The sequence below is a fragment of the Diadema setosum genome, chromosome 19, assembly GCF_964275005.1.
Source record: "Diadema setosum chromosome 19, eeDiaSeto1, whole genome shotgun sequence".
NCBI lineage: Eukaryota > Metazoa > Echinodermata > Echinoidea > Diadematoida > Diadematidae > Diadema > Diadema setosum.
The window spans coordinates 23,769,708-23,841,796 of record NC_092703.1 but is presented as its reverse complement, the minus strand read 5'-3'; the positions used below and the strand labels follow the sequence as shown (position 1 = coordinate 23,841,796).

The following is a 72,089-nucleotide window of genomic DNA, read 5'->3' as shown; positions in this document are numbered from 1 at the left end:
TCTTCAGAAGAGTGAAGACGGCACTTTTACAACTCAACTGACGTGCAATAAACATTTCCACAAAATCACATGTGGGGAGACATCTGTCAATTTTTGAGACTTCTTGAACAGCTGCTTATTTTGCTTGTTGATCAAATTGTCTTCTTTTCGTTAAGAGTTAGAAGTTTAACTCTATGTATGTCATACTGTAAAGCTATGAACACAGCCCACGTGCAATATGTGGTATCAGCACCATAAACAATCTGAATATGTGAAAGTTCAGAATAAGCAGCTGAGAAAACACATGATGACAGCATCTTGTGTGATCAAGAGACATTGCCTGCATCATTCAGCTGTTGCCATGGTAACCCCTCCCCTACCCCAACAAAATGCCCCTGTGGATCATGGAACCAAGTAAAGATGTTGGATACCTGTGTCTCCAGCCACTTCTTGACAGGTCTGAGGGTGGCGATCTGGTGCTTGAGATCTTCGTCTTTGATCACAGCTCCAACCTCGGTGTCGACGAGTAGCATCCTGCCTGGCTTCAGTCGACTCTGTGACACACATCAGAAACAAAATTTGTATTTTCTGATAAGGAAAATTCTCAAGAGGTAGCAGCAGCTTTGTCTTCGACATATGAAAAACTGAATAGACAGCCTGTCTTCATAAACCATATCTGGTGAAATAAAAAGGCTTTATCTGATGAAATATTCATTCTTAGACATTCTAAATTATTTTCACCTCAAGGTCCTCAATAGTAATAATATGATCTCTCAATCATTTATGTAATCTTCAAAACTGTGGATCTTCATATTTAACTCTGTCAGCTTAATATGCAAACTCTTTGTTGATATTGCTACTGCCACTTTGATGTTGTGGTCCTACATGGGTTGATTAACCTGCAATGTGCCCTCTTTTTATACTTTCATGTGCTCTACGGTGTTACTTACTTCACTTTTTTTTTTTTTACTGACATGTCGTTGCTGGGGTGACAAGACCCTGTTTTTCAAATTTTGGAGAAAATTACTTTTTTTTTTTTGGGGGGGGGGGGGGGGTTAATGATCATATAATCAGATAATCAGTTAAGTGATGTCCTGTCCAAATTCTTGTTGTCTTACCCCAAAAATGAAGCCACCAAGGCATGTCAAAGGAAAGGCTATATCAAATTTTGTACAGTGCTTTGGCTGCCATATTTTTTTTGCTCTCCTACACTTCTTACATTATGTAGATATGAGGTCATGTTGCCCTAGCGACGATATGATGCATATATGAAAGGGGGGAAAAAAACCCAACACAAACATCAATACAGGTTGACTGCCAATAGAATAGAAATTGTTGGGAGATTTGTTCTGCAATATACAGTGTATGAAGAGTATTTACTTAGCCAGTCAAGTAGGCAATCTTGGCAAAAGTCTGTTCCTTACCTTCTGCTGGATGTCAGCGGGTTCCAGGTCCCAAACCCCGACTTCGCTGGCCATGATCATGAAGCCCGACTTGGTGATGTAGTATCGTGACGGCCTCAGACCGTTTCGATCCAAAATGGCGCCCACGTATCGACCGTCAGAGAAGGTGAACAGAGCTGTCAAGGAGACAGAAATACAGATCTGTGAAAAGACCTTATTCATGTGCCATAAACTCCACAAACATATCCTTGGATTAAGACATTATAAACTGTTGTAATTTATCTTTAAGCTTGGCTAACGACAGATATCATGATAAGTTTTAGTTCAATGAATGTGCATTGTCTTTGCCAAATGATAGCACTCTTGACAGAATAATTTTGTCCTTTTTCTTGTTAACTTTTCTAACTTGTATATGGAATTGTTCATGAATTCATCTAAAATGTGGAGAGGTGTAATGAAGGTCAATGGATTGGAATTAGGGGGTGATATTTATCAAACAAGGAATGGAGTAGTGAGGGTGCTGAGATGGGAAATACAAGGAGATTCGGCCAAGATGCAATGAGTTAATGAAAGTCAATAAATGGGGGATGTGTAGAGTGAGAGCTCTGTGGTACAGCATGGAGCTATGAGGGTAAGAAGATGGGAGAAAGGGGGTTTCAATGAGGTCATAAAGATGGGGAAATACAGTGTAATATTTGCGTGATATACATTGTACATAAGAGTAATTAGGGTCAAAGGATGGGAAATGGGAGAAATTGAGCTCAGATGCAGTGAGTTTATTATGGATGTCATTAAACGGGGAAGCAGAGAGTGACAACTTTTGAGGCATGGCATGGATCTATTCGTGCCACATGACGGAGGAAAAGGGGGTTATAACAGATGTCGGAAGATGAGGAATTACAGTGTGATATTTGTTTGACAAGCAATGGGTTAATGAGGGAGATGAGGTAATGAAAATACACAGGGATCTGTGGGTACCTGGTCCATCCCAGGCCTCCATGGCAAAGGCTGCCCACCGATAGAAGTCCCTCTTCTCCTCGCTCATCAGGGGGTCCTTGTGCCACGCCTCGGGAACCATCGTCATCACGGCCTGAAAGGGAGTTAGAAATAAACAATTAGTTTCTTTTTGTGTTATCTAATCCCTCTTTGCACTGGCACATAGCATGTTCTTGGTGTTTTCAGCAAGCTTTCTTTTATCACCTTGGGCAAGCCACTGACAAACCTACTTTCAGTAGTAAATGCTACAACCTATACAAGTGTCCAACCTGTGCTCAATTCTGTATGTAAGTTTTAAACTTTGTTGATACATCTTTATTTTCATATTTTTTTTGACAAATAATTAGAAAAAAGATATAATAGACAATCAATTGGACTGATATCAAATTCATGAGGTAAGTACTTAAAGTGCAGATTGCGAGCAATTTCATGAGGACCCGCTGAAATGGTGTTTCAAACTTTTCTCTGTGAAGAATGAAGCAATATAATAAAAAAATAACTTCATGCATATGTCACATGTAAAATGATGCCACACTGGCTAGAATTAAAGGGAAAGTAAACCTAAAGAGCAATGTGGATTGAGTGAAAGCAGTAATATTAGTAGAACACATCAGTGAAAGTTTGAGGAAAATCGGGCAATCGATGCAAAAGTTATGAATTTTTAAAGTTTTGGTGTTGCAACTGCTGGGTAAGGAGACTACTAGAGGTTATGATGTATGAGTGGACTACAATATAAAGAAAATAAAAAGGGAATTCAATAAAAATTCATTTTTCATGAAAATTACAAATTCCATCAGCTTGATACTGACATATGTTAGGGGTAGTACTTATTCCCCCTGCTTTCTGAAAGCGGTTAGTCAAGAACTCTTTCATTTTGCTAGAAAAGTGATTTTTTTGTGGAATTCCTTTTATATTTTCTTTATATTGTGGTCCTCTCATACGTCATAACCTCTAGTAGTCTCCTCATCCAGCAGTTCCAACACCAAAACTTTAAAAATTCATAACTTTTGCATCGATTGTCCGATTTTCCTCAAACTTTCACTGATGTGTTCTACTAATGTTACTGCTTTTACTCAATCCACATTGCTCTTTGGGTTTGTGTTCCCTTTAAGAGAGGTGGCAAATAGTTCATAGGTTCCTCACTGGTCTGATGCAATAGGCAGAGGCAACTCCAACAACAACAACAAACAACAACTACAAGTGCAACATGCTGTGCAATTTGTGTTTGTTTTTTGGTTTGTTTGTTTGTTTGTTTATCTATTTTTTAATTAGTTAATTTGATATTAGAGTATAGTATGGTTCCTGTACCTCAGGTAGGGATCTGCCACCAGCCATGATGAGGAATTCGAGGACATTGTCAACCCGCCCCGAGTCTGGCAGCCCCTCCTCCACCACTGGGTAGAGTTGCTTCAGCTCCTCCCCATATTTGGCGCTCCTCATCACCCCCTCTCGGGCTCGCATCAGGTTCTCATTGCCTCGGATGGTGTTGATTTCGCCATTGTGGGCCAGGTACCTGTATGAGAGAGATATGTTTTACAGCCCCCTTACTTCACAAGGTCGCTAACCTCAAGCTATCACATACTTATCAAATATCTCAATAAAACAAGTTTATTGCTTGACAGACATTGAACTGTTAGAGAAATAAAATAAAGACATCTTTTAAATAAATGTGTGACATCCATAATAATTGTGAAATACAGATTCACAATGTGAAGTCTACAGACCATTAATCTTTTACACTCACATAATAGAGAAGCACAAAATTTAATGGTTAACTTATCATTCTTACACCGAATCTTATGCTTTCTTTCTTTATAAGATATCTTGGCATCGATGACTGTAATAAAAACAGCACTCAACCAGGTCTCCACACATACATCTGGACCCCGTTTTATAAGATGCCATCAAACATGAGTCAGTAAATTAAACAAATTAAGAGTGATATTTGTTTTATAACTTCAGAAGGTGGCTAACCTCAAGCTATCACATACCTATGAAACATTTCGATAAAATAAGTTTATCGCTTGTAACAAACATTGAACTGTTAGGGGAATGACATCAAGTATATGCAATAAATGTGTGATGCCCATAATTTTATTGTGAAGTACACAGTTTGAAGTCTACTGACCATTAATCTTTAGCGCTATACAATATAGAAGCACAAAACATACCCCTTTACACCCTTACACTCTGCACTATATGAACACATAAGAACACTCACACTCAACACTCCATTGTACCACCCACTCACCTGTGAGGGTGTGCCCTCTCCCAGCTGGGGAATGTGTTGGTGGAGAAGCGGCTGTGGACCACGGCAAAGTGACTCTCATAGTCCGGATCACTGAGGTCAAGGAAATATTTCCACAGCTGGCTGGGGGTCAGAAGGCCCTGTAAGTGAAAGGTCACGAGAGGACAGCACAAGAAAATGGTAGAGAATCAGAGGGAAAGAGTTGAACATGATGACAGATAAACTTTCAAGCACAATTAGATAAGAAGGGAGAAGTGCAAAGATGAATTAATTGAGAAAATGGATACTCACTACTGTGTCATCTTAAATTGCATTTGTCTATGACACCCCTTACATAGAATATCTTATTTGATGTGTTCGTGTTAAAAAAACAAAAACAAAAAAAAAAAAAAAAATGGAGACACAACTTTCCCTGGGGTTGCTTGAGGGAACAACTTTTCCTGTGTTAGAAAAACATTCACTAAAACCATAACGTCCTTGATATATATTCTTGTATAATTTTTCCTGTGTTAGAAAAACATTCATTACATGTAAAACCATAATGTCCCAAATACATATTCTTGTAAATATTTTTTCCTGCATTAGAAAAACATTCTGGCAACTGACAAACATGCATCAATAGTCAGGTATTCAATACAGTTGCACCCGTCTATAGTGGCCACACAAGGGAGACAAAAAAGTAGCTGTTATAGACACGTGGACCCTAAAGGCAAGTTTGGCTGTGTCTGTTTGTGATGTGATGCACAATCTAAATTGTGTGCACAAGTCAAGGATGATCATAACAAATACTCTACCAGTACCAAATCTAATCTAAACACTACTATAGTGTGATTTGAAATTTGGAGAAAGCATCTCATTATTCATGCCCTATATCATTTCAAAGATAATATATTCCAGCCATCATCAGCCACCCAGTCCAAAAGGCTGCCCTCAAGAGACTGGCCCGTGATACTGTACAGTATTATCAGACAGGAAGTGACGCCAAGCGTTCGTGTGTCAACATTGAGAGCACGCACTCCTCACATGATCTCAGAACTACCCGTACAAAAAAAAAAGGGCTCAGACCCTTGTCATAAATTCTCAATTACAATCTCTTGAAAGTAAAAGAACCCCTCAGGGGCCACAAGAGGCTCAGTTTTAATCAAGGAGAAATGACCCTTGTCACCCTATTGAAGGCTTTGGGCAGGATAGCTACAATTGTAGCTATCACATGGTAAAATTAATGCTGTGAATTTCTACACTGAAGGTGCATGGTCCTATATTAAAACATGACTCATCATACATACAGTATATTGGTACATTAATTATCACGCAAGACAACATCAGCAAAATGTACTCAAAAACTTAAAAATGCAACAAATATACAAGAATGCTTTTGCAGTCATTTGAACTCCATGTGGCTTGGTTACAACTTCTATTTACATGTATTTTATACTTTCACTAATTGTGACGAGGTGAACAATTAGACCTATAAGAAACTAGGAACTATATAATGGGTCATTTTACATATTAAAACTGGGTTCATTTTTAAATAGGGCTTGAGATAAAAGAGTTTTGAGAACACAATCAGAGGGCTTTCATGGTAATTAAAAAAAAAAAAAGGCCCTGCAAAGATAAAATACACCTGTGTCCCTGGCCTTTACCCTTGCTAAAACGACGACTTCCATAACCCTCATAATTTATTAATAATCATTGCAATTTCACCATAATCTCTCTCTTTCTCTCTCTCTCTCAAAAATGCTGAAGTCAGCTATGAGCAATGAGAATGACCTGTTTACTGCCAACAGGTTTCCCTAAATGGCCTATCAATTGTTCGAGTCCTTTTATAGCTTGCCCTGGTCGCATGGTTTTCTGATACAATTTACGGGAGCTCTGCTAGGTGCGGTTTTTAAACACAATGTGCTGTGTACTTACAATGTAATAGTCCACAATTGTTCACTGTCCTCTCTCCAATGATACCATTTTCATGACTTAATATCACCTTTGAGTGATTTTGTGCACAATTTTTTGTTTTGATACCACTGAGAAAAGAATCTTTAAAAATGCCTATGCATGCAAATGTACGCTGTACAAGGCACACAATATTCAGGAAAAGCATTGTTTGCTTTATTCACCACTCATTCACTGCTAAAGTGTCCACTGAGCAAATAAAAAAAGATTAATTGTTCTTTGATGATGAGAAAACAAATTTAATCATTTTACATTTCTATTGTCATATGATCAAAAGATGTCAGTTCACACAATCAAAACAGAGGAATGTTTTCATATCTGAGTTAGATATAGTATTACGAAAATACCATACTTGTACACGCTGTATTTGTTTCAGCCATAATAGTTTGTGTGGTGTGTGAGGCACTATTGCACACTATTCCACCCACCTGCATGTACAAACTGTATACAATCAATCATCTATCCATTAAGGGAATGAGCACCTAGATGCATAATGTACTTTGTGGGCGTAGAACCAGACGTAAATCCAGTCTTAATGGAATGAAATTGAGTTAGAGGGAGTTTGCTAGCCCCGCCAGAGCAGTAAATTGACGTGCAGAGTCAACAATGACAAATGAATGGGCACACAGCTCCAAGGATCTGTGGAGAATGTGGCTTACCAAGGAAGCTACACAAAATCTCCAACGGTCTATTTAATAATCTGTCTACATTCGATACACTAGTCTACAATTCCCATGAGAACATACATGCTGTATATCAAAATTGTACAAGTTGTACAATAATGGCACAGAATCAAAATTTACTGTATGCAGTGGACATTGTCACAATTTTTTTTTTTAATATGAAATGGCAACATGTGAATCAAACAAGTGATTGTACAGTACATACGTGAATCTTGTGAGCTTTGGATCTGCTTGTCAATGTGTAGGTGCATAGCAGCATTTGAGGTCAGTTTCAGCTGCTATGCATGCCTCAGAGCACCTCCTTTATACACTAAATGTACAAATGTAGAACTCATATTCTTTTCATTATCATACCAATCATTCTAGGCAGCACAAAATATTGCCCATGATATGACTGTTGCTCTAAGATACACCATAAAATCAACTTTCCTCTAGTCTGCTACTTGCACAGACAGTGAAATAAACCTGTCCTGTAAAAGCATAGCAGTTAATTTCATTTGTCACAGTTTACATGACCTAAAAGTAATGCAGTTTTACAAGAACTTTCATGTTAATATTCTGGACTCTCACTCACGAATGGGCTTTAAATATCTAACTTATACAATACACATGTCATGTCTTGTGCATGTATGGGAAGAAAATGAATGTTATCATATGTGACCGGCGACAACGGTTTCAGGCAAAAGTCGGGTATTTTGAAAATTCACTTTTTCATTGAATCGTATTGCCCATTTCCTAAGCTTTCCACTGATATACAAACACTTGTATTCTCCGGCATCGTTAGTGGGCATGAAGAGCAAAATATAATGCACTTTTTAAGTTGTTAGCCTGACAAAATTGCGAGAAAACGGGCTTTGAAGATTCACCTCTTTCTCAAACACAATGTCCGAACAGGGATGCGAGGTGAGAATCACCCATCCGTACGATGGTGCCAATCGAGATTAAGCTCCGCCTCTAGCAACCACAATTGCTTCTGATTGGCTCACTGAGAGAGTCAAATTTCCCGGGCACCTTCCTCGGAACTCGGCGTTAGGAGCTGACATACCCAATATGTTTCGCTCGGGTTTGTTTACCAGTACGTCTTTCAAGATGGCGGATACGATAATCGCATGTACTGAAGCCTAACGGTGTATGTGTGTATTGTGCACGCATTACCCAATCGCATCAACACGCCATGTCCGTGTGTAAACGTAACTGAGCGGGTGGCGAATTCGTATCTACATTTTTACAAATCGCATTCTAACTATGGTAACATTGATTTGTCTTTAAATAATTGGGGACGTTTCAAACTCAGAAAAATTGCTAGAGCTGGTAAAGGGTCACGTTTCCTGTTTTGTTCTGTTTTTCAAGATATGCATGTGGTGCACTGTGCGGTGGTATTTATTAAAAAAAACATACAAACAAACACGATTAGCTAGCTTTCAGGTGCAATCTTGACATGTAGTATTTGAATATTGGTCACTTATGACGCTCCTTTCCTCTCATCTAATGTCATTTGAGTCAACCTGCTGTCATAATTACTAAGAGTTGACAGTTTCGAAAATATTGTAAGTTTTCTTTTCACACAGTTATGTCATGATATTGCAGCAATATTGATGGATGGGTTTGCGATCGCAGGTTGCACGATTTGTGTGGTGATTCGCGACTTCTGATGTGGTCAAACCATGTTCCCTTTGAATCTGTTTTCACGTTGAAAGTTAGCACTGCCGTTCACTTTTTGTTTCACCGCCGTTGTCGAACATTGCGGTAGCGAAGCGTGGATAGAAAGCTGACCTATGTTGTAATAGCATGCACTACAGAGCGATCGTATCTATTGTAGCAAGCTGCAAGAACAATGGATGATAATGTATGCACGCGTGGACAAACCATGCCCGAAACGCGCGAGACGTGTCTCCGAAAGCCGAACTATGTAAATGCGTGCAATGCACCAGCCAATCGCATGCGAGACCCTGCGCCGTAGCGCAGTGGGCATATTGGCGCGGCGTTCGAAAGAAGCTCGAAACTGACGAGTGCGATCCAACATAGGGTGTTTAAAATTCCATTTTCGACAGGAAAAACTTAATCTTATGATATGAAATTTGGCGTAGACGTAGAAAACATATCAAAGATTCGATTTCTGCAAAAAACCAAAATCGAAAAAAATAATGGTCAAAATCTTTGTACCCCGCCTAGGAGGGAATTTGCTCTTGCGACTTTTGCCTGAAACCGTTGTCGCGGGTCACATATCATTCTTGATTGAGTTTTGATTTTTTTTTTTTTAAGAAAAAAAAAGACAGTAATGGTACTTTTACATTTCCTATTAAAACATAAAGGTGATACGATTGGTAAAAAACAGTATTTTTATGAACCCTGCCGTATCTTTGGTTTAAAAAAAATAGAAGAGACAAAACACTGCACAAAGATAAACAGAAATACCATAAGTCCCTCTGTCACTGTGGCTGAGTGACAAATAAGTGTGCATGGAGAAATGCACAAACAGCCAAGATGAAAACTGTGCACCCCACACACCACCGCCTGGTGGTGGCATGAATGGAAATTGATACATGTACATCACATGAGCTCCTGACTAAATTACATTTGATGTACGTTCACAATGATCATAACAAGATAAGCTTTCCTGGAACAGATCAACAGCCAGATGGTAAAGAGTTCAGTCGTGTCAGGAGGGACTTGATTTGAACTTTGATACCATATTTCTTGTGACTACATGCTCTTAAAAAAAAAAAAAAAAAAAAAAAAAAAAAATTATCCAATTAATTTAAAACTATGATGTATTTCTACTTCTATGACTGGAAACAAAAACAAAAAAAAATCCCACGTTCCATGCATGTACACATATTTCAAAATAATTTTATTGTAGCAGTTTGTTTACTGTGTTTCTGATAAGGCAATATCTTCATGTAGTCATTCATATTCAGTCACAGTTCAAGTAGCTGTTAAAAACTTGGTTTGTTCTTCTCGTAATGTTTCATGACATACCTACAATGCACAAAGAAACATGTTGGAATGCAGACAGTGGTTATGTAAACTCCACTGCTTTAAGGTACATGTTTCCCTTCAGCATACAATTGTAGTGAAAACTGAGTCTACACCAATTTTCCTTCAGTGCATTATATCAAATGGACCCACACAACACTAGAGACAATCAATTTATGACAAAATAAAAGCACTGTGCAGGAAATCAGAAAATATCATTTCAGCAAATTTTGCCATAAAGTCCTCAAAAATTGCTAGGAGATGAAAGGGACATGCTGGATGGTAATGTCATTATTACTGAAAAGTTCTGCTTGGCTATGCGCGCTACCCATCTCCAATGTATTCCGCATCACAAGACACGAAGGACGTGAGGCGAGGATTATTCATCTGCATCCATGCAAATCGGAAGCACGTGAGTAATTCCCCTTTTGTGCATATATATTCAGCTTCGATTACCACCCAGCAGGCATGTGATGTCACGGGCATGACGGGTCCACGTCCCGTGACGTCAAGAACAGATCATGCAAAGTACGTTAGTCGACTCTCACAAGGTGCTCTTCCAAAATAGCTAGTGCGCAGAAGAATTGATTGAGTTTTCTTATTGACACAGTTGCTCGTCCATGACCCTTTAATTCCTTCCTAACCCTTTAATTCTTTCAATGAGAGAACGTGCAGCTTGTCTCATTTCCTGAACACAATGCTCTCACTCAGTGCCTGGGGATTAGTGCTCAGTGCCAACAGAAAAAAAAAAAAATATAAATATATATATATTATTTTGTAGCCCCATGATTGTGCCTATTTCACTCAGAGTAAGCCAGACTGTGTCTATTACCCTTTCATTTTCATCAAATTTTTGTCTAATGAATGGTTCGTTCTGTACTTAACACTTGATATACAAGCTGCCATTCGTTTTTAATAAAGAAGTAGGATTTCATGGGCAAAGTCTAAGAATGACTTTTTTTCTCTACACTTTTGCAAACCATGTCATTCCAATTTCACTGATGCATTTCTTTTCCAGTTTCATGCTTGAATTGACAGATTCATGCATTTCCTCTTGGTTGAATCAGTGACAAAATTCTATTCATGAACCCATTTGTACACAGCATATTGACCCATTCACACCATTGATGTCTTTAAAACACTATTTTCAGTGAATACATTACTCTCACTATCTCTCTCTCTCCTTGTTCTCCTATTCTTCAAATACCCCTCAATCATAATCCTGTTGGAATAATTTCATTGCTGCATCTGAGAGCTCGTAAGCATTCAAATCACATGATATTATAAACCTCAGAGATGATATATTTGACTGTAAAATGCACTTTTCTTCCTCTTATCTCTCTTAACTGTCAACAAATTTGAAATATTGAATTGAATTAACTTCACTTCCTCATCATGGGGTGGAACACCATGATCAGCAGAGCTGGGTTTCATAGAGGTCCACAATATTATCATCATATTACATACTGTATGTCATGGCTAGCACACCAACTGGTTACAGAATTGCTCTTCAATAGTCTTCTCTCAAATCACTTTGTTTGAAATCACTCTGTACACGTACCGTGCATTCTACATGCGTATGTCTAGTGTTACATCCACGCTCCTTTTCTGTCCTTAATCCTCTTCATTTTCTTTCATTTACCTTCTTCCCTTCACTAAAGTTTAGCACACAAGCTCAAATACAATCAATCACATTACAAAAGTTTGATTGGCTCAATCACATTTGGATTTGGGGGCAATATTAGATATTAACGAGATGGACAAGTCAGTAATGGCACATAAATCAAAGATTACTTTTTTAATCCTACCTTGTACACAATGGACTTGGTGGACAGAGTGCAGATGTAGAAACGCCATTCCTTTCTTGGGATACAATGGGTGGCTCGCTTCCTTAGAGCAAACACCTGAAACAGAAACAAAACGAAAAAATAAAATTCTAGTAAAAGAAAAGTAGAAAACACTAATCATATCACTATGCACTTACATACTCTTGTATACTTTATACTTTTCTGTATTATGATTATGAAATACACATTCCACTCATGAGAAGGGTACATTAAAATGAATTATATGTTACACAGAACTTTGTATTTACAAACACACACACACACACACACACACACACACAAACACACACACACAGATTTATGCTAACAGCTAGCTCCTGAAGAGATTGCATATGCGATATGCCTTGAAGAATGGATATTAAAGTGTACAAATGTTATGAACATTTATTCTCAGGTGTTTTTTAAGAGGTGCAGATGAACCAAAATAACACTGGATGGGCAAAGGTTTAACAGAGAACATTGATCAAGAAGAAATGCACAAGCACAATGTGTTAATTCCATTTACACTTCCAATTACATTTCCATTTCTATGACATCCTGGTAAAATCTATATGCATACAGCATACCGATGTAGAATACAATGTACTCAAAAATATACAGACATTACTGCTTTTTTTTTTTACTTTTAGACATTACACCCTCACTACAAAATCATTCTAAATCCAAGATTGCTCACCTTTATTTCTTATTTTTTTTTGGTAGTATAACAACAGTTACGTAACAAATAATTTATGAAAACTGACTATTACTGGAATAGTGAAATTTTTCACACATTTTGCATGACAAGGAACTAGTGCAAAAATACAAACACATGATATATAATTTTTTACTTGTTATATGTAAGTAACACTAGGGCCCGAATTCACGAAGGTGGTACAAATGAAACCATGGTTTAAACCATAGACAAAAACCATGGACTGCCAAGTGTCGCACGGAATATTTTGTTATGAAATTGGTCATTTCGTGACCGTTTTGTTAACAAAATTATCATTTGTGGACGAAATGTAATTTAGTTTAAATACAAAAGGTTGTCATTTCGTTACAAAATAATCATTTCATGTGACACTTGGCACTCCATGGTTTTTGTCCATGGTTTAAACCATGGTTTAATTTGTACCACCTTCATGAATTCATACAGACCTATTTGTTCATCTGGCTCTGTGGAATTAAGAATACATGAAATCCACCTTACCCAGCAAATTGTGGGGGAAATTTCCACTGTTACAGTTTATTTTTTAGGGGAAACTTAAAAGCAGTGCAAACATCATGACCTCGCCTAATGCACACAATGGAAACTGTCACAAGATATTATTCATTCATTCTAACATAAGACACTGTCTCTTTCACTGCTGAAATGCACCAGTATCGAGTATGCTGAGAAAATGACTTTGTGACTTGTGTGCTTTCACACTGAGAAGTTAAGCTTGTGCATCACTTTTTTTTTGGGGGGGGGTAGGGGAGGTTGAAATTGTTGTCATCAGTCATGAAATTGATGCATGCTTATACTGTACTTGGACTTTTGCCAAGGTTTGAATTCCTCTGTTTTGTGCTGGGATTCCATGTCTTCAATGTCTCATTGTGTATTCTACAGGTGACACAGATTTTCTGAGAGTACAGTTTGCTGTTTCAGAAATTTTGCTTTGCAAAACTGCAGAAAGCACCCATGACCATTGAGCCTTTAATCACATTTCAGCTTGTTAAACACTGTATGCATTGAAAAAGTGTGGTATGTCCGAGGCAATGAACCATAAAATCTGGTCATAAGATAAGCTTTCATAATATGCTTGCTACTGGTTTCTCGAGCAAGTTTATGCAGTTGTTACAACAACAACAAAAAAAAAAAAGGAATACCGGTAGTAATTTTATTCGCAGCTATGAAAATCTCCCTGCACATAAAATTTAACATGTACTTGTATGTAGAGCTCTGCATTTGAACAAATAAGGGCAAAGTCAAACATGCAAAATTGTACATTATTTAATATGCAAACAGCATTCTGGACCCATAACTTGTTACCTCACAAACATTTTTCTAGCTAGTTAGAAATATTTCCTCACAGAACACTTCATACACTGCCATTTAGAAGGCATCCTAATGAAAAAGAGAGTATGTGTACATCACACACAACATAATACAATGTGCCTATTCAGTATTTCAGTAACATTTTGAGAGACAGAAATGTATGGGACTAGGATATTTACTGTACCTTGCACAAATCCTATCTAGCACACACATGAAATTACCATAATAGATCAATGAAAAGTGCTAGTCCTTTTACTTACAAGTACATTTCAAAGCCACAGAAGTATTTCATCTGGGGCTACAAAATGCTGAATGTATTTATCACCTCCAATCTGTAGCATGAGTGCACATCATTGTTATTAAAAATGGAAAGGACTGTAAAATAGTGACAGGTTCTGTTTAAACCTCACAATTATGACTTTGTCAATTTTACCACCATTGTTACATGATTAACACTCTCTCCACCCTGGAAATCTTAAGCATATTTGCAGTAAATGAGGAGAAAGAAATTACTTCTAAAAGCATCTGAACATTATCAATTTAACATTCAAATTTCCCCCTTCAATACACTGTAATTTGTGACTCAGACTACAAGTCCACAGCTCAAATCTGTGCACGTAGCAAACTTCAGACTAAGCCTTCGTTATGCAATCTAGAACTTCCTTGTGTCTTGTGTAACATCAAATATTTATTTTGTAGTAAATGCCAGAGAGCATTAGGGAACCATCCCCACTATTAATGAGAGACTGATTGCATGTACTAAAGGTATTTAATCCCAAACTAAAACAAAAATTCCAACTAAAACAAAGACTGAACAGATAGGATACAGGCTGTCTATAACAGATAGTGGGTTATCAATGACCATACACGAACCGGGTGCACACTCCCAGCGTTGTATCTGCTGATGCACTGCGCTTATCGGCTGCACTGCACGTGCAGAGTTCATTGAGTGCATGACGGGCAAACATGTGATAAATTCGTGCAGCCCAAGTACAAACTACAAGGTCTCCATTCTCACGTCGGGCAGGGTACAGACCAGCCACCTGCACTTGAAAGTACCATGTGAAATGTACTCAGGTATCCACCATGTCATCAAGGCTTGCATTAGTTTCCCCCCCCCCCCCCCACTACATTTTCAATCAGTATTCTTTCATCCATCCATCCATCCATCCAATTATCCATCAAGACACTCAGCCAGCCATCTATCCATCTATCCCTCTATCTGTTCATCTACCTATCCACTCATTCATTCATTCATTCATTCATTCATCCATCCATTCACTCGTCCATTTAATCACTCATTCATCCAATCATTCACACATCTAATCATTCATTCATCAGTCCATCCACCTATCCATCAAAACATCATGACATCCATCAATCTATCTATTCATTTATACACCTATCTATTCATTTGTTATTTGCTCTGCTTATTGTGGGAGCTACATGTATGATGAAAGCGGTGGGCAAAGGATTACCGGTACACATTTATTCTTTATTTCTTCTGTTTAAAGGAAAGTTTTGAGCAAGGAGTAGGCAAGGGAAATTGTTTTTTTATCTTCTCTCTCCTTCACAGATTTCAAGACCTTCCATGTATTCATGAAAAATAATAGATATTTCAAACAATGACATCATACAGCAGCACATGCACTTTTAAGATGTTGTGAACCAAACGGCAAATGGCAACCTAAAATTATTGAGTGGTATCAGAATATGGACCGGTGCTTCATGAAGAGAATGATTTTTCTTGTTTCACCTTGGCTCATCAAAACACCTCCACACTGATTCAATCTTTTTTTTCCAAAAGTCACTGTACTGAGCAGTGTCACGAAAACAGGCAAATAAATTGCCTGCATGCTATGTGGAAGGAAGCTTTTCCTTTGTCGACAGGATTGGCTAGGACCCGAAGAATTAAGAATGGTCACTATTGGCTATTAGACGGCCCTGCCCCCTTTTCCCTTCCATTCTGTCACTTCCCCTTCCCATTAACCTCTCTATGTTCTCTTCCTCCCTTCTGAATCCCTTACCTCTCACTCCACATCTCTTTCCCCTAGTAGTTCCCCTTTACATTCACCTATTTTCTCTTCCTCCTTTTTCTTCCCTTTCATCCTCCTCCCCCTTTTCCCTTTCATTCTTTCACTTGCCCTTCACATTCACTTTTCCATTTTCTCTTCCCCTCTCCACTCTTTCAACCCTTCCGACTCCCTTTACCTATTTATCTATTTCCCTTCCCCCTTCCTGCTCCCTTTATTCCCCTGTGTTTCCTTCCCCTGATTTCTTCCCTTTCTGAATCACTCCCTCCCCCTCTCCCTATTCTTCAATGAATCGGATCCCCTCCCCTTTCCCATTTACTTGACTGTTTTCCCTTTCCTCCTTCTTTTCCCCTTTCCTACTTCCCCCCTCCCCATTACCATTTTCCCCTTCTCATTCACCCCTCAGAGCTTTGGGGTATCTATCCTCCATTTCCCCCTTTTCTCCCGCCTCAACTGTGGACTATCAAACCCTCACTCCTCCCTCCTACTTACCCCCCCCCCCCAAAAAAAAGAAGAAAATATGAAAGAATAGCTAGGGGAAAACAAAATCAAACACATCAATGGGGGGGGGGGGGGCAGGAGGGGTAAGAAACTCACCCTTTGTTGGAAGGATTCTTTGTCCTCTCCTCCGGTGACAAACACCTGTCTGATGAGGGGCTCCCTCGCCCTCGCTATGATCCCAAGCACCTCATTGTTGCAGGGCACAGTGCGCCATGCCAGCACCTATACGCAATGGACAGAGAGCGATGGGTGATGTTGTCACAGAGTAAAATGCATCACGAAACGTAAATTATGTCCCTTGGAACTCACATTTGTACACACACTTTGTCGGAGACGTACACCTGTACCTGTAACATATTAAGCATCAATAGTGTATTTCACCAAAAAAAAAAAAGAACTGAAAAGGAAAAATTATGTTCTTTAACAACAAGAATGACTAGCATATGTGTATGATATGCCAATCACATATGTGTACAAGTTGTACATGGAGTCATTCTCAACAGGTGACGAACAGAAATTATTAGTAAATATTATATCAATATCCGATATTTGGAAGCCACTTATTTTCTACTGCCTACCTTCAGTTTGGGACCTTTACAGATAAGGTAACTTAGTGCATCATTGCATTTCCATACAACCTTATCCTAGGCAGCTCCAATTACAGGAGGAGAAAGGAAGCAACAACAAAAAGCAAACAAGAAAAAGGTATCTGTAAATAGTGTAATTTGATGACTGTTGATGGGAAGTGCATACGATCAATAATTTCTTTCCAACACTGACCTTGAGCTGACATTCAGAGGCCAGATCCTCAAACTTGGCCTCACACTGACTGGCCGAGGCGGGGTCCAGGAAGAAAAGACCGGTGGCGTAGTGCCCGGGGCCTGGGAGTTCTGTCTGGTGTTCCTCCCTGTTGGGGGCAATAGTAATGAAATGATACTGATAATCATGTGGTCTTCTTTATCCAGGGTAGCTTCTGCAGTGTTGCCACTGCTCTACCATCAGAGGACCCTACCACTTTGATTCCTACGTGTTGCCAGGTACCCATTTATACACCTGACTCAAGAGGGATACAGATTGTATTTGGTGAAAATCAGAGAGCTACCTTGTACAATGTTGAAGCTCCAAGGTACATGTATTACAAATCATCTTGCTCAAGGAAGCAAGCACTTGAGATGGGATTATACTCTGGACCCCTCAGATTGAAAAGTCCTAATATACAGTAAGTTTTACAATGTATGCACTATGCCACAGTGCTCACAAAGCAAATTATGAACTCAATTTATGATTTGACAACTGGTATTGTTCTATCTGTTTCCTTCTGTAAACTTAAAGACTTTCTTTTTTTTTTAACAGAATGTCAGCAGGTCTAAAATACTGAAATACTTTCGATTCTCGACTACTTTCTAACCAATTGAGGTCAAACTGATTTTGCTATATAGCATGCATTTCTCATAGACACCTGCCCAAGGACACTAGCCTTTGTGTCCTTCAACAGGTTAAACAAACCCTAAACCAAAGAATTCAGCTATACCTGGGTAATCATGTGACACAAATCACATGGCTCTGATTTGTTAATTGCCCAGGGTTGAAAGGACGGTGTACTCCCAGTCCTTTTGTTCTAATTCCATACTGTATTACATTTTTAAGTTGGGCATTTTATAAGCAAGACAGGAAAATGAAAAAAAAAAGTTGGAATAGATGACTGATGTACAATGTAACACACGAACCATCGTCTCACAATCTGTAATTACCCTTTCTCCTATTTCTTACAACTCAATACATATTTTGAAGTAAAACTTTTCATATTTGCTACTAAACACTGCCAATTCTAACAACACAAAAGTCCTATTTACTATGTAGTTACTTAAAGCCCAAACAAAGTTCTGGTATGCCTGCAAAAGTTGTCAAATTTTGCTCCAAAATGTGAACGTATGCCTAGGAAATGTGCGGAATAACGCTGTAATAACAAGATATTCGATGGGTAAGGACGAAAATGGGATATATTAACCAAAAACATTCAGTCTCGGAACTTACCCGAACGGGGTCAGGCTAGACTCGGACTCGGGGATAACTCGGCCTCGCTTTGCTTGACGGCGGGATGAGTTGTACTGCTACTGGTTTTCCCTCTGGATTGTACAGTACTATGCATACGGGAGCGGCCTGTATAAACTACATTGTAGCGTTCTGGCTACTCGCAGTAATGGTCCGAGTTGTTACAACACGCGCATCAAAAACCTCTTTGGCGCGCATGCAAAATTAGTGTGCGCCTCTCAAGCACCTCTAAAAACAATCAAAGACAATTGATAAACAACAACAAAAACTTCAAAGACCGCGCGTCTCAGCAACTGAGGTGATGTGCGTACTATAAAGCGTCTTTGCTAGTAGGCTTGAGGACCGCGCGCTGTCCATTTGTTTTGTGCAGGATTAGCACGCACTTTCCTGTCTGCTCAGTAAGGCCTCGTTTGGCCGGTGCCCGTAGTATTATAGAGTACTGATGAACATGGCGATCACGAACTGTGTGTAAATTGTCTGAAATAGGGTCGAGTTTTCCCTGAGACCGAGTTAGTCTGGAGCCTTCTGGAATAAAAGTCGGTTTACCGACTTTTATTATTTTTCTCAAAATACTCCAAAACGACTCATCATTCCGGCAAACCGCGTCAGCCAGGTAAGTTTCTTTGTAGACTCTTTCGATATATTGCAAGCAAATATGAAATGGTGCCAGACGGGTTCTCAAGCCCTTACCAGAACTTAGTTTTCACTTTAACAATCCACTGTTTACATGTACCTTACTAGTTTTCTATGTCATTTTCCTAATATTACAACACAGACATCTCGTTATAAATACAAAAAGGAGTACAATGTAAGTTTGGATTTCTTCATGTGGACACGATTATAAGGAAGCAATTAAATGCTGAGAAGCATATATATATATATATATATATATATGAGCACAAGGACCAACAGTTTGAAATCCTCTTCGTAGGACATGTGATGATGATGAAATATCATGGTCTCATCCAATGAGAAAAAAACAAACCAAACAAGCAGATTCTGACAGAATGCTAAAATTGACAAGCTTCTACATTTACATCAACTCAAACTTTCTCTAGCTAAAAATAATCTTTCTCAAATGACCAGTAGACCAAATTATTCTTTGAGCATTCAGTGGTGTGCAATATGGTTGTACAACTGTAGCTCACAAGAGTACCATGTGTGTGCATGTGTCCATCCACACGAAAACCTCGCTTTACATTTTGGATGCATATCGACTGCTAGAATTTAGTCTTCTCATAGTCTTCATATGATTTGAGTTATATAAAAAAATGCCATCATAACCCACCCCCCCCCCCCCGCACTTTTCTGTGTGCATAATGCATCATACAGTGAAAACCGGGTACCCCACAAAATTTTAAGTCTCAAAACCATTCAACCATACAACACCTGCTCCCACATCCCATGGTAAGCAGACAAACAAGAACATACAATGTAGGCCCCTAATGCCAAGGTTTTTTCTGTTTTTATAAACGTATCACCAAATTTCTCTTGTAATTCTTTTTACGACCCAATAAATATCCTACACCCTTGTACATGCCTACACGGCAGGCCTATGTATCATTTGCATAGTGACTAGTATTAGCAAGGAGCTTTAATAGCTCCTTGGTATTAATTAGTACCAACACTGCATAAGGAAAACAGAACAATGCTTTGCTGTTATATCACCAGATTCTCATCCTGTCTACCCAGTATTCCGCTAATCTCAAAATCAATATTACCTCATATAAGGACATTACAACCCCAACTCTATCTTATAAAATAAATCAATTAGAAACAACAACAGCAACAAACACAAAAGGAATGCCAGCAGGAACCCAGTAAAATAGGTCACCATTGAAGAGGGTCAAGCATTCAAGTCACCTCTGCCCCAGGCCTATCTAGCCAGCTTGCCCACAGCCCCCCTACAGCCCTCCTCCCTTCCCCATCCCAGATATCTCCTCCCTTCTCCACCCCAGCCCAGCCCAGCAGCACACACTGGAGGCCAGAGGGTTTTGACAGGCTTTATTTGGTGGTTTAACAACTGGCCTTTTCTACTTGACCTCACTAATTACAGCGGATCGATTGAGACCAGACAGGACATTTCAGCTATACACACAGCAACACTCCAAGTACAATAGTAACTCTGCCTTTCTTTGGTGATACTTAACTTGTACCATATGTATCATGCACTGTCCCCAGTTATCATTATGCCCAGAACTCAACCGAAGTGTCCTTCAGAACAAATTGTCCTTCAGAACGGAGCACTACATGCTCATAACTGCACCACAGTATAATTTGTGAATTTTGCGTGTAATATAAACTTGGGTCAATTCACCATAACCTACTTCACAAATAACCTGGATGTCTGCTGTCTTCTGACACTACAGCCAACGAAGTAACGACAAAAATTTGGGCAACCTTACTTCTGATGGTAGATACAAGACCTTATTGATACATGTATCTCATAAAACAAAAGAGCTTTAAATAAACTATGTCTGCGAATATTCTGAGATTTGAAAGAACCAAACTTATACAATTAACAGAAAAGAAAATGAGGGACTGGTGGCTATCAAACATTTGATTTTATGATACAATTGTAACTTTGTCAAAATGACTTGATGACATAAACTGACTGAAATTTTAAGGCTGACCCCAAGATCTTACGAAGTTATACACATCTATAATTACCAATTTACAGACCTTTTACAATCTTCTAATTGCTTCTAAGGCTTTCATTATTTTTTCTTAATTATCTGCACTACTCTGGTTTTACACTTTGAACTTGACATGACCCTCTCCTACTCATCAGGAATCGTTATACCCTCTCATCCATCCTCTTGCAGAGGGTGATAATGTATCAGGGCACCTACCGGAGGACTCGCTGGAATAGTTTGTGAGGAATGCCGGTCATGATGCCAGCCCCGTCTCCGGTGTCGTCGTCGCATCCTGTGGCCCCTCGGTGCTTCATTCGGCACAATATGGTCCTCGCATCTTGCACAATCTAACGCACACAAAAAACCATAAGAAGATGGAAAGTTATTTACTCTTTGATAAATTTAAAGTCATGACATAGGTACAGTGCCACAACAGCAGGAAATCTTAACAAAGATGAAAGAAAAATTGTAACATTTTAAGTCCTTGATCCATCTTGGCCTTTTAGCAATCAATATTTTTTTAATGTTCATCACATAGTGTATACAGTCATTTAAATTACAATGTTCTCAAGCCTTGGTATGTTTTGACTGACCTAGAATACATATAACCAAGCAGGTACATTGTGATTTTATGTAAAGACTTTGTAATGATGACTTTTGATAACCAGATAGTGTATTCAACTTTTCATTGTATTCATTGCTCCCATCTTGTTTGATTTCAGATGAATCATTTTCACAAGAAATCCAAATGAAGCAAATTCATTGAAAATGGTGCTCAAACTTACAGAGCAATGCAATATCCCTTTTCTTTCAATATACCAGATATTGCTCTTGAATAAGAATATTTATGTCATAAAAAAACAGTTTGTATTAGTGCAAAGAATGTGGAAGATATGTTGTAAGTGGTCAAATACCGAAGGCTTCCATGCCACATACAATGTAGGCAACTCGCATGAAATTATATATGCAAAAGCCAGTCCACAACATACCACCTTGTCCTAGATTTATTCCTGTCATACATTTAATACTGCTCAATCCTAATCCCTTAGAATGACGAAAGTTCTTTCTCACAATATCATGTATAAAATGCCAACTTTCAGTCACAGCATTTGGTAACACTAGTAAGCAAATGTCACATTTCAGCTTAAACTTCAAGTGAATCTGAAACTAAGTGAAACCATCTGCAAGCATTTAATGGTAATTGTTATCTATTGAATCATATTTGAATGACTGCAATGCCTACCAGGCATCTTCAATCTATCATGAAGATAAAAGACCCACTTTATCAGGTTATGCTAACACTGAAAGCAAGCATGGCACACTGCACATAGTCAATTATGGAATTTGTTGACTTTGTAATGAATCAGGATTTACTAAAAGCTGAATGTACATAATTGAGAGCATCAAATTCTTCCGAGAAAAATATTTTAAAAACATATCTCTTTCATTTGCACCCTTTGTTGTGTATCTTTTTGTCCTTTTTTTTTTTTGTACTGGGTGCAAAATTACTGAAAGCCTTGTAATTCCTTTCTGTATATCCATCTTAAATTACTTAACTGATTCTTAAATTGACATTTTATTGATGAAGATAAAATATGTTTCTCTCTTTGTGTGCAAATGGGGGGGGGGGGGGTTATGCATGTAATTTTTTACAAATTTAATAAGTTTCCACCATGACCACTTACATTGCATACAGAGTGAACTACAGAGCTGCCAGTTTGATCCGAGGACAAGAAATCAATATCTGGCTCAAAATAACTATGGAGTTTGAAACAAAGTTCAGACATGACATTGCTTTACAAATCATATCAAAACTTTGACAGCATGGTATACACACTACTGATATTCACCATCATATATTAGCATGATTATCATTAATGATCATTTTTGCAATTCTCTTTATCCAAAACCACATGGTATGCTTTTCAGAATTAGCTACAACTGCGTATATTCTGGATATAGCTCTAAAACTAACTTTAAACTGTAACATTGTTATGATTTTGCAAATCCATATGATTAGAAATGTGAAACGGGAGTTGCTGTTATCACTCAACCTTTACAAAGCAAAAATCTCACAATATTGTTCTTGAAGTCAATGAAGAAATCTGTTTACATGATGTAGACAAAGGCTGTACTGAGTCATTGAGCATGAAAGCATGCAGACCAAAGAAGTGATTGAAAGAAAGATTACACAGTCTGCAGATTACATCACATGAGTGTGTTTGTATTAATAAAGTGTGTGCATGCGTGCATGTTGATAAAGAAGTTGTAAACTTAACAAGAGAGCAGAACCTCACGTGGAACAATTAATTCTCTGTCAAGAGACTTACAGTACGTCATGGGATAGCTTGCAAGAAATGAATCTCTGACATGACCTTGCATTTAAAGTCCTTTCAGGAAAACCATCTAGGTGTACCAGCTAGTATTTAAAAATCAAGAGCAGTGCAATTTTTAAATTAAGTATTCCTTTTTAATACACTGGTCATCCCATGAATTGATGTGCGAGTCACATGGTGTGTGGGGGTGGGTGGGGGAAGGGGAGTTCCTCAGTTTGTTAAATGCACCAATATCCATATAATGTATCCTTGTATGCAATGAATAATCTCCAATAAACATGCTATCTCACTTTCTACATTTCCCGACTTAAGAACAAAATATAACTGAAAGGATAAACCTAGACTAAAAGGAATTAAAAGCTTGTCAAGAAGGGGAGGGGTGGTAGAAAAGAAGTGTAAAGTGAGCTAGCGGCAAATACAGAAAGGTAAAAAAAGATTGCTTTTACCCCAGCCATATTTCCTTTTCTACAGATCCATAATTCTTCCTATGCATGTTGCATAGGGTGCTAATGAGAACATACATTTATCTGTGTGGGAATATATATAAACATCAAACAGCTTGTGATGATCCTATTCAACAATGAGTAAAACTGTGCCAAGAATTGTCTCATAAAATTATTGTGATCACTGCTATATGACAGCTTGTCCTCCAGTGACAAAAACAACACAAAACAAAACAAAACGAAACACAAAACACAAATACAGTAAACAGAATGCTGTTGTCTTCTAGACACTACACACTTGAGATAAAACCATACATTCTCTCTCATGCCACCTTCTTTCTTAATACTTTGCATTGACATCCCATATACATAACAGTTTATGACTAATTACCTATCCTTTAATGGGAGATAGAGCAGAATGAACAAAACAATCTAGATTGGCATGTTTATCTAGATAGTCAGGCATAGATAGCGATTGATATCGGAATTATGTGGAGAGAAAGAGAGAGAGAGGAGAGGACACACTGCTGAACACCAGTTTTGCTGATCAAGATGGCATGAGTGCAGCGCATGATCAGATGCACTACTCTTTGAAGTTTGTGATTGGCCAGAAACGTAGAGGGTGGGAGTTATAGGATTGGACACTTGTTTGTTGGCAAAGAAGAAAAAAATAAAAGAAAGGAATTGAAGTCAGCTGCTGAACCTTCATTTCTGCACCACGTTCATTTCTGCACCATGGCAAACAGAGAGAGGTAAATTGAGGTTATGATATATCATGTAGCCCATACCAAATTTTAATCCATAACAGGGAAAAGTGAAGGAAGAATGTCAGACGCATTTATTGGTCATGTGTCACATAGGGCCCCCCCCCCCCTCCCCATCATGTGACCTTTTACCGGTATATGGCCATTAAATTTACGCATTGCAAAACATTATTATCATATACAACTGTAGTTCATACAATAAAGGAAGGCTTATCTACATTGTATACTGGACATTGATCTGTTTTTCAATCCAAACAAGAGTGCAAAGCTGTGTGAACTGGGGGGGGGGGGGGATTTTATGACTTTTTTCTTTCAGGTATCGCGCAACTTTCGAGACCAAATTTGTCACTCCCGGGCATACCGTTTTGAAGCCACGCCCCATTGAAAAAAATTTGTCGACCCAAAAACTGCTCAAAAACATGATTTTGTGTACAAATCCAATGTAAATGGTGTTTTTGCAATTAATTCATATAAATATAAATAGTTTTACTTTCAATGGCTGATAATGATCTATTTTAGCCTGATTATGCTTTAAAAAGTTTCTGCAATAATTTTGATGAAAAAAACAACAAAAACAAAAAGTAAAAAAACAAAGAAATACATAATTCAATAAACAATAAAATACATAAGAAATAATTATGAAGCCAAATTTTTGCTTCAATAATATTACTGAGGATATTGAAAAGAATATGTTCACCAAAAATTAGAAGTCTTGGAGCTTAATTTTTTTTTTTTATAGGTAAAAATGATTTGCATAAATTAATATAAAATACATAAATTAAAATGTGAAAAATCTAACTATGCAGTCATGTTACATTGGCCTCTACCTTAGTGCAAATTTTCGCGAGGATTGCGCAATCCACGACCGAGATCTGAGGCCCCCCTCCCTGGTGGTTTCAAGTCCCTCAAAAAACCCGGTGGGATTAGGGTTTACCCCACAGAGGTCACAGCAAGTGCACCATTTACACACAAGATATTTACCTGCACTGTAAGTTCTTAATTATGTTTGTTATTCCTGAGGTGACTTTGAGTCAAACAATGACAAAGCACATAGCAAAGAGCTTGCCCCAGACAAGTTTCTTATTTAGTATACACTGAACTCATAATAGCATTTGTCAAAAAACAGTACAGAAATGGCATCAAAAAAAAAAAAAAAAAATATCAGTTATTTTATTTTTATTTCATTTATTGTCTTCTTTATAAAAGCAGGGTAGTGCCATTCAAGCCGCAAGGCCTGCTTTCCAAGGGAGCCCTACCTGGCCCATATGCAGGCCCTGATGATAAAAAAAAAGAAAGTACAAGAGTGATTCTGTTCATTGCCCTGTTTGAAACTTTCATTTGGGTGCACTTCAGAAGAAAGAATTTAAAAAAAGGAAATAATTGATCTGGAATGTCTTGAATGAGAGATTTTGTATTCAATGCATTTTTTTTTTCCACTTGGAGGATGATGAGTCATTGAAACACTAACCGTGGAATTCATGTGTCAAGTCATTTTTATATTTATGCAACTGACTGACAAATTGTCCTTCATCATCATCTAAATAAACACCAATTATTAATATTTTTAAAATTTAATAATCAGTGTTTATCTATATCAATAAAGGGCAATTTTTCAATAAGTCGCAACAATAACAGCTCAATTTAAGAATCATCAAATTTGAATTCTAAGCAGGACTCACTGCCATATTAATGGATTAGAACAGTCATTTTGCTGAAGCTCCATACAAGTCTAGTTGATATGATGCCTGACTGGCAATCAGGAGGTTGTCGGTTTGAATTCCACAATTTTTATCACGGATGTTATTAAAAATGCTGAATAATCAGTGCTTATTTTCATCGAAACAACAATTTGTCAATCAGTTTCATTATGTCAGGGTTCTACAAATCCTCATGCCCACATCCCTGGGCAACTAAAACTCATAGCTTGTCAAAGTCTTTAATTGTTGCCATGAGTCACCTTGGTTTTAGAATTATAAAATGCAAATGATTTGGAGAACATTACAAACCTTTATACAAAAAAAAATTATCAAATGTCAAGGTAGAATTGTGTTTTGTTTTGTTTTGTTTTTAGTTTTGGAATGTTCTTCTTTTCTGTTAAAGTGAGGACATGGAGAGAAGGGAGCTTCCTAGAGAAAAAGGGAGAGTCAGCCAACTTGGTCAGGCTCTGCCTGCATGTAACATGTTGATCAAGCAATGCTGGGCTTGGAATTATCATTCCAAGCAAGAGCTTTGAGAAGCCGCCTCCAACTATCCCAACACTGACACTGATACTTATAGATGTTTCTCATTACCTTGTGGGACTGCCTGCCCTCGACGTTCACGATGAATCCAACGCCGCAGGCATCTTTCTCGTTGTCTGGGTTGTACAGCCCCTGGGGAGGGGGCAACCCAGTCTGCACGTCCAACTCGGGAAGGCTTGAAGGCATGCTGAGGGCACTCGCCTGCAAGACAGGGGGGCAAAGGGGATTAAAAATATTAAGAACAGTCCTACCAGGTTCAGCACTTCTGTGGTACCTGTACTGTAAAGATGTAATGTTGTGTCTTTTTAATATCTTATCATTCACCGCCAGTATTTCACAAGATATATTTCAAAATTTAAGCAAGAGTTCCATATGTACCCCTCACTTTGCATTTATAAGTAACATGATTAAGTTTTGGTGGCTTTGGGATTAGGATTACAAATACTCAATTTTAAACAGGATTAAGGTTAGAGTTAGGGAAATCAATGCATAATTCAGAGGAAGCTCATACAATAGTGGGGGTACATGGTACTCTTTCCAAAATTTATCTTCAATTTGAGTTCCATGCTAAGAAGTAAATACTATGCAGGGCAATGCAGGAGCCTTGGAAGGGGCTCCCCCCCCCCCCCCCCGTATAACTGTAAACACACATGACACACACACACACACACACACACTTTTGGATTCCCCTAAAAAAAAAAAAAAAAAAAAAAAAAAAAACATAATCAAACAAACAAAATTGGGGAAAAAATTCACAAAAGCCATGACTTTCCAACTCCAAGAGTACAGGGTTGTGCCTGGAGATCAACCTTGATGCCTTTGAGCTAAAATGTGACCAGCCCGAACGCAAGAGCGCTCCCGAGGATAGCTTTGACCCAACCATGAGCACTAACCACTGGCGGATCCAGGGGGAGCACACCACGCGCGTGCCCCCTTTATGTTTTTGTTAAAACAAAAGAAATTAAGTTGAAAAGAAAAAAATGGGGGACACATGCGCCCCCTTTAATTTCGTAAAACACTAGTAAAAGGCATCACCCCCCCCCCCCCCCCCCTTTACAGAATTCCTGGATCTGCCCCTGCTAACTAACCTTGGTCTTGCCCTTCGGCCTTAAAATACTTAGGTTTGGTCACATCGTTCTTCTTTGAAATATCCGAGGCTTGTAGTAAATCAGGATCTTGCTTTTTGCACAGACAGTCAGTGATTTAATTCAGAAACAAACAAGCTATCACAACTGTGTTATTGACATGTGAGTCTTAGACAGGCCTATCAGACCTTAAGGCTTATATTTTGGCTTAGAAACTAGAGAGTCTAGACACCTAGGCCCTAACTGTCCTAACATTATTTTGTTAGCTAGAGTGTAGAGAGCTAAAACTTAGTAACGTTAGGCCCTAGGCCCTAAGTATAACTAGTTAGATATTTACAGCCCTGTCGCTGTAAAAAACAAAACAAAACAAAACAAAAAACAGTGACAATGACAAGTCGTGAATGCATCATCATAGGCTACGCCATTAGGCTACTTTAGCTAGGCCTACTTTACTTACGAGTTACAGTACTTGCAACCATTTTCCACCTCCCTGCTCACACTGGTCACTACCACACTTTCCCTTCTCAAGAGAGTACTGAGTATGGAACCCATTTATATTGTTTGGGCTTTGCATCGATTTGGACGATGTCGATGATCATAATGCATGGTCAAAAGCGAGATTCTTCTTCACAGGAGACGAGTTTCACCCGGGATGATGCGCTCCACTGTCCCCTGCCCTGATGAGACTCACCTTTTTTGCTTGGAAGACGGCGCGTGAGGCCTTCTATGGACGACTGGACAGCTTCAAGAAAGACTCTTCTTCAGTCTCAAGTAAAGATGGCAGGCATATGGCGGTGAGAATTTACTCTCGAATCACTGCTGGCAAAACCGGTAATGATGATGATGATAGCACGTACATGTGCCACTCAAGTAGACTACAGTACACATGCAGATCAGTGGCCGACGAAACCGACCTACCTATCGGCAACTTGGTGATCGTCGATCGTCGGCGAGCGAATTCGGACGAAGGATCGAGCGTGGACGAAAACAGAGCATGCAGTATACCACCGTGCACATCACAGACTAGCTAGCTGTCTACAGAGAGAGCTCGCTGACGATGCGTAAATCACACACACACACACACACACGTACACACACAGTCGACTGGATGAAAGGCTCGCTTTATTTTTAAGGTTAGACAAAAAAAAATACCAACAACAACGCCAAACTCTCCCACGTGTTGGCATAGTCTGCATCTCAAACCCTCATTTGTAGCCGTTCGCATGAGAAAACACCGTCGATTTGTACACAGTGATCATCAGGTTGTATAGTGGGTTGATACGTCTATAATATGTAAATTCTTCTTTTTTAGTCGATTGACTATAAGTGAAAACTAATAAACTTCACCAATAACAATGTGACAACAAAGTTAATGTTATCAAATACCTTGGTTTTGGAGGCAAAGCATGAACATTTTACCGATAATCGTATCATATGTAATCAATTATGATATATCTGATCACGAATAATGTTAATAGATCATATGCGTTAGCACATTGTACAAGCAGAGTTGATTGTAGGCCCAACGTGTCTTTTATCTTAAGTTTTAAAGTTTGTGCCGTAAAGACTAACTGTGGGAACAAATCGACGATCAAAACATTGAGGTTCATTCAGTTCAGGCCGGTATCACGCAGCTGTAGAATGGTCTTCACGGTTTGGCCAATCAGCGATAACCAGGAAAGCAGTGGATTCCATATTAGGTTATACCACCGCCATATAAAGCCTATCCCTCTGTCCTACTGTAACCAATCATTGCGACTGATTTTACTACGTAAGGAAAACGACCACGCTCCAAGGATGTCTCCCCACATGCGAACAAAAACACGTGAAAGAGATTGGCTGCTCTCTCGAGCCGGTTCTCTGTTGTCATTCAGGACTTGATTCTGTCTCTCTTCTCGGAGAGAGCAAAGATCAGAAGGAGGGAAAATTTCTATCAGGTTCGAGGCGATGGTTCTCTTGGCAGGATCACACACACACACACACACACACACACACACACACACAAAGTGCGCTTGAGTTCGTCCATGCTCACTGTCCTAATATAGAATGGACAAAAAATATCGAATTGTAAGATGATAGGTTGACGTCTGCACTGGGAAAGAAAAGAATAGGGCCTATTTTTTACTCCATGCTTTGTCATTCCTACTTTTGAATATAATTTCCCACTTTGCACCTATTTATCGATATCCTAAATAAGTATTTGTTTTTGTAATTGCTGTTGAATATATGAACTAACCCTTTTTGCAATTTAATAATATGGATTTACTACATTATCGACGACTTGCTGGTTGTCTATTAAGTTGAATTGGCCAAAGATACTTCAAATATGTAGGCCCCCTACACGTGAATTAGTATGCCGATTCTTTGAGAGACTCATTTCCCATATAATGTGGTACTGTGGCCGTAGAGATATAGGACTACTTATGTATCATACGAAAAATTAAAGAGATTTAATATCTCTACGGGAATTACACTTTACGTCGAAAGATTAGAAGTGTATCTATTTAGGTGATGGCTAAATACTTATTCGACCCGGATATCATGTGGGTTTGTACAATTATGATTATTACACAGTATGTAGATTCGTTCGTCATTATCGGCAATTCACAACGAGTAACGAGCGGGCGAGGGAATAGATCCGGTTTAGTATAAAGTACAGTACATAACCAGACATGTCCTCCACGCGTGATTCCTTTAAAAGCACGTGCTTGTAAAATTGTACCAAAGGATCCTGAGGTACAAGATGCCGGACAATGCAAGTTATGTAACTTTCCAGTGGGTTAACGTCGGTGTCCTGCTCGCTTACATCAAACTGCAGGGAGGTTGGAAAGTTATTTCTCCCACATCTTCTCCCTTACATCAATCGTATGTATTTGGGAGGAGATGATACATTTTAGATAAATTATATACCATTCTTGGTATGGATTTCCACTGACTACAAAGTCGGGAGATGGGGATGGTCTGACACAAATCTAAGAAATGGTAAGTCGAGGAGTAATTTTATGATAAACAGTGGTTAGAACCGATGACGAAAATGACTTAATCTCCATTTCAGTAAACAAACAAGCCGACGGGAACCATAACACAAACTTTTTTTTTCAACCAGTACATGCATGTACTACAGTATACACTTATGTACGTGTCCATAAATAGCACGGTGCACAGAGTGTGAGCTGCATATAAAAAGGACGGCGGGAAAACAAATATAGTCTTAGCTTCAATCCTTTCTCGTGAGTCCTCAATTCCCAGCGTGCTGACTGACCTCAATGTTATTGACGTTGTGGTACCTAGACGTCATGTGTTGATTTCTTTTCATTATATCTGGTTGCCATAATATAATGGTACAAGCCGATCGAGATTTTGTGCAAGAGAGATCAAACCTGATCAATAAGTAGTTTTCTATGAATAATCTCCACGAAATAGGGTCTGTTTGCCTACTCTAGGTAAACATTACCGTGAAGCCTGAAGGTGACCTTGTCTTCCAGTTTGTGCCATGCGCGCGGGCTCGAGCCGGGAGCTAGTAGTAGAGAGAAGTTTACACATTGAAGACAATCTTCATTCTATCCTCTCGAACCCATTCTAAGCAGATTGGACCTCTGTTCCAATAGCGCGAATGTGTGATCGTTTTCAACCACATCAATCCAATAATCCGTCATCCTTCTTTCAGCCATTTTTCTTTTGTACTAGAACTCTAGTTGATTTTGAATAAGAGGAGAATTTAGACAAGAACTAGTACTAAACGGGTAGTAATAAGGCCTATAGTGACTATGATTATCTTGTAACGGCAGATCACATCCATCTACTCTCTTGCCTCTTGTTTGTAATTGTGAATTCTAATAGAATCTACAACTGAAGTTCAAAGCCGAGAGTCTACAAGTAAAAGGATCTCTTTTTGGATTGAGGTTGACTAGAATTATTCTCACAAAGCAAGTCTGACGTCCAGTTTTATTCAACATGGCCAACTCAACCGTTTTTGAAGCAGCGCCGGTTGACTACCATCTCCCCGACAATGATGTTCAGAATCTCGAGACTGTGCTACATCTGCAGCAAACAACCAGCTCCGCAAGGGCGTTCCCAGTACCTGTAGCCCGCGCCACTGGCGATGCTGCGCCCGGTGGGCGATGTGAAAAGTACCTCCTCTTCGACAACGGGTGCTCGAGCTGCAGTTCGTCAACTCGGGAAAACCGTCTGCTGAGTGATCTTACCCACATGGTTTTACGGAAGTATGCAGCTATCAAGAGGCAGAAATCAAGCCATCATCGAGCTGAGATCCATGAGAACCAAGCTGACACTGATCTTGGGCCACATGAAATGCTTGTTCATGGTAAGGATGAGTAGATTCTATAAATTTAAACAATTTTTTTAAGACGTCAATCTTGTCAGAAAGAGCTTCGGAAACTATCTACACAATCGTAAATCATTACAATGATTACAGTCTTCAAACTCCATTACAATTAGGATTCTATTTAGTTGAGAGAGCTCGAGAGTGAGAAGGGATATGGATGCCTTTAGAGATCTAGACCTAATTCACTTAAAAACTAAAGAAAGTTGTTTCTTTTAAGAATTGTGAATGATTTCAACACCTGATTGACTTGAAACCGGCCGGTGTTAGGCTACTGATATACAAGGAGAGTGTAGACTCTATTCTCTTATATTTAGCAAAATGTTTTTATAAACAGATATCTTTATACAATAGACATTTCCACATGCAACATAAACAAAGTTTAACACTGAAGAATTCTCTATGTTGATCTTCAAATATATTTTAATTATATTAATCGTCTGTTAAAAAGTTTAGTGCTTGAAAGACAAAAGTGTTCTCAGTGCATTTGTATATAAAGCGAATTAAGGAGTAGAGTTCTATAGTAAGTTCTAGAAGGATATGTGAAAACTGGATTTAGTGGATATCATTTTCATTATGTGTATTAATCTAGTAATGAGATATACAAGTATCTGCACCTCATCAGTATGATTGATTCATATATTTGTAGAACAGTTTCTTTGTCCCAGTGCAGTGGTGTGGAGATTTGCAGTGAAGCATTAATCGTCATCTCATTTTATACCATTTTTTTATTGCAGGAACACAAATCGATGAGAGAATACTGCCAGGTTTCAGATACCGCGTCCGAATCCTCAGCCAAAAGCGACGGGACCGCTTCCAATTTGGGGGTCAAGCCCTCTCTTTGACCCGCATAGGCCAAGGTTACGGCAAACGACTCACCTTCGAGAGCACACTGGCTAACATCAACCCAAACTACTTCTGGTCAGACACCCATCCGAATGGTTATGCGTTCACCATCAGTGCCGTTCAACCCGGAGAGCAGTTTGTGCTCTGCCATCCGAGTCGCCGCCCCTTCGGACGTGCGACCGTTGTAGCAGCAAGCCAACACCAGATAGAGGTAGACAGTCAGACTGAAGGAAAGATATCTAGCAAGAGCATCTTGGTCGCCATGCGAATCGCCGTGACGTACACCTGTGCCCCCCACGGGATGCTGTCGCTAAGAGCCGACGAGGTCTTTGATGTGACGGGCGTGGCACTGGTGGTGAAGGCATCTTCCAGCTCAAAGGCAGTCACCAAGGTAATCCAGGAAGTGATGATACCGAGACAAGGGGAGTGCCTACTGTTCAGCGAGCAAGACTGAGCACTGGCCTTGCTGGTTCTACCACTATACCAGAACAATCGTCGCCGCGCACAAACAATAAAATCAAAATGACTTACAACTTCCCATGCCGTCACTACCACTATCATAATGTGCCATTTAGTGTGTGCTTCTCATACCAGTATTCCAAATGCTGGTATTACTCAAGGGTGTGGTCTTCCACCAAAGGTGGACTGCACCCACGATTGTTACATATTATGCTTCATGACATAGTACTTGTGTGTGTTATAAACTGAACCCTTGATTGTACCACTACTTTGTACTTAAAATCAAGTGGTACTTGTACAAAGTCTGTAGGGCCATCCGACCCTAAATAGGGATCAGGGTAAATTATTTAGAGCAAGACACCAATTACAATGTAGTTATTCTACTTGAAACGGTGCTCTCTTCAACTGAAAACTTTGAAGTTTTAGAGCAGTTGCTGCATGCACAACTTACACGATACCTCACCTGGATTTTCTTTTTTTTTTAAAACGTAATATCTTGGTAAAATGCAACTAACAAAGAAGCCCCACCCCCCCCCCCCAAAAAAAAAAAGCAAAGAACAATTTTTTTCAATTTGTGCACTGTCAGACTGGAATCTAGTAGTTTTTACGATGATGTCCACTATTGTACAAAAAGCCATAATTGAATGTGTACTTTTAAGAAAGTCTGGTTTAAGAAAATGGTAAATATGTTCATATACCACCACAACTCGGGATTAAAATGTATTGGTCGTGTGGAGGTCACAGTGTTTAAGTGGGATAAGAGTGACACCAGCTTGTCATTCCTCTTACACCATCAGGCTGGTAACCTTGCCAGGCACTGCCTTTACCTTTGACCTTTTAAAACATTATGCACTTTCTTTCTTGTCTCAGGCTTACTGCTTCAGTTTCTGTGCTTCCACAAAAAATATTTCTGTCACCTTAAATGACTAAGTTTGTATTGGAGAGCAGTCTGATATTAACTCACTAGCAAATTTGATATCCCCTCTCTTAGGTGAAACAATAATTACTCTTTGAAGGGCTGTTTTGTTGTTGTTGTTGTTGTTGTTGTTTTTGTTTTAATGAATTACAGTGTCCTGCCTGACTGCTGTACAGTTAAGTGTATGATATTATGTACATATTAAAGGTCTTGCCTGCAGTAATTGGAAAGCTCGCTAATACACCAAAGCTTGGAATTCAACCTTCACATGATAATATTTACAATTGTGTAGGCTGTTTTGAATGAAATTAGTGCAAAATGATATTCAAAAGCCTTCTAATTAGGAGATTACTCCACAGTACTTGAAAATGTGTGTTTTTTATGGGTCATACATTTTGACTTAAGAAGTTTCTGTGTATGGTGTTTGGTGTTATGAAATTTTGCAGTTCTGATTTATAGCAAAGTAGATTTGCTGTTTAAAGTAAAAAGAAAAAGAATGAAGAAAAACATTTGAATCCATTATTTCTATTATATGTTTTGCTTGAATTGAAAGAGGCTGTCTTAATGAGCCTCAGCTTATATCAAAGTCTTCGAGACCAGCAGTTTTCTTTTGTGTTACATCAAAATTTGGGTATAGCCAAACAGTTAAGTGTGCACAGGATGTGCAGATGATATGGGGGATGTGAATTTTTGCTTCGTTGTAATGAAAATTTCAATGCAATGGGAGTGCACTGTGCTTGCAACTTGAAAGTCACATGGTAGTGAATTGCATTATTATTAACACTTGGTAATTTGGGGTCATACACAAAAGCTTTTAATTCAACAGCTCCCCTCTTTTGTCTGAAGTCAGTGGTGAGAAAAATCAGTTGACCTTTTGTGGCATGATGGGGTAAGCTCTTAATATATGAATGCAATGGGGGCTTGAAGTTGGACATTGTGTCATGCATGTGATTTAATGCAACCGTGATGATGCAAATCGTAGCAATTCTTGTGCAGCTGGGTTGTTTTTTTTTTTTTCTGTACTTTCCATTGTACAAATAGGAATTTATATCCCATACTTTTTGATGCTGTGCAAGGCATCTGATATGTATCTATCGCAATGTGGCCCACTGGGGTTTACGGCTTTCATCGTTTCTCCTGAGCGAGCAGACATGCGAGCTTTAAAGCATGAAGGGATGGGGATTGGTAAGGTGCTGGGGTGATCAAAACAATAGTCCAAGCATGATCTTTTCAATCCATCTTGCATGGCTTAAGTCTGTCACTATTATTGGCAAATTGTAGACAGTTGAGCGTGTTTTGTGAACAATGTACTTCCTTATGCACTGGTTTCCTGCCTCACTGGCCGCTAACCCTCAGCAAAATAATACTTATCAGCAGTCATACTAAGTATCCATATTCATTTTATCACACTGATATCTTCAAAACATACATGTATTGTAATTATGTGAAGACATTATAATGTCTTTCAACAGTCGCTGTAATTTTACAAGCACAACTCTGACTTTCAGCATTTTGTTTTCCATCTGTTCACCACACATCAGTGTCAAGGTTATACATGTGCTTATATCATTGCAGTGGGTTTATTGATTCCTGGGTTTGAGCCATCTGATTGGCTCTGTGTAAAGTACATAGGCAAAGAAGAGATGGTTTGAACAGCATTATCTCAACCCAAAACCGCTGGTACATTCACATGTAATAATGGGTAAAGCAAAGATGCAAATACATATAGTAATCGTAAAAACTGTAATACACCTTGTACCAAGTATTCTTACAGGCTTTGAAGGACTGGGACCAACCTGGACATAAAAGTGATAAATGAATGGATAGATAATAGAGAAATGAATGCAAAATGAATAAATAGATAAATAGAGTGTACATATACTTTCTGGCAATACATATCTCTGATTTTTTTTTTCTTCAGCTTCATGAATAAACAAGTGTGTGATTATGAAAAAAAAAAATACGCTCACTCCAGCATTCTGGAAATTTCCTGCCGTTGCTCAACTCGTCAGAGAATTTTGAACTTGCAACCGTTGCTATGTATAGATAGTTACTCACTGTGACTGTGAATAATAATTTCATATGCAATGTGATGCATTTGTGTACAGATTATTGTGTGCATAGACAAAATAAACTCTTTATTTAAATTTTATCTGAAACAAAAAGATGTGTCTTTGCTTTCATTACTTATTGCTCAATACTTGCTCCTGATACTTTGCAGGTTTTAATTCAATGAGTTATCCCTGAACACAGCACGGAGATGCTGTATACAATGTACTTCTTATATGTCTTGTCTGTATATATGTAAGTGTATCAAAATACACATAATTTATTTATGTGTCTGTGATTATGTATATATATATATATATATATATATAATTTATATATTTAGATATATTTAGATATAGTGTTGGCGTGATAATAAGATTTAAAAAAAAAACTGGAACAAAGTTCAGCTGTATTCACCAACACTTTATTTCTGAACACAAATTTTAGAGTGTTGATACAGAGAGATATATTGTCATTATGTATTATATACATATATATACATGAAAAGTTTAATGACAAAACGAGTAAACTACTAGTTAATCTGATATGTTTGCAATAAAAGCTGCTTAACACAAAGAAAATAAGAAAATACTGGATATTTTCAATCAGATTTCAAGAATAATCCTTATTATGTAACAAGTGAGGGTTGCTTTGAAGATTTTTATATTGCATCATCTGATCATGGACTTATAGATGCTTTGAAAAGTGCAGAAGTGGCACTTACTCGCCTGCTTTGTGATCACATTCTTCATAAATACATTGATGATGCTAATAATAACAACAAGAACAGTAAAAATAGTAATGATAATAATAGTAATAATAATAATAATAATGATGATGATGATAATAATAACAACAAGAACAGTAAAAATAGTAATGATAATAATAATAATAATAATAATAATAATAATAATAATAATAATGATAATAATAATAATGATGATAATAATAATGATAATAATCATTATCATTATTATTATCATTATTAATATAAATTGATAGAAGGGAAGAAAGATATTATGATAGAGATGGAGGAGAAAGCAGAGAAAGTAGATACTGTAATTATAAAGAGAGGGAGAAATAAAGGGAGAGTGTACCCATATGGGAACAAGAGATTTCAGCTGACATTATTTGAGTAGAACAAAGGGCGTTAAGTTGCCACTAAAACCATAGTGTTCGAGACAACTTTACGCTCTTCTCATTCTGTATCGACGAACTTCTACACTACTTCAAGCTATGAGATGATTCAATTCAATTCAATTTATTGATTTCATAAATTTAAAAAGCAATACAGCCAATATTTTGTACAATAGTCAAATGGAAACCACGAAAAAGCCAGTGGCTTGAAGATTGTGATTCCCTATACAGAAATACATTAAGAAACAGATTGGCATGAAAAAAAAAATGTTGCATAATAACACTAGATACTTAATGAAAGACAAAAAAAAAAAAAACAGAACATACATAAATACAACACAAAACAGAACGTCATGAATGTATAATTCTACAGTACCTTGATAAAACATAACTAATCATACGATTCAAAGATTCAAAATAAGTGACAATAACATGAGAATATAAGACTTATACAGTACGTATTATCAAGGGTTAGTCACTTATAGATGGTGTTGCTCAGGCTACAAAAAATATACACTACATTACTTTTGACATATCCTCAGCATTTCCGTATTATGCATGCTCATTTTGTTCACGAATTGGGCGTAACACTTCTCCTACGGGGAGAGCATTCTCTTTAACAGTCATGAACACCTCCCCCCCCCCCTTTTTTTTATGTCCATTGAATCACACAATGCAGCCTTATTAATCGATTATCTCTTGAAAAGGTCCTCCGACATCCACTTCCCGTCTTGTGTCTATGATGATTTCTGCTAATATGAATACAAGTATAGGTCTCCAGTATAAATCCAGGCGTTGTTTGATTGAAATATGCATGGTATGTATTCAAACTTCATTTTCCCTCATTTTTCTGCACCCACTAACCTTCCATCCCTGAATAATCCTTTTGCCTTTTGTGATGTCATCAAGAGTCAAGTCAGTTGAAACGAGCATGAGCAATCACACCTTATGTACCTTTACTTGTCTGTTGTGCACTAGTCGGTTTCATTGCTTTAATCTCAGTCCTCTAAGAAAAAAAAATACACACACACACAAACAAGCAAACAAACAAACAAAAAAAACAAACAAAAGCATAACAACAACATAATTAGCGTCCTACCTCTATTATTATACGTAAAAAAAGAAGGGTGATACCCTTTTTTTAACAACCTTGCGAACTATTTTTCATAATGGCCGCCATTGTTTTTTAATAGGTCGCACTGGACTCGGGATCAGTTTATTAGGACTGGATTCTGCATGTATGAATGATATAAAATGCGATCCTTCTAAATATAAAATGCAATGATTTTCCTCCGAGAAAAAAAAAACATCTTATTTTCGGAAAAGGAACATATATTTTGTTATTTTTTTTTACAGTCTTTAAAGCAGGCGGCCTCAAAAAAAAAGGGGGGAGCGGACGAGGGACGTTAAACTTTTATTTGTTAATTATTTCATTCTATTTATTCATTCATTCATTCAATCCTCTTTTTTTTTTCTTTTTTTTTTTGCTTAAAGGGATGGTATAGTTTTGATTGAGACCTATAATAATATTTCAGGTTTCTAACATTTTTTTGATGAGATGATGTAAAACCTCTTATGAAATATGAAAGAGCATGTAATTCTTTGAGGAATTCAACGTTTAATTGATGAAAATTGGTTTTGAAATGGCTGAGATATCCAACAAGAGCGATTCTAATGAAGTGTGGGACCCATTTTATTACGATCGCTTTGTTTTACTTTGTTTTTGGATGATCAGTCATTCCAAACCCGATTTTCATCAAATAAACTTTCCTCTTAAAATGGTATATTCTGTACTATATTATAAGTGTTTTCTTGGTATCTCGCAAAAAGTTAAAAACCCAATTCTCATCTCCACCAATACTGTACCATCCCTTTAAGACTGTTTCCACGTCCAATCAATGGGACCATCAGAGAGGTCGGAGGTATTCTTCTGTCTGATGATGGCTATTGCAAGTTTGTGCAACATAGTAAGGTACTAGCATTGTGATGTTTATCATTCAACTAGACTTTATATTCAACCGCTGATGACATCACTAAAGGCAATATAGAGTAGTTATTTCAAGGGGGCTTGAGGATGCGGGCAGAATGTAAAATTAAATCATGGAAAATCCGCGATATCAAATTTGATTTTTTTTTTTCAATGTAGAATTTGTGAATGTTATTTTGTAGACCTGTTCCCATCAGCCATATAAAATCAGCGTTGTGACGGGTATACAGTGACGGTGAAAAGATGTATTAGAACCGGATGATGTACTTGGCCATGATCACATTCATATGGTATAAAGGGCACGTGAGAATTGCCCCTTTACCTAATGTTCATGGAAATTTTTCGCAGCACCAAGCCGGGTTGCGAAAGTGAACACAATAGGCCACGGTGGATATGCTATGACTGTATACTAAGTCACATTCCAGTTTATCTGAGATCACGCACTTCTGAACTGCAGCTTGTGCAGGCACATCGTGATAATGCAATCTGTTCCCTCCATGGAAATCATATAATTTCCTTTATCTTGTTTCCTAGGTTACTTTCAGAACGTTATCCTGTAAAGCATGCACCAAAAGAACAATAACAACAACAACGAAGAAAAAAGAAACGTATAGATGACTATATGTATAATACCCAAGGCCTTCATCTTACTCATGCTAAGAACATAATGAGTGGACAATATTATACTGAATATAATTATGCCCTATATTAAATCACTGTTGTAAAAACGCAACGACCAATATTACTTTCTCACCTCAAACACATCAAATCGAAGAATACTAGTACTATATGAGGTAAATTCATGAGGGAACCCCATTCTGTTGTTGGTGAGAAAATACCGAGTAAAGAGAACGAACATCAGCTGGTAAATGTTGCTTCACGACGCCCATGAGGCAAAGAAAACACAAGGCAAGTGCCAAATTGTGTCTCGCCCATTCGCGTACAAGAAATTAATGTTTTTCTAACTCCCGGAAGTTCATTGACCCGCCTATGACCTTTGACCTTGTGGTGACCTTCAACTCCCCAAGGAACATCTACCATCCAAGTTTGGTCACAAACGCACAATTATATATTAAAAGTTATGAGTCATAATCAAAAGCGATGTAAAAAATTAACATTGGGCCCTAGAAGTTCGTTGACCCCTGTCTGTGACCTTTGACCTTGTGATGACCTTCAACTCCCCAAGGGACATCTACCATCGAAGTTTGGCCACAAACGGACATACATCAAAAGTTATGAGCCATAATCGAAACGCGCCGTAAAAACCGTATTGGGCCCTAAAGTTCATTGACCTCTGCCTGTGACCTTTGACCTTGAGGTGACCTTCATGTTTGGTAAAATGTGTTACTTTGTATAACCACTCGTCCCTCCAAGTTTGATTGAAATTGAAGTTCTCAGTAGAGAGTTATTCAAGTTTTTGTAGCGTTACGGACGGACGACGGACGGACAGACGCCGCAGGCGATCCCTTAGTCTCCCCACACCTCCGGTGGGCTCGACAAACATAACTTTAGAGAAGTGCTGGATTTTAACACTTCTCCTGTCTTGTTTTATTAGCAATATTAATTGTCAAATATAAGTTAGTCAGATAAAAAAAGAGTACAATCTTACGAATTCAACCGTAAAAAATTTGACTGAAATTGGATGAAAAATAAGGAAATTATGTCATTTTGAAGTTTTGCTAATTTCTGCAAAACAGTTCTTGTACAGTGAATATAAATATGCAAATGAGCGAGCTAACCATGTCCTGCCTTCACAATTTTCCCATTGATCGTGTACACACACCAAAAAAAAATGATAAAAATTATGTTTCTGGTCATTGAAATCTGAAACATGATGTTATTCTTGGTTGAATAACTTCAAAATAGTGATCAGTTAGATATACGAGGATTTGAGCCTCGGGCATATTTGCGTTTGAATAAACATGGAAACATGATTATCTCAGATGAAATTATAAGTTTAGTTCTGGTGTGAATTTATACCCACTAGGAGTGCCAAGCTAGCACCAGTCATAGCGGGGAGGTGGGAAGAGAACCTCCCTGGTCATAGCCAAGGCCTCAGTTCCCCTATCAACTTCAATTGACAGGAGGTTTATATCACCCTGGCTTACGTAATCACCCCATGGCGGAGGCAGCTGCGATTCAGGGTCAACTACCAGAGTTATCTGATTCAGTGGCTCGAGCGGTCAGTGCCATTTCCATAAAACAAAAGCTTGTAACAGGCAGTCCAGATCACAGAACTCTCCCTGTGGTCCAGATGGAGCGATGATTGGCCAAAAGTATTCCCTTATATTTTATCAAAAGTCAGCCATGGCAGACAAAGTCGAATAAAAGTTAGGTAATTCCGGCCACTACCATGATTGGGTAAAAGTGAACTTTTCTTGTTAAACTTCATCTCTGACTACAGACAAGACATTATGTAATCAAGGCATGCAACCTGATTGGCTTGAAGCAGGTCTCTTTTATAAATCTTAATTCTACTTGGCTTGGTGAGGAGACATAATTATTATCTATATACTGATTTGATGAGCTCAGGTCCTTTCCCCCTAACTTTCCCTTTTTAAGAGCAATGTTTAACTTAAGGGTTGCTGACGATCGATTCGGCACATTTTTACTGTATCTTTGTATCGGTATTCCACTCGTGGAAATGTCCCAAACCATAATATAAAAGAATTGTGAAACCCCTCAGAAGTGGAAGCGAGGAGAAAGCTTGTGTGAATTTAAGCTGAGGACATCTCAACATAGCTGTACGACTAAATAACTCTCACATAATAAACCCGGCAGGAAAGTGATCAGTAATTTACTGTAAACATGAACGGTGTTTTGCTGTTTCATTCCTGTGCTAATGTGGCTTAATGGTGGTGAGCGTTTGAGTAACTCTGCCAGCGACAAAGCCAGCATCAGTTTTGTCACAATCTGTTTCCTTTCAACCCGTGAAGAACACTCCATGCTCATTCGTCTTCTATAGTAATTTCTATTACAACTGTATTTGATAAGGCCCCCGTTCATGCTCGAGCAAGAATACACTTGTCAATAGATGGCGCTATAAATCCGAAATACACAAAAATCTGTGATCGAAGCACACGTATGTATAGCATGACAAAGATGACGCTCACGAGTACTGTATCTATTCATACTCAGGTATTTGTTTTGTGCTGTTTTGATTTATATCGCACGGAAAGAAAATACAATACCAAATCATTCTTTAATTCTTGTTCCTTGCTGTAATACCGTGTTCAAGTTTACTTGAGTGGATATTTAGAGTTAAAGTAGACGAATGAAAACGACACGATAATACATTTTCTGAGAGTCTTGATGTCATCTCAAGACAAAAAAAAAAAAAAAAAAAAAAAAACATCCAGTGGTACATTGTAAATACCAAAGTAAAAATGATTTTAAAACAATGTTATGTCCCCTGCCCAATGAAAATCATATTTTGATTAATCAGTTGGGCAACAACCCCGAGTCCTTGAGTCATAATTTCTAGGTTTTATTGAAACGATAAACTCGTTTGATGCAAACTTAGGTGATTGCAAACTTGAGGTTATCCCACCTTTGGAAGTCGGCTTTGAATAAAACTGCAGCCACTATTTTAGTGTGAAAGTTGATGGGAGACTTCTGAAGACAGAACATCATCCACCTTGTCAAATAGTGGTGTATGATCTTTGACCTTGTCTTGATCACATGATGCTCTAACATTCAACAAAATAAATTTCCGATTTCTTGTTGGATTTGATGAAACCTCATGCACTTGCAAATGGTGGATGTTTTCTATTGCCCTATTCAACTTTAGAGAAGCCACTTCAGTCAACTACGCATTTTTGTGTACAATCAATGTACTGCTGTACTGCTTTTACTATACTAGTACTACTACTACAGTGAAACCCCGTTATAACGAGTTCGGTTATAACGAGGAACCGCTTATGACGAGGTGATCGCGTCGGTCCCGTTTTTCTTGGCGTGTAAACCTATGGCAGAACGAACCGGTTATAACGAGTTCGTTTTTAACGAGATTCTGGTTATAATGAGGACATTTTCGGTGCATCATGATAAAGAAAAACATAAGCAATTTGATCGGGTATAACGAGGTTCCGTTTCTTGACCTGCCGCTTTCAATCACGCCACGAACGAAACATTGAAAAGCGATTTCACGCTATCCCCGTTTTATGTAGGCCTATGTGTAGAATGCAGTAACGCACTGCACAAGTGCCCGTCCCGTCTCGATCTCTACATGTACTATCTGAAGCAAGACTCGGAAACAAACATGTTTCAGTCCCACCGTTATCCTTCTTTACCGCCCATTATCAGTGACGAATAACCGAGTATAGGACCTACCGTTCTTTCCATGATAAACCACATAACATATATAATTATAATCATTCCATTTTCTTTTTTGCGAGGTTCCATTTCCTGACTTGCCGCTTTCAAACACGCGACAAACGGAACATTGAAAACCAAATTCACGCTATCCATGTCTCTTTCCCGTTTTGCAGAGTAGTTCATGTTTTCTTCTTAACCACGCGATAAGACACAGAAATACCTTCCGATGTTCCTACTAAGTTACTGAATAAAAATCATTCGATTTTGTTTTTCGCGAGATACGCGTGCGTGATAGGTCAGACCACAGCGCAACGAGAGAGAACGCATTCAAAAACTTTTCACGTATATATAGCGACACTCGTGGCCAAAATGGACAATAATATTGAAATGCGTGTGCAACTCATCATTATACCCTTTCTATTTTTAGTTCCGACTTCCAGTTGTTTTGCTGGCTAGTACGCTATGAGTGTATGATTAAAGCCGAAATTTTAATGAAATCATAGCGATCCCGCCGGGCGACAGTAGCGTAAAAATAGTTGAATATCGTACTTAATTCAGTTGGTGTTCAGAAAAAGAAACAAACGCATTTAACAGTTTGAATAGATGCGTTTGTTCATTATCATGTAACAAATGATTATATAAATATGAGTGTGTATGATTAAAGCCGAAATAATTAATGAAATCATAGCGATCCCGCCGGGCGACAGTAGCGTAAAAATAGTTGTATATCGCATGTTAATCTACTTAATTAAGTTGGTGTTCAGAAAAAGAAACAAACGCATTTAACAGTTTGAATATTGCGTTTGTTCATTATCATGTAACAAAATCAAAATAATTATATAACTATGAGTGTGTATGATTAAAGCCGAAATAATTAATGAAATCATCGCAATCCCACCGAGTGACAGTAGCGTAAAAATAATTGAATAACGCATGTTAATCTACTTAGTTGAGTTGGTGTTCAGAAAAAGAAACAAACGCATTTAACAGTTTGAACAGATCTGCGTTTGTTCATTATCATTTAACACTGCATTTCACAATGAAGAATTTCTTTATTTCAGAATGGTCTATGAGGTACAGATTTGCGCAAAAGGATCACAACATTCCAAATTCAACCTTGTAGCGTATTTTTCAAGAACGGGTGTACAAAACGCGAAAAGATTTTTGGAAGAAAATAAAGAACGCATTTTTTAATCTCTTCGGACGCAACGATCATACATTGTATAGGATTACAGCGGAAATGATTCATGAAATCATCGCATTCCCGCTGGGCACCAAAAGCGCAACATACCTCGCAAGTTACGATAAACAACGCATGTATGTTACTCATTTTGCGCTGGTATTTAGAAAAACTTAACAAACGTATTTTATACAATCTGATTTTGTTCATTGTAATTTTACGATGTTCACTGTATTTCACAAAAAAAAAAAAAACCAACCCCAAAACATTCTTTCAGAATGGTTCGATACAAGAGGAAGAGATAGGTGTAGAAAGAATCACGAATAACATGATCTTGCCGAGTAGGCCTACTTCTCAAGAACATAATGTGAACTATTATGAGAAGAGATTTTTGGAAGAAAAATAAAGAATTTAACGCATTTCAACCCCCACTTTTCCGTCTTTTTTATGTATCAATTCACAAATAATTTCCCTTTATTGTCTCAATAATTGTGTAATAACAACGCAAAGGAGGTTTTTCAAATTCATGACATTCTTCCGTCGAGATGTTTTCATTGCAACTGATTGACAAATTGCCCTACATCGACATAAATAAGCACTGAATTGATCAGTGTTTTAGTAGTACGAGTATGTACGCCCATGATTTTTTATCATGGCTACTACTAAAACACTGATCAATTCAGTGCAAAGGAGGTTCTTATAAATTTGTTTGACGGGTATGATTTCGTGCTTACGTTTTTCTTTGTTTTTGATGCGTAGGGTTATAACGAGGTACCAGTTATAACGAGGTAATATCCCACGGACCTCGTTATAATGTGGTTTCACTGTACTACTACTACTACATAAGATTAATAATGGTGATAATGATAGTAATATGGTGCACTGTGGTTCATGTCCTTAATTCATCAAATTTTGCTGTAGAATTTTCAATACTGTACTCCAATTATTTGTTTCTGTCATTCTACCTAACAGTTCTGGGCCCCGTTGCAAGAAAGTTGCAATCAATTGCAAATTATTGCTAATTTTGAAACAACCATTCTGATTGGCTCAGGGTTTGCCCTATTAAGAAGACATGCATGCAACAATGATTTTGATTGGCCAGTGACAATCAGTTGCAAGTTGCGTTTAAACGCAAAGTTTCTAGCAACGGGGCCCTGAACTTATATACATGCATATATATATATATATATATATATATATATATATATATATACAAATATAAATATATATAATTTCTTTATATAAACATGTTTGAAATACCACCATAAATCCTACATCATTATGATAAATATAACATGTATCACTGTCTTATTTTATGCATGTACACACAAAAATAAAAGGAAGCCTCAAACAATTTGGCAAACAATTTTATTTTCTATCTTCAACCATCTAAATCATTAATGTAACAAGTTGTGTTGTTACACTAGTCATATCATTCAATAATTCTAACTCATTAAAGAGAGAGAAAAAAAAAATCACATCACTGGCAACACAGAAGTTGCATATTTTAATTTCTTTGAATTTGAGCACATAGTATGAATGCAAAATCTCTAAACGGGCACTGACCCTCCCTTTCAACTTATCATATAGTTCAAAATACTTCACTGTACGACAAAGAATAACTTACAACTATCATGGTTTACGACAACAGGGTATGCGAGACTATTATACCAGGAAGGCATTAAATATAACTTGAAGCGATTTTCTCTTCCTCATCTATTTCTCTTTTTCTTGTGTAATTCCCAGATATACAGTAGGGGTATAACAAAATTTGAGAAATTATTTTGAATATTTTGGGCAGTCATGGTGTACGAAAACATTTCTGATGCGGCAGGAGAAAGAACATTATGAATCAGCATATCATTTAAAATCCATATTCTCATGAATTCGAGGAATTCCAGGATATCTTGCTGGCATAATATGCATCTGTCCAATAGATGAACTCCATAATTTACTAAAGATACATGCCCTCGATGGACATTGCATGAGTTGTTAAAATTTTGTCATCATTACATTTGCTACTCTGAATTTCACTGCATATCTTAAATCAGAAAAGGATGCAATGGCACGGTCAGATACTAAATCTGCTCATCATCAGAATTACAGTTTAATACAAACATTTATTTTGTCAATTTGACAACAATACAGAAAATCCAAAACTTTAATCTTGTAAAAAGTGTTGCCAATTTCACTTTAAAATATTAAGCCATTAATCTAGCAATTAAATAAGTGGTTTATGAAAGTCTGTGACTGAGACCAAAACAGTTATATGTGTACAGAAAAGAACTTATGAGAGTGAAATTTTTACTCTACCTCTTGATAAACTAACAACAAAATAGCAAAACTTATAATGAAAAAATACAGCTCAAAATCACAGAAATGTGGAATCTGGGCACTGACGGGTTAAAAAAAAAAACCCAAAAAACTAACAATACCCTCCCCCCCCCCCATTGCTTCTTTAAGTGCTCAGATGACAGTCGTGATGGACTTACATACTGAAGCCATTAACACCACCACATTCAGAGAAGAGGATGAAATGTGAAGAACATCCATTCCAAAACCTACACATGTATCATTAAACAAACATCGCCATACAGTTGAAAAATGTGAAATACATGTATGTACACTACACATATGCACATGCCAATCACTTCACTACATTTCATTAAAAAAAAATGACCATTTTTGTTCATATTTCATGTTACAAAAGTTCTCCTGTACTAAACATGCATGTGTGTGCCACAAAAACCCCACACTATTCATTTCTACAGTATGTTAAAAAAACAACAACAAAAAACTTATTTTTCACTAAAGTTTTGAGGTTTGGCAGAAAACTCCTTGTTCAAAGACTACAAAACACTGAGAGGTGTTAAACAGAGTTGTTGTTTTTTTGTGCTACACAAGCTGTTGTGACAAATTAGAGTATTTTTTTTCACAACTAATTCTATTCCTCTGTGCTGAAGATGTGGAGACCACACAGAGTAATTTTTCCCCCTCACACAATTACTTTTTTTCCTCAGTTCGAGAAAGATAAGTTTTGCAAGTTTTTTTGTTTGCTGACTGTCAACACATTACCAGCAACAGCATAAGTTCACATGGATATCAAAGACAAAGACATATGGAACAAAATATCATTTTCATGTTTTTATGTTTGTGCTGGTATCACATTGCACAAATAATATGAATATTCCCACAATGTGAAAAAGTCCAGGTTTACGGGACATCATTGAAGATGCCTCTGACTGATGGAAATCACCATTATCCTAATCTAACTCAACTGTTTGAAAAGAGAGAACAGACAAATCGACTGCCGTGCAGTACTTGGATCATGATGAGAGTATAAACTAAAGGTATCAGATTTTTGTTCTCCATCTCTAACTTTGGCAGCAAACAATGAATTTCATCATGTACATAGTTGCAACATCTCACGCGAGTTATTACCAGTGAGAGACGAGCAAAACATCATTGTCATCAACATCTCTTGCTTCATCACATCCTGAAACCTATTTCACACGAAGGGATGCAATTTCACATTTTCATACAGATACATTATTGTAAATGAAACAGAATATATACACACAGATCACAGTCAATAGTACTAGTAAGGTAATAAGAACGGGCAGAACAATCATGAGTTCTATGAAGAATGGGCAGAAAGATCATGAATTCTATGAAAACTTGACTGAAAATACACGGAAAAAGAAAGAACGTGTATTAAAAATTCTACAAATCCCTCCGATTGACTCAACTGGCATGCAAAGTGAAATACAGTACAGTACAACGATGATGGCTATGTAAAGGAAAAATTACAGGAATGTATGATAAACTCAAAAGCTGGCACATTCTCCATTTCCAACAATAAAGGGGAAACAAAGTATACAACAAATAAAAATCTAACAATCTGATGTGGGGGGGGGGGAACAGTTTGACAAATTTCCATCTATTGTGCAGGTTGCTTTACCTTCTTTACACAAAAACCTAACATGTTTGGATGTGAAAATAGGAATACTAGTAATTTCATGGAAAAATAAGTTAATTCTTGTTGAATTCAGATACTTGGCATTAAAGTTGCTAAAACACAGAGAAAACAATAAGAAAATATGGGATACTACTAATAATAAATCAAATCACTGGTGCAAATGAATCTACTATCTAATCTACATGATAAGAACCGTTTGCAAAAATCATCACAGCTATACACCTGATTCACTTACCGGTTACTTAACCCCGAGAGGACGGGGCTGATTTTGCTACAAAATGCATATCCCATAGACCCCCGCTTCAGTATACTCGGGACTCGTCCTCAACAGGTTAAATAAGCTGACTGCAACTGAAATATTTTTTCTTTTTGGAAGAAAAACAAAAAACGGCAGAGTGAAAATAACAGAAGACAATAATAATTTAGTTCACATCTTCACTAACTAAACAGCTCTCGAAACGAACAGTCTATGGGATACTATGTGCCTTTTTTATACATAAGAAGTCAGACCTGACTTTGCACAGCTATGGAGTCTTGGGGATGGAAACTGCTTGAAGAGGGAAATAGTGGCAGAAATGCCACTAAAATGGTTGCAAGTGCATATTCAAATACTTTCTGCAGTACAATGTAAATGTGTATGTGAACCCACAGAATTTAGACTATACAAAAAATACACTCACAATCATATTGGGGGAAAAACAATAACAATATTGCCTTAAGCTATTTTATGTATTAAGAAAGAAGCCACCACTGAAAATGTTTGTAGGACAAGTGCAATGACAGGTCATACACACAAAAATTCTACATCTGTAGTTCAAAGTTTGTGTCACAGCTTTTTTCTGTACTATTTCAGGTGATTTTTTCCAGACTATAAGTGGTTCTGAAGTCTATTACCAAAGCTTTTGGAGGTATACGGGGGATATATGTACCAGCAGCTCACTTCCAAACAATCATAGCAATGTCAACATGTCAAAAATGACAGGATGTACTAGTATTCAAGAGATTGAATCGGACAGTCATAAGAAAAAAAAAAAGACAATATTGTGGAAGTTGTATCTGAGGATGAAAACAAATCTGACTATCGCCTTTTAGTGATTCGTCATTGTTACTGGTGTCAACACTGCTTTTGCGGTCGTTATTTCTGTTGTTGTAAGTCAGGTTGATACAAAGAAATGACTCACCTTCAACATCACTTCAAGTTTGCAAACTTTCAATGACAGTTTCAATGAATTTCCTTTCGTTAAGATTTGATGCCAAAGCAAAACAACAAATCTTATTCAGATTTTATTTCTGCATGCTTTGTTTGAAATTTCATATATTATCTACTGGAGGGCCATCACCTTTCTATCAGGCAAAATCATATTCTAGCAGAGAAAATTTTTTGATATGTAGGACCCAACAACAGGCCCCTATTGACTCTGGACTGCTCACAACATTGGAAGACTTCTAAAGGTAGAGCTACGTCCAGTTGTTGAGAGGTGTCACTATGAGTCAAGCATGCATTTTTTTTTTTTTTTTTTTTTTTAATCTAGAGTTGATGCTGGAAGTTGCCTGAAATCAGCAGCATCACAAACATTGTATTGTATGCACAGGACCACTGAGTCTATGAAATTCAGTTTCTTCTGCGTTTTGAAAGCTGGTTGGCATGTGCAATGACATGCTCACAACTTCAAAACTTACTCCGTTCACTTGAAGTGCATAACACATAATGGCTAACAATGTGTATGGCACAAAAGAAATCAAATACGTCTGGTCATACATTTGACAACAAAGACTTTGCATTATAAACTTGAAATGATGATAAATGTCTCTTCTCTAGACATTTAAACCAAACTACAACAGAGAAACATGACGAGAGGAATCTACAAAATTATGGCACATAAAATACACCAGTGCTCCTCATAGCAAAGCTGCATATCATCTGACTAAACAAAATTAGAGTAACTGAAGCCACCTGAGGATACAAAAGATTGGCGGGTATTGGACGAGTTGGAGAGGAACTTTCTGAGAAAGAAGGATCTTCTGTGACCATAGCCAAAATATTGTCATGGCATAACTATTGATATATGACAAGGCTCCTTTAATCATTCATACAATTATTATAAGACAAGCTGCAAAACTTCAAATCATAATTTTTGGAATCATACTCACATCATCAGAAAGCTCTTGCACTACGTTTAATCACTGCATCTAAATCAGAAAACTTTGAACAATCCCCCAAGAGGCTTCTATGTTAGATGCCTCTCCTTCATCAGTCTACAAGTTGATCACTTGATTTGGATACACATGTACAATGTACAAGTTCTTCTGCTAGTAAACAAACAAACAAACAAACAAACAAAAAGACAAATGAACAAAGCGAAATATCAAAACAAAACCACTGTAAAATACTTGCAACAGCTTGAAGCAGTTGTATTATACACATCTGATGTGCAAATACCGAACATACTCCATGCATCTACCAATACTGAATACAGGTATGTGGGCATAATTCTAAACTTTTGAGGTCAGAATTCACAGAGGCAGTTAAAATCTAATCCATGGATTATGCACATTTCCATTCCCTAAATGCTTGAGATACATTGCGCGCGCCACATGCATCAAATAGTCACTGCATGCTGCCGTGTGGGGTTAAGGCATGCTTATTTCATGCCTATTTCATTGTCTTGATTTCAACAATGCACTTCATATATCAAACTACTAAGATGAATTTGAGCCCAGTTAACTTCGAGGACAGAAACACACGTGGCATGGTCTGCCCCTAGCACAAGTCTCTTATTTTGCATTAAAAGAAAGGAGTAGTCTTCATTTGCACAGCAAGCATGAAAGATCTCAAATGCATGATAATGTACCATATATGCTGATAATTTGTGGGGTTTTTGTTTCCATGAATTTAACAATATGTGAAAATATTAACTCCAATCTCAACACGAACGCGACGTACATGTATACATTTCTCCATTCATAACTGTATTCCACAATCACCAATCTAACCACTCGCGAAATTGTCGGGAAGTCCCGTTTCGAAAAAAAAAAATTAGACTTGCCAAATATATCGCGTATACAGGATCTAAACCATGATTAAAACGACAACCAAATCAAATTAATATACCAGCATGCCAGATTCAAACAAACATAACATGCTAATCACTCAAAATTTTGGCAGCTTGCCAGCTTCCCATTATTTCCTATTACTCTATGGGAGGAAGGAGAAAGGATTTCCAATATTTTTCTCTCTTCTATCAAAATTTTAAATAGTTGAAAAGATAAAAACACTACTAAAATTTACCTTTAATCTGGTTTCTGATAGGGAGCTACAGTGGGGCATTGAAAGGAAATATTCATTCTTTCGTTCTAGCTGATTTTGATGGGCCAGAAAATGAATTTGGTATTTATAAATTCATTTTCGCAGTTACTGTTTGCACTGATCTCAGTAGGAGCCTGGCAAATGAAGACTACAAGTTATTCATGATGTGTAAAGGATGACAACTACTGTATACACCAAATATTTCGTGAGGTTTTTATTTTCGTGAATTTCGTGAGATTTTTATTTTTTGCGAATTTCACAAGTCAGGTGCTATTCGCGAAATCAAAAATATGCGAAAATATTGACTCTGATCCTGATATGAATGTGATGTACGCATACACGTTTCTCCGTTCAGTATGGGACTAACGATCGCGAATTTATCCACTTGCGAAATCGTCACAAAGTCTTGATTCGTGAAAATTTAGACTCGCGAAATATATGCCGTATACAGTATTCATAATTAATGAGTAAAGGATTAACAACCATAAGGCCAAAATAAGTCTTTGGGGCCTATGTGTGGTATGCGGAGAGGTAAACCACACGCAGCTCTTAGAAGATGTCGAAGAAGGGGAACTCGGCATTGTGCGGCTGCAGGAGGTCGGTCAGGAAGCACACGGTCCCCGCCCACCCCTCGAAGAGGCTGAAGGGGGCGTCGGGGCACCGCGCCCCCTTCACGAACTCCTCCGTCTGCATGAACTCGGAGAACTTGAGGGCGCGGTGGATGAACTTGCAGTCGCCGGTCAGCCGGTAGGTCAGGAGGAAGACGTAGCCGTTGCCGGCGATGCCGTGGCAGATTCCTGGACCCTTGCGGAGGAGGCCCTTCTGCCAGGTGAGGTCAGCGCACTTCCGGCTGGCGATGAGGTGCATGGGGTCCTTCCAGAGTAGGAAAGCCTTGCCAAATAGGTAGATCACACCTGTAGAAAGAAGAAAGAGTGATATTTCATCCATTTTCTTCTTTTTTTTCTCCAATCACCAAAGCTATTCCTCAATTCTCCTCTGCCCCTTCCTTCTCCTCCTCATCTTCCTCCACCTCCTATTCTTCCTCCTTCTCATTTTCTACTACAAGTTAACCCGTTCCTCCCGCAATTCTCTGAGAGACTTTAAGGCCTCAAAACAAGTTTCTTTTCGCAGGTGGAGAGAGAAGCAACAGGTTGGTAATCCACTTGTGTGAAAGCAGTCAAGCGGTACATGTATCCCCTTTGCATGGTCAACTACAATCGCCATCGAACAATGAATATATAGATCAGTTGCGAGGTATGAATAAAGCGTGCGCTGATGGGCTCATAAACTCTTTCGTTCAATACAAAGCAGGCACCTGAATGGGATCAGCAAAAGTGAATTTCTACTGAGCTCAGTCGTGATTGTGACGGTCATCTTCATACGAGTTTTACATCAAAATAAGAAAGCACTACATCGGAAAAAAGGCAAATAGTACTGCAATACACATGATTTTCATAGAAAGAAAACTGATATTGAGAGAAGAAACTCTAATCTTTCTCTTAAAGCCATTTTACTGGGCAGCATAATACAAATAAACATGTATTTAGGCCATGAACGCTGCACTCTTGTCTACATTTTGGGATTCTTGTATACCAGGTTCCCTTATGACGCCACAGGAACCTGGTACACCAGGTTTCCATAAGGAACGGGTTAAAAGGAAATGAAACCCAACTATACATGTGTCTCGAGTTAATACAGCAATATTAGTGAAGTGGTTCACTCCTAGTACTCACAACTGGATCCATGGAAGATAAGCTAATGTAGCTGAATATGGGCTATCCAACCATCTTGTGGAAAATGATAAAAATACTGCTATACTCCCTCAATTCACACATATATTTGGGTTTCATTATCGATGGTTTTCTTCCTACCTGGTGCTCCATGACACCAGTGGACCAACTCGTGCTCGGGAGGACGCTGCTGCGTGCACTCGGCGACGGTGGGGGGCACGTTGTAGTCCGGCATCCGGCAGGAGACCAGGTAGTCCACCGTTCTCCTCACGTCGGCCTCAATGGACGGGTCGGACTTGACAAAGGTGGGGTAATTGAGCAGCATCTGAACAATGCCGGACAAGCCGTGTGCAGCACCTGTGAGGTGGAAGGGGGGGGGGGGGGGGTGGGGTAAGGACCAAATAGAAACACTATACAAAGCATTTCAGACAATAAGCATTCCAGACAATTTTTGAGAATATCTTGTGGAAAAATATACTGTCTGATCTAACAGATGGATGAGGTCAACACTTCCAATCCAGTTTGGGCCCTGACGCATAAAAAGGTGAGATCAAACATAAGTCAGAAAATCAAACACACGTTTCTGAATACTCAATTCTGATTGGCTGATACCTGAGTTATGTTTGCCTGCACATTTTTGTGCAACAGCGCCATGGCACATTTTTATGCAAAAAACGCCTAGGGAGTCTGGGCCCTGCTGCAGAAAACCTGAGATCAAACATAAGTTTCTGAATACTCAATTCTGATTGGCTGATACCTGACTTATATTTACTTGTACCTTTTTATGCAACAACGCCCTGGTTTCATCTTTCCCCTCGCAAAGAGCACTATGCACTGAAACCAAAATGTTGACATTTGCTGGACAACTCCCTGTACATGATGATAGAGCAAGCATCACATTATTAGAAACTGAGCAAGTATGGAGTTTTTTTTTTTTTTTATTTATTTATTTTTTTAAATGAAATAAACTGCCCCATCAGCTGAACTTAGTTACATGTCCGAATGAGCATCCTTGGTGAATTCTTCTTGCTGTGCTCTCTCCAGCTCCTTGGTATGCTACCCCTCTTGAATGATATTGTTAAATGCTCACAATTACTGTAAAAGCTGTTATTTTTGCGAGCAGATATTTTTGCGAATGAGGAAGTCACAGAAATGTTTGCGAGATGTTATTTTAGGGATTTGATACCGAGGCTTTCATACAGTAAGTGCACAACTGCCTGTCCATTCTCACCCCGCAACTTCATGCAATCAAGATCAGGTAGCGATGTTTTTGCGTGTTGTTAGTTTCACGACCCAACAGTGATTCACAGAATTCATGAAAATTAAACACTTGTGAAAATAACAGCTTTTAAAGAACCACCATTTTGTTGCTTTTTTTCAAGTGTTTTGAATGCCATTCCTGACCTGTTGTCATGGAGACAGAAACTCACCAAGGTATTCTGTGTTGTAGTATGCGTACATCAGGGGAGATGGGGATTTGTGCCGCTGGGCATAGCTTCTCCCCGAGTCCACCATGGCTCGGCAGATTGCAAAAGTCACCTCATCACTGAGAACCTTGGACCAATAAAAAAAAAAAAGAAAAGGTCGGATCTGGGACTGTAAGTCATGTCATATGAATTCATGTATGGCTTTGATGCTTGATGATACCACTCTGCAAATGTAGGCATCAATACAACAGACAGGTACAAGAAAAAAAGAAACAAGCATATAATAATAATATGATAATAATAAGGTCTTATTTACCCAGGGTAGCCTCTTCAGTGTTGCCACTGCTCTACCAGAGGGCCCTGCTATTATTATTACCCTAGCGTTGCCAGGTACCCATTTCTTATAAACATGGTTTGCTCCTTGGTTCCTTTAGTGGTACAATGTGTTAACACAAATTATAGTGTGTTATGGATCCTGGGTATAATTGGCAAACGGTTTGAACCAATCAGTCTCAAGCAAATATGCACAGATTTTTTGAAATTCTTGAAAGGTTTACTATTATACAAATAGGGCATGCGCTATGATGCACGATGCTGGATTGTAGAACAACAAATATCAATTCATCACGAGTGCTGCACAAGGGATAATTTAGCATTTGGAGTTCTGTACGTGTGTAGTCCAGTACTGGTGCATCAATAGAACAGGCTCCGTGATAAGGTACAATTAACTCGCCAAAAGCTTTTGACCTCGCTGCCTGATTTGCATACAGTAAACAATGTGTTTCCACAAAACCGCTGGGGAAAGCTTGAGGGACAATCACAATATCTTGCCTGAGAAGCCATCAAAGGATTAAATCTATACAGCAAATTGAAGGAGAAACTATTCTCTAAGTTGCAATGTTAGTTATTTGAGTTTCATTGAGGATAAACCTTTGAAACTAACATCAGAACTTAGCTTTTAAAAAAAGAAAATTTGCCCTTTAAAAAAGTATTATTTTCTCACATTTTTTTTCATTGCCCAAAAATGAAACTTTGGTATATGACTTGTGGTAGTATGTCCATAGTGTGTTCCAAATATCTTTCCTGTAATATCTGTTGCACGGTTACGTTGGGAAAAAAAGAGATCACTGTCATTTGTGACCCACGTAAAATCCAGAGTAAGCAGTACGCAGTCCCAGGTATCGGTTTTCATCTCTCACCCACTCATCACCTTGCGGAACGAAACCGAACCCTGTTGCCTTGCACTGAACCCGACACCACTGATGGCTTTAGCGTGCGCTGACCAGTAGAGAAGGCATGTGCAGGAGGATGATCTAGTTGCACATGTCCAGTATTTTCTCTCAAATTTGGTTGAGTATTTGCCTTGATTTTCACCTAACTACTAATTACACAAACACAAAACTTTGCAGGAAGTGAGTCTGGGTTATACATTTGTACAGACTAGCAATATGTTCATCAAATGCATATTCATGCTGTGACAAACTTGTGTCGGGAAATAATTGTAACCCTTTCCCACGATCGACTCAAACAGAAAAACACAAATATCTGGAATGATACATCAGCATTTTTGCCAAAATTCAGACGAAGGATGACATATTCATATTAGATACATAACTGTACGTGAAGTTTCAAGGAATTTGATGATAAAACAAGGGAGATGCGAGGAGGTGAACTTTCGAGATTTTTTTTCCTTCACCCCACACAGTGCTTCCATGACCGTTACAAAAATTAAAAAGCTTACGCCCCTTTTCGCAGAGTTAAGCTGGGTTAAGTTTAGGATTAGATTCGGGTGAAGGGGAAGGGTCTGGGGTAATTGACCACAGGGTAATTGCCCTAGACCAACTAACGTTAGAAGTAGTAGATCTAGGTGTATCATTATCAGACTCACCGTACTGATTTATCACACGCTGCGTACCGATAACCTTACTGACATACAGCTAGCACAGCCGCGTATGCATATTGCTGAGTAGACTTGCATGTAATAAACTGCTTCTTTGTGCGTCCTGTGCTCTACGCGCGCATACGTTGAAAGGCTTGGCCTTGTCCTACACACATCCCTCGCTGCATGAATCTCTGCGTAGAGAAAGCGTAGGCGCACTGTAAGCATTCGGTATAATGGCAAATCCGTGCCTATGATACTAAAAATTTTCCATATTCATGTAATGCAATCTAACCAGTCACAACGCATATTTTACTCCACCTATTTACTATAATGGTCATCTCTCACATTAAAGTAATTCATATTTTTGGAGTGGAAACATCCATTATATGTGATGTATACAAGATATGTTCTACTGGAAAAACAATATTTGTCAAAACTGCAATCTTGAAAAGGAACTAAAATTTGTTCTCGAGATATGCAGTAGAATGAATCATTGCTGCCAAGTGTACTTTTGCTTTGAAAAATCAACACATCATTTCAGAGATTTTTTTTTTTTTAACTACACCTCCTAACAGTGCTCAGCTCTATCATGGACCAAACATTAATTCACTAAATTTACTTTTGATATTCACTTATGCTGCTTGAGAGAGCTCTGCAAAAAACACAAACATTAAAGTCATCAGGACACACTGAAGAGCTCTTTCAGCCGATAAAAAAATCTCTCTTGTAATCATCTTTATGAATCACAGTTGTAATCTTGGTCTGACTTACGGAATGTTCAGATGCTCTTATGTATCATGAATCGAGATTGTAATCTTGATTTGAGTGTTGGAGGTATGCAATCCCTGGTCTGTGGGTGGAAGTAAATGTAGGACTGAGTAAAGCCCCATCTCCTCAATCATGTTTTGGAGGTCAAGTCTTTCAGAACAAGAAGTGCGCAACATGAATCAAGCAAATTATGATTTGAAAACAGCTCCTGACGTTCATTTGCAAATTAAGATTCTAAACGCATGATAACAATATTTTGCTTTCAGACGATGGAAATATCTTAATACAATGATTCTTTAACCCTTTCTGTGCCAGTATGTCAAATGTGCACACATTTACACACGGAGCTATGGATGAGAGATTAATGTGGCATGAAGAGGGTTAAATAGAGATTGCAATCATGGTAACAAGAGAGATTTCTGTAATGTCTGAAAGGGGGGGGGGGGGAAACATGCCTCACACTCTACTTCTCCACATCTCCATTTTCCAACACTTCAATGCAAAGTAAGTATCAGCATCAACCACTGCCTCACCTGCTGCCCAAGCTTCTTGGTGAGCATCTCAGCGCCACACAGGTAGCCGGCCCGCCCCACCAGCACCTCGTCAGAGCCACACCCAAGGTAGTCACCCTGCTGACAGCAAGTTCCTGCAAGACTGGCGTATCTAGAAGTATACACACATATGTATTATAAACAAACATATGAACAAACAAACAAATGGACAAAAACTTCAAAAAGATGAATGAAGCTGAATTGGTGATGATCTGAAATGAAAAATATAATGATCCCACATTGTCTTGCATATTTCATGTCTCCAAGAAACATGTTCATGAACTACAGTGCAAATGCCATATTTCAGTATCAAATCACTATATATAGAGTAATATATCCAATATATGTGGCAGGGTGCCTATTTCTGTGTGGGCACTTTCATCGATTATCAATAAAACAGCTAATGACATCATTTGTGCTTACAGTTTCACTTTAGAACACACGCAAGAATTACTCGCAAGTGTTATGGAAAGTGACACCTGATTGGGCGTTTTCATTAATGAATGAAATGGCCCCGGCCACAAATAGGCACCCTGTACAGAGCCTTCCGCAAACAGGGTATTTTACTCTAGTTGGTAATAAAGATATAAACCATTGCATTGTGATGTGCTGCTAAACCATCATTAATAATCATCTCTACTGTTACTACCAGTACCACTACAATTGTGACAACATCTACTCTTCTTTTATTCTACAGTAGAACCATCCAGTTGCAGCAGAAGTACAAGTATCCTTTTGCGACTTCCAGTTCGATGCGGGTGCTGGTGCTGGTGTTGTTTCCGAAACTGCCTTAAATTGAGCTCTTTCAATGACGGTTGGATTAATACCAGAAATACGGACCATAATTTTCACTTCCTGACACTAAAGAAATATCATCACAGCACAGTAAAGTCGCATAGGAATTGTGCCATGAAAATGGTTACTGCACTTTGTTCAAGTCAAATAAGAAAAGATGCAGCTGTCAATGCTTTGAATATTAAAGACAAGAGATGAGGAAGAAAAAAAAAATGAAATGTAACAAATTTCTTAATACTGCTCAAATATGAAAATCTTAATTTTACTCCCTGGCACAGGTTTATGTTGTCTATCTATCTGTGATTACGGTGTGAACTTGAGTGCACTTATGTCCTTCAAAGCAAGCTGCCAATAATTTGACCATATTAACGCTGATCAAAATTTGATCTGCCTTTGCTAACTGCGACCAGCAGCCCCACACACGTAGCGTAATGGGGCTGCGGACTGTAGCATTAAGGATTATGACAGGGGTAGTATCACGGATAAATATCAACATAAAATCGAAAAATTTCTTCAATTTGAAGACTTAGAGGTGAAGTTGAAGTGTTGGCAACAGGTAACGTGCAATGTTTGGTTCTGCCAATAGTCCCTTTCTGTTCGAATTGATGACTTAATGTGACTCGGTCGAGAGGAACCTGGGAGAGCTAGACTGAACTGACAGCCAGCGCATGCGCACACATCACATACGCACACATTTCAAATCCATTGAACTGACCGGATAAGATGTCTGTGTGCGCATACGCTGGCCGTCAATTCAGTGTAGCTCTCCCAGGTTCCTCTCGACCGAGTCACATTAAGTCATCAATTCGAACAGAAAGGGACTATTGGCAGAACCAAACGTTGCACGTTACCTCTTGCCAAACACTTCAACTTCACCTGTAAGTCTTCAAATTGAAGAAAGTTTTCGATTTTAAGTCGATATTTATCCGCGATACTACCCCTGTCATAATCCTGAATGCTACAGTCCGCAGCCCCATATGCTATGCGTTCGGGGCTGCTGGTCGCAGTTATGCCTTTGCATGCTTTTGCATGCAGTTGAATTTTGCAAGGGAGGTACGAGGTTGAACCTCGGTGGTGGGTTTTTCAACAATTATCGTCAATTTTTGATGTTTCCCTCTCTTGTACAAGTTGTAGTTTGACTCTAAATTTGTTACTATTTCAATCCATTTATTTCACTCACCTCCTTTTATCTAGTCATGCTAGTAGTAGTACAGTACAGTATTACGTAAAGTCACCCACTCAATTTAATTCTGTATCATTCATGCTAAATGCTAGTTTCTACTGACACTGTTTTTTTTAAACATTGCATTCTCTTTGAATGAAGAAATTCTTTAACATTAAAGACTGACTACTTCTTCAAACGTTTCCTATGCATGCCATGAAAAAAAAAAAAGGCGCAGACTCTATTGTATAAATGATATGATGTGGACACATGGAACTATTGCACACAGTCCCATGTGCTATTATTCGTGTAGGTTTACTCACTTTCCTATGTATTCTTGTACTTTTTCCTCCTTCCCAAGAGCCCTATATAGAAGAGCTGCCACTGCAAATACCCCGGCGGAACCGAGAAGAAATGCTGATCGCATTTCTGGCGAATGCCTCTTCTCTTCATAGTCCAAAGCTACGTTAAGATACTGTTCGGCAAGTTCCAAGTATTCCTTCTCCTTTTCGGGTATCTGCTTCGATTGGGCGACATACATCAGGGCGTAAGAAATGCCCGCGATGCCCACGTACACTCCGCCGTCGCACGCCTGCTGGCTGGGGACAACATTCTGTCGAAGTGCCTCAATCACAGCTACGATTCGAGCTCGAATCTGGTCGACGGGGATATGGACTTCCTCGTCGTATCCACAATCCGGCATCTTGTTTTCGAAATACCGCATTCTCGCCCCGGACGCCATTGTTCATATCGTGCGCTCCTATGCGGAAAATGTAATTGCCATTTAAAAGGCGCAAATTCGTGGCTCACTTTGTTCGGGTTTGTTTACATTGCACCACGCACTGAATTGAGGGGAGGCACGCCTTTTGTTACAGTGGTTACAATTGCCGCCGTAGGCTTAGTACAGACGTTTTGTAGGAAATCAATAAAAAACACCACATGGAAAGTAACAAGGACGTGGTAGCTACCAGTCATAAAACATCTGGTAATATTTCTAATATTTGAACAAAATACTGTACTCGCAGAATTCTGGATGTCCCACATGCTAGCTTTTAATGGTACGTTCCCACTGCCGATCAGATCAACTCGATCAATCCCGATCAAGCTTTTTTAGCCTGGTCGGGCTCGCTCGGCATTGGTATTCGGGGTCAATCTACCTTGATCGGCATCGCTCCTGCTTCCTTCACGATAATTTTGGACATGTCCAAAATATTCGAGTAGGAAGCCCGAACACCAACAGCTCGGGTAGTGATCGAGAAGAGATCGTGCTGATCGGGAATCGGTCGTATAGAAATCTAGTGTGGTCGGGACGGATTTTTCCCCGAGCTCAGTTCCCGATCATCTCGAGTTATACTCGAATGCTACACGATTGATTTCAGATCATCTCGATCCAGGATTCATCAGTTTCATGAATAACTCGACAGCTACACGACCGATACAGGACTGCTATCGATTGATACTCGACTAAACTCGATCATGCTTCGACCGGCACTCGATCAAATACCGAGCACTTTTTGACAGTGGTTGCAGCAGGTGCAGACGTACTTTCTTAGCACTCATTTATTGTTCAGGTATTAAGAAAAAACATATGCAATCCTTGGTCACGTTAAAAAGTTAAATGTCGTCAGTTTCTTCATCCACTCCTGGCCCACTGAAGAAAAGAAAAGGGCCACGAAGAGAGGGAAAAGAGAACAAACCCTAAACAGCAAACATGACAGAATTAGACTCTCCAGACAAAAATACCAGAAGTAAGAAAAGAAACACAACTGAAACTGAGAAAAAAAAAATCGGTATTCTGGTAATATGACTGTAACGTGAAAGGAAATTTTCTAGATTATATACTTTACTTATAAACTGAGAAATGTTTCTTGAATTCTTTTGCTAGCTTGCCTGTTTCAAAGTTGAAGTTGGTTACGTTGATATAAAATCTATTTCTTACGCTGACGTGTTAAAACTGTAGTTGTAACGTAGATTCATAAATGCTCAGTGACTTACTTTACTTTTATTTACGTAGATGTTACACTTTTGCTTCTCTTAATAAGGTTTTTTTTTTATTGAGAGTTGTATGTACATTGCTTGAAGTCCACCTCGATATCGATTGGCTGGGATGAGTTGACAAAAAAAAAATAAACAACCAAGATTTTCATCATTTTTTGCTAGTGTAAAATGTTATATTATTTTATTTTCATGATAATGTACTCTGTTCCACATATCAGCACACTTCATGAATTTAGAAATTAATATGATACATGTATTTTATGTTGCACACTCTTGGGCCTATATAATTTATCAATGAATACGTAGATATTTTTCATTCACTTTTTCATTCTTTAATAATGAGAACAATAATTACAAAGATAACACGACTCATTTGGGGTAGAGAACAGTCAATTTTTTTTTCAACTCTATATAATGGTGCATTTATGGGCATATAGGCCTTTGTTTCATTTTAAACCAAATTAATTTCAGCCCACCTATATGTCATGCACTTATACGAAGCGTGGCGGTGTGACATTTCTTTTTTTTTTTAATGAGACATCAAACTTAGATTTGCTATTCTTCACATCCACTGAAAATATCGAATGCATATGAACGAACCTATTATAGGTATTACACATGGTGTCCCGGCAGACAGAGTGCTACAAAACTGTCTCTTACTTAAAAAGATATGAGCGACTGAATGAAATCGTTACATTATTCAATAGAAAGAACATCTCAAAATTTATTTGACACAATGATAATCAATCTTCGTGCAGGTGCTTTGATCTCCATGAAAATTTGTGGTTTACAAGTCTGTTACTTTCCGCACTGATATCCTACTTGAGTGATAGTGAAGCCGTAAAAACTGATAACGAATGCGTCAAAAATAGCTACTGAAAACAGATAAAATGAATGAATACAAATGAATGCATTTTTGGTACCTTTTTGAGTGGCTCACAAACAGTAGTGATCAGTCTTTGTCATCGTTTTTTTTTTTTCAGGAAATATGACTACAGAATCGAAACGCCGGCACGAGAATTGATGATTGTGGTTTCAAAATAGGAAGTGTTCTTCTATCAACTATAGGTTTTCCCGGCCAATTTCGCGCTTTTGTCAGTCCAGTTCCTAATTGCTGCATTCAATTTAGCAAAATATACCAAAGATGACATGTTCGGCATAGTTTAATTTTATGATCGCTTCATTCAAATTCATTTTGGAGCATTCAAATTACCTTTAGCCTCATTCTAAGTAACACTTTTTCTATTGAAATTCGTAACACAAGCACCATTTGGTTATTCGTTTAACACTTTTTCTATTGAAATTCGTAAAACAAGCACTATTTGGTTATTCGTTCATTCAGTTTAGAATGATAGTCACGTGATCACGGACATGCTGCTCTCGTTCATTCTAATTTTCATTTTCATTTTCATTCTTAGAGCTCCTTGATATAAACACTGTATATATATATTTTTTTCTTCTTCTTTCTTTCTTTCGAAACAATGATACAGTTATAGTAATTTTATCTATTTTGTAAAAAACATATCATTGTGTGTGTGCTCTATTCAAATACTGTACATTATTTTGGGTTGAACCATGATATGGATGTGTCTGTGCGTGGTTGAAGGTGTGTGTATGTGGTTGAGTGTGTGCACGTGGATGAGTTAGTGTGCGGTACACGCGCGCGTGTATTGTGTAGTTATTTGAGTTTGTCTGAAGAATAATATGAGGTATTCATCAATATCATATGAGCTCCCTCGTGGAGACGTAATGAGCTCCTTTATGGAGACAATATGAGCTCCCTCGTGGAGACTTTATGAGCTCCTTTGTGGAGACAATATGAGCTCCCTCGTGGAGACGATATGAGCTCCCTCGAGGAGACTTGGTATGCATTTAATATTCTTGTTTATATCTCTTTAAGATCTATAATGTTTGTTTTATGTTATAAGTGCTGTCTGGGGCAAATTATTTGTATAGGGCCCCATTTCTCTCTCTCTCTCTCTTCTTTCGATCTTTAAAATAACAACAACAACATTCTAATTCATTTTTGGGCAGTCAATTTAACATCTTTTGCAGTCGATTTAGCACGCATGTATATGGTTTGCTTCTTTCTTTATTTTCTTAACATAGTTATTGTTTTCCAAGCGTCATTACATTTCATATTTTCGTACTCATTTCAGAGATTTTGGCAACATTTTTTTTCTCTTTAATGTGCTTAGTGACTCTTCAATTCCTAAGATAGTGCAACATGTGCATGGCCACAACTTATCTCGCCGTTGAGCGCTTTATTCCGTGTGTCGGCCAGTTATAGGAAGTCAAGGTTATGATCATCAAATATTCCTGTAATTCGTTTTCTGTCCCCTTGAGAAATACGTCTGTATCTAACTTGTGCCGTCATGACTGTAAGAAGATGAAGTTAAACTAGAGTATTGGTACATGTAGGCCTAAAATGTCATGTATGAAAGAAAAGGGGCGTTACAGAACAGCAAAGTTATATAATATGGTAAAAAAATACGATACTTTTACTGCTTAACAGTGTGTGGATGAAACAATAAGTCACATAGAAATACGCTTTTAAATGTTATCACCTTTTCAACAAACAAAAAGAAATGACATGACGTTAATTTGAATGAACATGTTTGGAATTTGACTGCCCATACGCGAAATTGAATGACTGAAATATCCCTTTCGCCAGTGCTGGCGAATTTGAATGACTGAAGAGCACGTGCCAATTTGAATGCCCGTTTTACGAATTCGAAAGGCACATGTGCAAATCTCATTGATCGGAATGCTAAATTGAACAAACAACTTGCAATTTTCAATGACCGAATGTGCAGTGATGAGGATTTTCGCTAAATTGAATGAACCTTTCATCAAATGGACTGACAAAAGGGCGAAATTGGCCGGTAAAACCTATACTTAAGATAATCCTTTCTTTCGTTCATTCATGCTTTTGCAATTAATAGTCAGTTTGTAGCACTCTTTTTAGCCACGCCGTATTCAAGCAGAAATACTGAGTTGTCTCATATAACCAAACGAATACTGTAACCAATACTTCCTTCACCCGATCACTGTACGAACCTGCCGACCCGTTCGATGCAAGGGCGAAATTGGCCGGTAAAACCTATACTTAAGATAATCCTTTCTTTCGTTCATTCATGCTTTTGCAATTAATAGTCAGTTTGTAGCACTCTTTTTAGCCACGCCGTATTCAAGCAGAAATACTGAGTTGTCTCATATAACCAAACGAATACTGTAACCAATACTTCCTTCACCCGATCACTGTACGAACCTGCCGACCCGTTCGATGCAAGATCTTACACAGATCGAGTCATGTCGAGCTGGTCTAGGAAGTCCAGTAGAAATCGAGTATTGACCGTGTAGCGATCGTGTATTGATTGTGTGTATATCGGGATGTTCGAGTAGAGATCTGTGTGGCTGTCGAGGAGAGATTCTGGAGATGTCGAGAATGGTCGGATGCTGATCGTAAAAGATCGAATAGCGGTCGGGAAGGGATCGTGTTGAAGGACGATCGAGCATTTGGTCGGGATTGCTCTGGCAAAAATAGGTGATCGGGATTGATCTCGCTTGATCGAGTTGATCTGATCGGCAGTGGGAACGGGGTATAACCTAGGCCATGGACACGGGATCGTAAAGTGCTCTCAAGGGCTGAGATACCGGATGTTATTTTTCGTTCATTTAATGGATGCATATCGTAAACCAGCCTAGTATATAACAAAATATAATTTGAAGAGAGATAAACCGTAGCGATATTAATGAATTTATCTATCATTATCATTTTCACATAATCGTATGCATGCAAACACAAGTTCTGATATGTCAACAATACATAAGATATCAACAGTATTTTCCTCTGGAGAAAGCATTTTTATGATAGTGCCTTTTTGTAATAATTCTTACATTAATCTATTTTTAAATCAATTCATCTGCAACTCGATTTCAGGAGAATGTAACACAAATATTTGACTGAGGAAATTCAACAATAGGCCCTAGGTCCTATTAGTAGCATATAAAATTAGCGAAGCTAACATGGATGAGAGAAGACTACAATATTTTGTGACGTCCAGCATAAACGATATCAATATAAAAAAAAAAATTATAAAGAAAATATTGATATATGATCTTATTATTATTCTCATTTTTCCAGCATAATGAAAAAGCACTTGATTTACCTCTTTCAGAAAGATGGAGGAATAATAGTACCCCTATGTCAGTCACAATTACCTGTAATCGGAAAAAATGTATACTTTTCATAAAAAGAAATACGAATTTTCGCTGATGATTCGCGAAGAGAAGTGTGATTATGTTGAACTGCATTAATATTGCTACAATCACTAGAATCCACATATATTATGTATATGATACTTGGGTTTCTTTCTCCTTAACCAACATACTTATTGCAACTATAACAACATCTGATTAGGTGTATTGATCTCCAGATGTCATAAATTAGTGTTTGATAGGTATAATCAAGCTGCAGTGTACATTTCAAGCACTGCGCTTGATCCGCGTTCATTCCAGGAGAAATATAGATGGCATGTGATGACTTATCCGATATTCTACTCCCTAACTTATGATTTTGTGAATTTTCCACAATACATAAATGCACGTACAAAATTATGACTTTTTCTGGATTCGAGTGAGGCGATTTCTTTGGTCATGCGACTTTGAGTCATTATACACGAAGTTTCGATATCAGGTAAGAGATTTCGGTTTTGCTAATCATTAGTCAACAATAAAGTGGAGGCAAGTTTCAGTATAGCGTGGTCGCTGAACTACAAGTTAGTTAAAGACGATGGCGTACATAAACTCTCAAAAACGAATTAAGTATAGTGGTTGGCGAGCGTATAGATATTGACACTCTTCGCAAACCAGTTGGAAGAAAATTTCCCAAGAGCTGACAAGTTGCACCTACGTTTACACACCATGATTTTGAATTCCGGTTGGAGAGCGTTTTGCGAACTTTTTGCTAAGAAAAAAAAAACTGACCACTGCTTGCATAAAGGTCTGCACATGGTCGGCAACTAGCTGGTCGGCAACTTTATAAAGACCTCTTGAAATTTGATGCTGATTTTTGTTTCGAGCTTGGCAAAATTATATAGCCTATGTGCAGAACTGCATGCTCCACTTTGAGGACTCCACATCGTTCTGCACATGGATGCAAGTCGAGACCATTCGTTTTGTTAGCATTGTAGGGGTCATTGTCTCACACACTCGTGTGCGCACTCGTCGGCAGTAAGTGCATAAATCTCATACACCTAATTGTGATGATTGTGTAAGAGTATATCCTTAATAGATTAAAATATCATTGCAAACATCAGCGACGAGGAGGTAAAAGTTGTTTGATTGGCTCGCGCGTTTCAATTAGATTTCAAACAAATTGAAAGCCAAAAATAACACACACACACACACACACACACACACACACACACACACACACACACACACACACACACAAAGGTTTTTCATTCTCCATAAACAAACTCCGGACCAATTGATCTCTGATGACTTCGCTTATCTTTGCGTGGTTGTAAAACAACTCTGCCGACTTTCCGTGACATGTCAGGCCAAGCTATTGTACGTAATAGGCCTTAATCTGAACAGGGAGGTGAGACGAAATTAGTCACTATAGTTTCAAGGGGATAAGTCACATTACCCCTCTCTGAACCAATTAGTCAAATATGCACACATTTCACAAACATCCCTTCGAACAATAAAATAATTTGGGCGCGTGTAGAGGGTTAAACGATGAGGAAAGACCAATCGACTAATTTGAAAAGCGCGTCATATTGCATCTGAGAGAGTGAATCAATGTTTAACCGCATCACCACAGATGTATACAGTTGCAATACAATGTATGATGATAATTATTATAATGTTGGAGCCAAAGTCACTGAACGTCTACAGTAGTTTGCGATCAAGACGCCTTCTACTGCCGTACTCCCACGTGGGAAGTTAACAGAAGAGTTAAGTTATGAGCGCCTGGAAGTCACGACTATCAAATTTGTTCCCTCTGTTTTCACTGGCGTTGGTCGAAAATCGTATTTTTAGAGCCACCTCTTTGGTAGTCGCAATACATTGATGAATCCACGTCTGTAGTGGATGTTTGTCAGGGTGTACAAGAAGGGATTCATGGCGGAGTTGCTGAACAAGAAAACAATTGTGGTGAGGTAGGTGTTGAAAGAAACGCACAAGGGACAAGTATAGCTTCCTTGGAGCTGCGAATGGGATTACTGCAACAAGTAACAAGTAACAAGATGTTGACAGCGACGTATGGTAGCCAACAATTAATCAGGTAGAACATCATGAGGACACCAAGCGAGATGTAAGCCTTTCGGTACTGCGCAAAATCGCCGTGAAATTTTTCGGTGCGCTTGTCGTCTGCTGCACATTGACTTTCTTTTGACGTGGAGCTAGCCTGATTGAGATCGTTTTTCCGAGGGCGTGAGGCGCTCGGGTTTTCTTGACAACTAGCGCGCTTCCTCAAGTTGTTGCTGCTGATTGATGCTGCGCCGTCCGCCTTGGGTTTCATTTGAAACCCAACCCTTCGTGAGCACTTGTAAATTTCGAGAGTAAGATTCATGCAGAGCGCCACCAGGATGATAACTGGGATCGCGCTTTCAAAGACGAGCATAAACAGGGAGAAGCCGAAAGCGCTGTATTATTCCATGTCGCACTTGTAGCTGTAGTCCACCGAGTGCGTGTCGGTTACTGTAGTATTTCCGGCCAAGCGTACGACAAGAAAATGAAGAACGCCAAGAGCGTTATCCAGGCTGCGATGATGACCAGCGTGGCGCACTTGTGGCCGAGGAGGGCGTGATGGTTACAGCTCGTTATTCCGAAGGTTCGTTATTCCGAAGGTTTTTTAATCCGAAGGTTTGTTATTCCGCAGGTTCGTTATTACGAAGGTTCGTTATTACGAAGAGGTTCGTTATTACGAAGATTCGTTATTCCGAAGGTTCGTTAATCCGAAAATGAAATAAGATTCGTGATTCCGAAGGTTCTTTAATCCGAAAACTACATAAGGTTCGTTATTCCGACGGTTCGTTGATCCGAAAATGAAATAAGGTTCGTTATTCCGAAGGTTCGTTAATCCGAAAGCGAAGAAAGGATCGTTAATCCGAGAATGTAATAGGGTTCGTAATTCCGAAGGTTCGTTGATCCGAAAATGAAATAAGGTTCGTTATTCCGAAGGTTCGTTAATCCGAAAATGCACTAAGGCTCGTTATTCCGAAGGTTCGTTTATCCGAAAATGGAATAAGTTCGTTATTCCGAAGGTTCGTTAATCCGAAAATGAAATAAGGTTCGTTAGTCCGAAAATGAAGGTTCGTAAATCTGAAAATGAAATAAGGCTCTTAATATTCCGAAAATAGAGTAAAATTCTTGTTATGACAAAATATGGTGTTGCAATAATGTCTTTTGCGTTCGTTGATACGTGAGCACATAATGATTATGTGTGAGTGAGTGTATTGAGGTCAAGTACATAGAACCTTTGAAATTACTGTTTAACTGCCCATCTTATCCGCTCTCACCCCCATTATCGTCGCCTTATTATAGCCTCAGTTTTATCGTTGGTCTAAAATTCATCATCATCATAACAATTCAGGAGAGGCATGTTCACTTTGAAAAGGGGATGCCAGCATACTCATACTCTCTTTGGACACATAAACACATACGAACACACACATGTAAACAGGCACACACAAACACAAGCAATTCCATATAAACTTTTATCGGCGACGTATAGAATGCCGTCGTATTTCATAATTTCATTAGTATATGTAGGGCCTATACTAACGATGACAGTAGAGGTATTTTCTCCTCCGGAGGATGAGTTCGCCCCCTCCCACTCCTTCATTTATTCGTCAGTGTCAGGGTAATACATGCATTATTAGAAATAATTACCATATTCTGCGACTCTAACATGTCTCAAGCAGGAAAAAAATCACACATGCTTGGACTTAAGAATAAAAGCTTTTAAACAATCAAATATATTCAACAAGCAGATTTCAAAATGTAACATCTCTTTTAATAACCTTCTCTGTGTAGAGTGGAATGTAATCGAACTTGTCCTACCGATCAGTCGCTAGGTTAGAAATTATTTTTGCATGAATTCAATGAGAAGTTGAATGCAGTTCTCCACTGTTTTGTGTGACATGGTAACACATGGAATTCGTGTCGTTATGGTAACTGACAAAATGTAAGCCAGTGCTTTGTATTATTTCTAGCTCTCGTGAAGTTAAGTAAATTGGGTCTTACACTCCACTGTGATAGCCTTTGCCATGCCACTAGTTGTATTACGTATTACCAAAAGAAACTGCAACTTTTTTTGTGTAAAACCCGGTCTTGGACACATATTCAGGTATACTGTTTGGATGTTCAAGTTACGGTAACCCATTATTAGAAGTGAACCCCCCCCCCCCCCAGAGTTGTCAGTTTTCATGCATTCCATTTTCTTTAAACATATAATTTCTTTCTTTTTTCGGGGGGGGGGGGACCTTGGTCACCATCTTAAAATAAAGGTAAGGCATTCAAAATTAAAGGGATGGTATAGTATTGGCTGAGATGGGGCGTCAGGTTTCCATTTTTTTGTGAGATAATGAGAAACTGCTTATGAAATATGAAAGAGCACGTAATTCTACAAGGAATTCAAAGTTTATTCGATGAAAAATGGTTTTGAAGTGGCTGAGATTATATTCAAAACAAAGGGATCCTAATAAATCGTTGGACCCACCTTTTGTTTGGCCCGATGTTTTACTATGTTTTTGGATATCTCGGCCATTTAAACCGTTTTTAATACAATACACTTTGAATTTATTTTAGAATTTACAAAAAATTGCATCACATAGAATGTGATATTTGATTTTGACGCGCTTGAAATGTCCTAGTGATATAAAGGCATCATTTGCTTTTGTCATATTCAATTGCAATTGCTTTGTATTCGGATGTAGTTGTTCTTGCTCTTTTTTTCTTTTTCTTTTTTTTTTGCCCCATGAGCAGATATTACCAAGAAATGTATGTGCGTTTTCATCCAAATCTGATTCGTCTTTCTTTTTGTAAATCCT

At 38.3% G+C, this 72,089-nt stretch overlaps 3 protein-coding genes across 3 annotated transcripts in view; 1 reads left to right on the top strand and 2 right to left on the bottom strand.

The window, feature by feature from the left end:
* Window positions 1-28,999, bottom strand: part of LOC140243095 (uncharacterized) — a 61,579-nt gene extending 32,580 nt beyond the window's left edge. Inside the window, exons 1-11 of the mRNA XM_072322828.1 lie at window positions 28,884-28,999; window positions 27,159-27,308; window positions 21,541-21,671; window positions 17,417-17,543; window positions 16,733-16,858; window positions 12,044-12,139; window positions 4,630-4,766; window positions 3,687-3,891; window positions 2,361-2,472; window positions 1,404-1,558; window positions 411-533 (exon numbers count right to left, since the gene is read on the bottom strand). Of these exons, the coding sequence (XP_072178929.1) occupies window positions 411-533; window positions 1,404-1,558; window positions 2,361-2,472; window positions 3,687-3,891; window positions 4,630-4,766; window positions 12,044-12,139; window positions 16,733-16,858; window positions 17,417-17,543; window positions 21,541-21,671; window positions 27,159-27,293 (1,347 nt within the window). The 5' untranslated portion in view covers window positions 27,294-27,308; window positions 28,884-28,999. The remainder of the gene's footprint in view (window positions 1-410; window positions 534-1,403; window positions 1,559-2,360; window positions 2,473-3,686; window positions 3,892-4,629; window positions 4,767-12,043; window positions 12,140-16,732; window positions 16,859-17,416; window positions 17,544-21,540; window positions 21,672-27,158; window positions 27,309-28,883) is intronic.
* A 3,147-nt stretch (window positions 29,000-32,146) lies between these two features.
* On the top strand, window positions 32,147-33,913 carry LOC140242358 (uncharacterized). Its single transcript, XM_072322094.1, has 2 exons — window positions 32,147-32,516; window positions 33,272-33,913. The coding sequence occupies exons 1-2, from the start codon at window positions 32,147-32,149 to the stop codon at window positions 33,832-33,834; spliced, it is 933 nt and encodes a 310-aa protein (XP_072178195.1). The 3' UTR covers window positions 33,835-33,913.
* Window positions 33,914-51,733: 17,820 nt separating this feature from the next.
* On the bottom strand, window positions 51,734-61,844 carry LOC140242571 (lanC-like protein 3). Its single transcript, XM_072322316.1, has 5 exons — window positions 61,350-61,844; window positions 59,052-59,181; window positions 55,872-55,995; window positions 54,583-54,798; window positions 51,734-53,625 (listed from the first exon to the last, which is right to left on the bottom strand). The coding sequence occupies exons 1-5, from the start codon at window positions 61,766-61,768 to the stop codon at window positions 53,261-53,263; spliced, it is 1,254 nt and encodes a 417-aa protein (XP_072178417.1). The 5' UTR covers window positions 61,769-61,844; the 3' UTR covers window positions 51,734-53,260.
* Window positions 61,845-72,089: the final 10,245 nt, after the last annotated feature.

Bases quoted from the DNA above. Each gene is read 5' to 3' on its own strand.
- LOC140242358 (XM_072322094.1), top strand. From the start codon at position 32,147: ATGGCCAACTCAACCGTTTTTGAAGCAGCGCCGGTTGACTACCATCTC. The intron at 32,517-33,271 runs GTAAGGATGAGT...TTTTTATTGCAG, and splicing joins ACATGAAATGCTTGTTCATG to GAACACAAATCGATGAGAGA.
- LOC140242571 (XM_072322316.1), bottom strand. From the start codon at position 61,768: ATGGCGTCCGGGGCGAGAATGCGGTATTTCGAAAACAAGATGCCGGAT. The intron at 59,182-61,349 runs GTGAGTAAACCT...GTATACTTCTAG, and splicing joins GTACAAGAATACATAGGAAA to ATACGCCAGTCTTGCAGGAA. The intron at 54,799-55,871 runs GTGAGTTTCTGT...TCCACCTCACAG, and splicing joins CTACAACACAGAATACCTTG to GTGCTGCACACGGCTTGTCC.